Source organism: Stegostoma tigrinum, unplaced genomic scaffold, assembly GCF_030684315.1.
Source record: "Stegostoma tigrinum isolate sSteTig4 unplaced genomic scaffold, sSteTig4.hap1 scaffold_76, whole genome shotgun sequence".
Classification (NCBI taxonomy): domain Eukaryota; kingdom Metazoa; phylum Chordata; class Chondrichthyes; order Orectolobiformes; family Stegostomatidae; genus Stegostoma; species Stegostoma tigrinum.
The window spans coordinates 1,044,942-1,117,030 of record NW_026728705.1 but is presented as its reverse complement, the minus strand read 5'-3'; the positions used below and the strand labels follow the sequence as shown (position 1 = coordinate 1,117,030).

General features: G+C 46.1%; 1 non-coding gene across 1 annotated transcript; it reads left to right on the top strand.

Moving 5' to 3' along the window:
• Window positions 1–27,398: 27,398 nt before the first annotated feature.
• Window positions 27,399–27,480, top strand: trnas-gcu (transfer RNA serine (anticodon GCU)). Its single transcript has one exon. It is a non-coding gene; the product is annotated as a tRNA-Ser (tRNA).
• The last annotated feature ends 44,609 nt before the right edge of the window (window positions 27,481–72,089 follow it).

Below are 72,089 nucleotides of genomic sequence, written 5' to 3'. Positions count from 1 at the left end.
GTACTGAGAATAACGAGGCAACTTGGAGCATCAGGGAGTAGTCCATCAGGATGATAGAGCACCGCTACCAATGTCTGAAGGTTTCAGAGTGAATGCTGTAGTACACACTGTATCACTAAGCCCCATAATCTCCAGATATTTATGTAATATATGACCTTTTGTTCTTCCTGAAAATCTCACAGGTTCATAGTTAGCATCGTTATATTTCATCTGCCAAATTGCTTCTCAATTTACATTCTGTCTACCTCCTCCTGATAGCTTAATTTCCTGCTTATCATAGCATCACTGACAAATTTAGTTTGAATACATTTTGTTGCATTTATGTAAACCATTGATACAGACAATGCCAATAATAGATCACTTCCTATCTGGCGCTCTCACCACTCCTGCGGCTCAAATCAAGTGGGCCGCCGATTCATGAGGTAAATTTTTAAAAGCAGAATATTGCCTTCTCGGCTGGCCCTTGTCTCGCGCTCTCACCACTCCCCGCAAAATCGTTAATCTAGATTGTAAATTGTTGATGACCTCACATTGGTCCCTGAGGAATTCCATTAGACACAACTTTTTAATGTAAAAGTAAGTAATTATTTCTGCTCTGTATTTAATTTTAGCGAGCCAGGGCCCCTGCTACTGTATAGCCGCCTAGAAAGGTTGCAGGGCCTCGTCCTGTTGTGTGTAGCTGGTTGTCAAGATTTTCTGAGCTCAGCAATCCACCATGAGAGCTATTTGTTGTCAGATCATCAGGTGGAGGTTGTACTGTCAATGATTCTGATTCTTGACCAATTAAAAGACAAGCACAGAATATAGACGAACACTTGAGTAGTATGCTGCACAGTCAAAAATGCCGTCTTTCAGATGCAGATATAAATCTTGCCTCTCAATGCAGTGTTCAATTTTCCCCAGACACGTATTGAGGAGGAGTGGAAATTTCCTGTTAGCCTGGATTACTTTTGTCCCTTTATCAACATTACCAATACTGATAATCTTAATGATTAATGACATTTTTGACTGTCGGTTCTGTGTTTAAAAATTGCTGCAGTCTCCACACAATAAAATACACAACTGTCATTGAGGGGTGGCCTTGCAGAGGTTTATGAAATCATGGTAAATCAGGGGAAAGCGTGAAGGTCTTTTCCCTGTGGTGGGGAGTCCAAAACAAGAGGGCACAGGTTAAGATGGGAGGGGAAAGATTTAAAAGCGACCGAAAGGGCAACATTTTCATGCAGAGGGTGGTGCATGTGTGGAATGAGCTTCCAGAGGAAGTGGAGGTTGATAGAGTTACAACATTTAAAAGGCATCTGGATGGGTACATGAATACATAGGTTTGAGAGGGGTATCAACCAACGACTGGCAAATGCGACTAGGTTTATTCAGGATATCTGAATAGCATGGATGAGTTGGACCAAATGGCCTGTTTCCATGCTATATATCTCCATGGCTCTATGACTGAATATTTCATTCCATTTCTCTCCAACTCCTTTGAAGGGCAGAATGGTCTCCTCCGATCTGTCATAATCCTGGCTTGCTGAATGGGTCTTTCTTTACCTCTGTCACAACCTCGAGGGGTAGATTGAGATAAAACACATCAGAAAGTTCCTGCAGTTGGCCATTCGGACACTCGAGCCTGCTGCGCAATTTAAAAAGACCATGGCTGATCTGTTTACGGCTGAACATCCCTTTCCTGTTTATTCCCATTAAATATTGACTCTGCTGATCATCAAAGATCGGTAGAGGTCTGCATTGAATATCTTTAATAACTGAGTCTTCAATGTTCCCTGGGGATGACAACACTGCAGACAGCGCAATGTTATAGAGAAAGCAAAATCCTGATCTCAACCTGAATTAGGAGACTCCTTAAAGTGTGTTAACCTCATAGCAAGTCACGTCCACTTTAATGAGCACAGAAAAGGAGCAGATGAGACCATTCAGCCCCTCAAACTTATTCTGCATCCCCAATGACTCTGCTCCATAAACTATTTATCAATCTCAGCCTCCACTGCTGTCATGGGAAAGTATTCCTGATACCTGAAGATTATGGAGCCTAAGACACGGGAGCAGTCAGCTCTGCTGTTCGATCATGCCTGACGTGTTTCTCAACACAATACCACTGCTTTCTGAGTGTCTTGATATGCCTGTGTGTGTGTGTGTTTCTGTGTATTTCTGTTTAATGGTAAGAGACAGGTTGGTCATGGAGGGTTGTTTCTTGGGCTGTAAGCTTATGACCAGCAGTGATCCACAGAGATCAGTGCTGGCTCTACATTTGTTTGTGATTTATGAAAATGGTTTCGATGTGAATTATAGAAGGCACAACCAGCAAGTTTGTGGATGACACCAAGATTGGTTTTACAGTGGACAGGGAAGAATTTCATCTAAGATTACTCAGAGATCTGGATAAATTGGATGAGTGAATCAAAAAGGTGCACAGCATGGGAACAAATCATTTAGTCCAACTTGTCCATGCCGACCAGATATCCGAAATTAAATGAATCCCATTTGCCAGCATTTGCCCCATGTCCCTCTAAACACTTCCTGTTCATATCCCCATCCCGATGCCTTTTAAATGTTGTTTTCTCCAGCCTCCACTACTTCCTCTGGCACTTGTTCTGTACATAAATCATCTTCTGCATGAAAATGTTGCCTTTTGGGTCCTTTTCACGACTTTCCCCTCGCACATTAAACCTTCTAATTTTGGACTCCCCTGCTGTGGGAAAAAAAAGGCCTTGACTGTTTAGCCTGTCCATGGCTTCATGATTTTACAACGTCTATAAGGTGCCAATTTTACTCCAATCAACAGGAATGGCTATGCTTTCTGTCATATGCATTCTGTGACTAAATCCTGAAATTCCAAACTGATATCTATCCCTCCTCGATCAAGTCACAATTCTAAAATAATTTTAGTCAACTTGTTTAGATATTTTATGAAGCACCTCTGGGGTTTTTGAATCTCGACCTTTGGGGCCACACGACCACCACACTGCAATAGCCCCCGAATTTGCAACATTATTCTCCTGTGTGTTTGCCCCTCAACCTGTTCTGACATGCTGTGACACAGGAAGGACGTGAATCAAGAACTTCTGTTCCAGAGCTGCGGACATTACCACAGGTTCAGGGGAGGAAATCTAACCCAGTGCTCTGACTCAGTGGTATGGGCACTACCCAGTAGACAAGACCTAAACCATGCCCAGAAATTGGGCCACTTTTTAAGTGACAGTTTTCAGCTAAGTTTGGATTTCTTAAATTCTGGTCAATATTATTGATTTACTGTGGGACTCCATTCATAGCAGGAACAAAATCAAAGTTGCTGGAAAAGCTCAGCAGGTCTGGCAGCATCTGTGGAGGAGAAAACAGAGTTAACATTTTGCGCCCGGTGACACTTCCCCGTAACATTCTGTAACTGACGTTATTCGAGAATAGTTGGATGTCAGTTATTTGAACAAAAGATTAGATCCCAAGGGAAAAGAACCCGTTCCAGGGAGAAGGAGACACTGTTTCAAAATCCCCTCAGGTAGTTAAATTGGGTGAATACATTTTCCCTGTGTTCATGTTTCTTCACAACTGAAAATTGACCACAATTTAGACAAAAAAGAAACAAAAATGTCCAACCTCTGTTTGTCTTCAAGGAACTGGGAGAGAATCGTTCAGAAAGGCAACGTCTTCACCCTCTGTATCAGGAACTGTAAAGAAGTGACCTGTGCCTACTCTCGAGTGATTGAATGTGTGGGAATGCTCTAGAAACCATCCGTTCTTATAGATGTTCATTCATGGATTTAGGCAGGGAGTGCTTCTTGTGTTTTACGTTACATTTCCTGTGAAAAGATTGAGACATTATGATTTGTTATTTCATTTTCATTTTCTTTTTCAATAAATCAGTGATACATTTGAAAATGTCACTGGCTCCTCAAACAAACTGGTAACTTTGCCTCCAGACTGATGTATAATTTGTTTGTTTTTCTTCCGCACAGTTAATCTAGTGACAATTTACGTCCTGCTTTACAAAGATTGTGGATTGTCTCCATGTGTCAGACGTTACCTGGGGGCCATGGCAGTGGCAGAATTATTGGCCATTATCCTCGAACTGATATTGAGAAAAATTCCAATTGATTATCGGGAACAGTTTTATTTCCTGGTACACATCCCTGTGTGTAATATCCACGCCGTCCTGCTTTATGTAGCCACTGACTGTTCTGTCTGGTTCACCGTCACTTTCACCTTTGATCGATTTGTGGCCTTTTGTTGCCAGAAGCTGAAAAGTAAATATTGCAGTGAGAAAACGGCGGCTGTGGTTCTGGGAACAATGACTGTGCTGAGCTGTTTGAAGAACATTTTCTGGTATTTTATGCTCACAGGTTGGTATTGGCTGAGAAACCACCCCTGGTTTTGTTTTGTAACAGCCGATGTTTATGGCTCTCCCGTCTGGGCCAGAATCGAGTTCCTCCGCCACATTCTAACCGTGACTCTCTCATTTCTCCTGATTCTGCTGCTCAATGTTTTCACCGTCAGACACATTTTAGTGACCATCAGAGCCCGCAGGAGACTCCGGGCTCACACCAATGGGGACGGTCAGTGTGACACAGAAATGCAAAATCGAAGGAAATCCATCATTTTACTGTTTGTGATCTCGGCCAATTTCATCCTGTTCTGGCCAATGTTAATGGTATATTCTATATGGTACCGGATGTTTAATTTGAGGTATAACTCGATGTATCTACATCACTTCGTGCAGGAACTGGGCTTCATGCTGCAGCTCCTCAGTTGCTGCACAAACACCGCGATTTATGCCGTGACCCAGACTAAGTTCAGGCAGCAGCTGAAGAATGTGCTGAAATATCCCTTTACCCAAATTCATCAATCAATCAAATTCATTCATTAATCAATCCATCCAGGATTTTCTCATTCCAGTTCAATGTTTCAGCAATGAAGCAGCCTGTCGCTATGGTAACAGACTGAGGGTAGTGCTGGTTTATCCAACCTTATCCCACAAAACATGTCAATGTTTCTCCCAACTCACAGGCCAAAGAGAAAAGGCACCATTCCACTGACTGCATCCATAACTTCAATATGTAATTAACGTTCATTAAAAAGTGGCAAGCAGCACAGCAAACTATATTGTTGTTTGTCTCTGCGTTGAAGAAGCTTAGCTGGAGAGAGACAGACCCGGCCCCAAAGGAATGGGAGGATTTTGGGACTGAGCTCAGGAGTTGGGTTCAAGTCACTCTGTCCTTGCATTCACCTCTGGGATATCTCTGTCTCTTTCTCTCTCTCCTGTCCCTTCTCGCTTGCGCTCTCCCTCTCTGACCCACATTTCTCTGTAACCCCCGCACCCCATCCCTCTCTCCATTCCCTTCTTACTCTCTTTCTACCCACCCTCCCCAAACCACTGCCTCCCTCTCTCTCTGCACCCTGTCTCTCTCTCCCTCCTCCTCGAATATCCGCACCCATTTCTCTCACCCTCTGCCTGTGTGAACCCCATCTCCCACTCTGTATTTTTCCCTCTGACCCCACCTCTCCCTAATACCCTTTCACACTCTTTCCCTCTCTCTCCCCTTGCCCCTCTCTGTCCCCATTCCCCTCTGTATCCTTTGTTTCTCTCCTCCCGCATCGCTCTCTCACTCTGTTTCTCCAACCTTGTCTCAACTCTCTATCTCTGACCCACTCTCTCTCTCACTCTCCCCCACCCCTTCCTTGTCCTCCCTTCTCCCTTCGAGTCCCTTACTTGTCTTTGTAATCCCCTGGCTCCCTGTCCCCCTGCCCCCAGCACTGTATCTGGCTCCCTGAACACCACCCCCTGTACCCCAGGCCCTGCCCTTATCGCTCTCTCTCTCTCCCTCCCTCCTTGCTGCTCTCTCCTTCCTTTCCTCCCTGTCGCTCCTTCCCTGCCTGTCCCTCACTCCATCACTCCCTCCCCCTCGCTCCTTCCCAGTCCCTTGCTCCCACCTCACCCATCCCCATTCCTCGCTCCCTCGCTGTCCCTCTCTCCCTCCCCGTCCCTCACTTCCTCAGCCCCTCCCCGTTGGTCACTACGTTTCCCTCGCTCCTTATCCCTCCCTCCCTCCCCTTCCCTCACTGTCTCGCCATCCCTTGCCCCCTCCCCATTCATTGTTCCCTTACCATCCCTCAGTTCCTCCCTCCCCTTCTCTCGTCCCCTCCCTCACACTCAGTCCATTGCTCCCTCCATCCCCATTCCTTATTACCTCTGCCCCTCACTCTCCATCCCTCGCTCCCTCCCTCCATCTACATCCCTCACTCCCTCCCTCCGCATCCTTTGCTCACTTGCTCCATTCCTCACTCGCTTGGTTCCTCCTGGTACTTCGCTAGCTTCCTATCCGTCGCTCCCTCGCCCCCCTTGCTCACTCACCATCCCTTACTCCTTCCCATTCCCTCACTCCCTCCCTCACCATTCCTTGTTTTGCCCCTCCCACCACATCTGTCCCTCACTCACTTCTTCACTCTCTCCCCATCTCTCAATCCCTTGCTTCCTCCCCGAAACTCATTCCCTCCCCTTCCCTCACTCCCTCACTCACTCTATCTCCATTCCTTGCTCCCTTGGCATCCTTTGGTCCCTCACTTCCTGTCCCTTGCTCCCTCCCTCACCGTCCATCGCTCCATCCCTCCCCATCCTTTTCACCCTCCCTCTCCGTCCCTCACTCCCTCCCTCTCCATCCTTTTCTCTCTCTCTCCCCATCTCTCGCTCCCTCCGTCCCTCCCTGTCCTTTGATCACTCGCTCTTTCCCCATCCCTCACTCCTTCCACATCCCTCGCTGCCTCCGTGCTCCTCCCTCCGTTACGTCCGTTGTTCCCTCCTCATCCCTCCCCTTCCCTTTCTCCCTCCCTTCCTATCTCTCTCTCAATCCCTCGCCATCAGTTGTTCCTTCGCTCCATTGTTCCCTCTCTTTCACTCGTTTCCTCCCTGTCCCTTGCTCACTCATGCCGTCCCTCACTCCCTCGGTCCATCTCTCACTCATTCGCTCTGTCTTTCGCTCACTCGCTCTGTTCCTCACTCACTCTCTCCCTCACTCCCACCCCATCCCTCACTCCGTCTTCCCTCCCTGTCCCTCACTCCCTTGCTCACTACCTCCTTATCCCACACAGTCCCTTGCTCCCTCCTTCCCTCTCTATCCCTGCCTCCCCATCCCTTGTTCCTTTGCTCCCTCCCTGTTTGTCTCTTCCTCCCCATCCCTCACTCCTTCACTTCCCGTCGCTTGCTCCTTCCATCACCATCCCTCCCTCCCTCCCCGACCTTTTACCCTCCCTCTCTGCCCCTCCCTCACTGTGCCTTTCACCCTCTCTCCCCATCCCTCACTCCCTCCCCATCCTTTGCTCCCTTGCTCCGTATCTTGATCACTCGCTCCCTGCCCGTCCCTCGCACCCTCCCCTTCCCTTGCTCCTACCGCCTCCCTCTCCCCAAATGTTAGTTGCTCCCACCCCGTCCCTCGCTCAGTCCCTCCCTGTCCTTTTCTCCCTCCCTTCCTGTCCGTCGCTCCCTCCCTCCCCATTGCTTGCTCCGTTGCTGCCTTGCTCCATCGCCCCTCCTTGACCCTCGATACCTCACTACATCCCCGTCCATCACCTCCTCCCCGTCCCTCACTCCCTCCCTGTCTCTTGTTACCTCCCTCCATGACCCTCATTTCCTCCTCCTTTCCCTCGCCATGCCTTGCTCCCTCCATCTCCATCCATCGCTCCCTCCCTCTCCACTCCCTAACCGCCCCTCACTCCATCCCTCCCTCCCCATCCGTCGCTCCTTTGCTCCATCACTTGCTCACACGCTCCCAACCTGTCCCTCGCTCCCTCCCCGTCCCTCACACCCTCATTGTACCTAACTCCCTCGCTCCATCCCCGTCCCTCGCTCCCTCATTCCCTTTCTCACTCAGTTGGCCCGTCCCTCGCTCACTCACTGCTTCACTGTCCCTCACTCCCTCTGCACCCTCACTGTCCATTGCTCCCTTTCTCTCCCTCCATTATTCCCTTCCTCCCTGACTCTCCCTACCTTGCTCCCTCCATCTATGTCCTTCACTACCTCCCTCCCTGTCCGTTTCTCCCTCCCTCCCCAACCCTCACTTCCTGGCTCCTTCCCCATCCCCTGCTCGCTCCCAGTCCATCGCTCGCTACCTTCCCTCACTCACTCACCCTCGCTCCCTCCCTGCTGCCGCCCTCCCTCATTCCCGCTCAGTTCCTCGCTCCCTCCCTCCATCCCTCCCCGTACCTAGCTACCTGCCTCCCCATCCTTTGCTCGCTCCCTCACTCCCATTACTTCCGTTGCTCCCTCGCTTTCCATCCCTATTTCCGTCCCTAGCTCTGTCTCTATCCCTTGATCCCTCCCTCCCTCTCTTCCTCGTTCCCTCCCTCCCTCACTCAATTGTTACCCATCCATCCCTCACTCACTCCATCCCTATCTGTCCCTCACTCTATCCCTCTCCATCCCTCATTGCCTCCCTCACCATCCCCTTCTCCCTCCCACCTGGTCTCTCACTCATTCGCTCCATATCTCTCCCTCACTCCCTCCCCATCCCTAGCTACCTCACTATCCCTCGCTCCCTCACCATCCGTCGCTCGCTCCCCGTCCCTCACTCCTTCATGTCCATCACTCTCTCCCTTTCCTCCGCACACTCCCCATCCCCTGCTGCCTCGCTTGCTCCCTCCCCATCCCTCACTCCCTTGCCATCCCTTGCTCCAGCCCTCCACGTCCTGCCATCCTTCCATACCCGTCACTCACTCACTCCCTCGCTGACTGTCCCTCACTCCCTACCTCTCGCTCCATCACGGTCCCTTTCTCCCTCACTCCCTGTTCTTTTCTCCCTCCCTCCTAGTCTGTTGCTCCCTCACTCTGTCCCTCGCCCCTTCACTCACTCCCTGTAACTTGTACACTCCTCATCCCTCACTCCCTCCTCATCCCTCACTCCCTCCATGTCCCTCATTCCCTTACTGCTGCTCCCTCACTGTCCCTCTCTGTCTCCTTCTCTGTCCCTTTCTCCCTCCCTTCCTGTCCCTCGCCCCCTGCCCCCACCCTATCCCTCGATCCCTCACTCCCAGTCCCTTGTTCCCTCACTCACTCCATCCCCGTCCCTCGCTCACTTGCTCCGTCACTCACAGCCTTGCTCCATCTCTCGTTCCCTCCCCATCCCTCGCTCCATCATTTCCTCCTCATCCCTCGCCACGTCGCTCGCTCTCTACCCATCTCTCCCTACCTCGCAGTCTCTCGCTCCCTCCTTCCCTGCCTCTAGCTCCCGCCCTCCCCATCCCTTGATCTCTCGCTCCGTACCTTGCTCACTTGCTGCCTCCCCAACCCTCATTCCCTCACCGTCCCTAACTCCCTCGTTCCCTCCTTTTCCATCGCTACCTCCCCATCCCTCATTCCCTCGCACCATCCCTCACTCCCTCGCTCCATCTCTCGCTGAATCGCTCCATCCTTGGCTCACTCGATCCTTACCCATCCATCCCTCACTCACTCCCTCCCTGTCCGTCCCTCTCAGTCCCTCACTTCCTCCCTCACCATCCCTTTCTCCCTCCATGTGGTCTCTTACTCATTCGATCTCTCCCTCTCCCTCACTCCCTCCCCATCCCTCGCCCCCTCCCCATCCCTCACTGCCTCACCATCCCTCACTCCCTTACCATCCATTGCTCCGTCCACATCCCTCCCTCCTTTGCGTCAGTCACTCATTCCCCATTCTCCGCACCCTCCCCATCCCATGCTACCTTACTCGCTTCCTCCCCATCTCTCACTCCCTTGCTGTCCCTTTATCCCTCCCTCCCCGTCCTGCACTCCTTCCCTCCCTGTCCCTCGCTCACTACCTCCCTGGCTCCCTACATCTCCATGCCTTGCTCCCTCCCTCCCATCCCTCACACCCTCCCAAACTGTCCATTGCTCTTTTGCTCCCTCCTTCTCTGGCTCCCTCACTCCCTTCTCATCTCTTGCTCCCTCACCATAAATCACTCCCTCCCCGTACCTCACTTCCTTATATCCGTTATTCCTACACCACCCCTCACTCCCACCCCATCCCTCGCTACCTCACTCATTCCCTCCCCACCCCTCGTTCTGTCACCTACTATCACTCCCTCCCACCTCGATCCCTGGTTCCCTCCCAGTCCCTCGCTGCATTGCTGTCCCTAACTGCATCCATCGCTCGCTCCCCGTCCCTCATTCCTTCATGTCCATCACTCTCTCTCTTTCCTCCACACACTCCCCATCCCATGCTGCCTCGCTTGGTCCCTCCCCATCCCTCACTCCCTTGCCATCCCTTGCTCCCGCCCTCCCCATCCATCCTGTCCCCTGCTGCCTCCCTCCCTCCCCGTCCCTCGCTCCCACCCATCCAGCCCCTCGATCCCTCCCTCCCTGACCCTCGCTCTGTCCCTGTCCTTAGTCTCTCCACGTCCCTCACTGCCTCGCTCACCCCCTCTCCACCCCTCGCTCCCACACCATTCCTCACTTCCTTCCACCCAGATCCCTCAGTCCCTCCTAGTCCCTCACTTCCGCGCCCTCCCTAACTCGCTCACTCCCCCCCTACCTTGCTTGTTCCCTCCCCAACACACTGTCCCTCACCACCTGTCGCGCCCTCCCTCCCCATCTCTTGGTCCCCCGCTCACTCGCTGAAACTCCGACACTTGCTCCCTCACTCCCTCCAGGTCTCTGGCTCACTTGCTCCGTCCCTCGCTCAATCACTCCCTCCCCTTCCCCTGCTACTTCCTCGTCGCTCGCCTCCTTGCTCCAACTCTCGTTCACTCATTCTGTCCCTTGCTCACTCATCCCTACCCAACCCTCACTCCCTCACTCCTTCCCAGTCCCTGACACCCTCGCTCCATCGGTCACCTCCGCGCAACTTCTCTCATTCAATCCATCTCTATCTCTTGATCCCTCCATCACCATCTCTCCCTCCTTCCCTCTGTGTCCCTCTGTCCCTCTCTTACCACCCCTTTCCTCCTCATACCCTGTCCCTTGATCATTTCCTCCCTCCCTCTTACTCACTCCCTCCCTCTCTCCACATCCCTTGCTCCCTTGCTGTTTTCCCAAACCCTATTCCCTCACTCCCTCGACATCCCTCACTCCCTCCCCATCCATCACTCCCTCGCTCTCTCCCCATTCCTTGCTCCCTCGCTTCGTCCCTTGCTCACTCACTGCCTCCCCAAACCTCATTCCCTCACTCCCTCCGCATCCCTCACTCCCTCCCTCCCAGTCCCTCGCTTTGTCTCCATCCGTCGCTCTCTCCCATCCTATGCCTCGCTACCTCACATGCTCACTCCCCAACCCTTACTCCCTCGCTGTCCCTCACTCCCCATCCATTGCTTCCTCCCTCCCTTCCTGTCTCTTTCTCCCTCTCTCCTTCCCTCACTCACTCGCTGCCTCTCTGAACCGTGTTCCCTTCCCATCTCGTGCTGCCCTCGCTCACTCCCTCTCTGTCAATTGCTCCCTCACTATCTGTCACTCCCTCCAACACTGACACTTCCTCCCTCCCTCTCTGTCCCTCGCTTCCCCCCTCCCAGTCCCTCTCACCTTCACTCCGTCCCTGGCTTCCTCGCTATGTCTTTGGGTCCCTCCATCTCCATCCCTTGCTCCCTCCCTCCCCTTCCCTCACTGTCCCTCTCTCACTCCCACCCTGCCCGTCCCCCGCTCCCTCTGTCTCTGTCCCTCACTGTCCCTCCTTCACCATCCCTTTCTCCCTCCCACTCTGTCCCTTGCTCATTTGCTCTCTCCCTCTCCCTTAGATCCCTCCACATCTCTCACTCCCTCACCATCCCTCGCTCCCTCACCATCCATCGTGCCCTCCCTGCCCCTTGCTCACTTTCATCCATCACTCCTTCCCCGCCCCACAGCCCCTCCACGTGCCTCACTCCCTTGCCAACATTCCCTCCCTCCCTCCCTCCCTGGCCCTCGCTCCCTCCCTCTCCCCTCCCTTGCTCCCTCGCTCCGCCCCTCACTCTTGCTGCCTCCCTGACCATCATAACCTCGCTTCCTCCCTGTCCCTCCCTCCCTAGCTGCCATTAACTCACTCACTCCCGACCCATCCCTTGCTCACTTCCTGTCCCTCGCACCCTCGCTCCGTCCCACACTCCATCCCTTGCTCCCTCACTCACTCTCTGCCTCTCCGACCCTTGTTCCCTCTCTACTTCCCTGTCTCTTGATCAATCGCTCAGCCCCTCCCTCCATCACTCCCTTCTCATCACTCACTCCTTCACAGCCCATCGCTCCCTCCCTGTCCCTCTCTCGCTGTCCCTTGCTCCCACCTTCCCCAGCCCTGAGTCCCCACTCCTTCCCCGTCCCTTGCTCCCTCACTCTGACCCTCAGTCTCTCACTCTGCCCCTCAGTCCCTCGCTGTACCTCACTTCCTCCTTGTCCCTCACTCCCACCCTGTCCCCACTCCCTCTCCATCTGTCACTTCCTCCGTCCCACACCTTTGTTCCCTCCCTCTGAATCTCCATCCCTTGCTCCCTCACAATCCCTCTCTAACCGTCCCTCACTCCCTCCCCTTCCCTCACACTGTCCCTCACTCCCTCTCTCACTCAGTCCATCCCTTGCTCACTCACTCCCTCAATCCCTCCCCATCCCTCAATCCCACCCCGCCTATCACTAGCTCCCTCCCCATCCCTCCCTCTGTCCCCATCCATTTCTCCATCCCACTTCACCCCTCACTCCCTTCCACCCCGTCCTTTTCTCCCTCCCTCCCCATCGCTCGCTACCTCCTTCACTCCCCATCCTTTGCTCCCTCACTCCGTCCCTCACTAACTCGGTCCCTCCCTATCCTTCACGCCCTCCCTCCCTGTTCCTCATTCACTCCCTCGCTCCATGTCCCTTTCTCACTTGCTCCGCATCCCTCACCCCCTCTCCATCGCTTACTTCCTCACTCCAGCCCAGCCCTCGCTCCCTCCCCGTCCCTTGCTCTCTCCCAGCCCACCCCTCGCTCAATCTCTCGCATCCTCCCCATTCCTCGCTTCCCCCCCCTCACTCTGTCCCTCGCTCCCAGTCCCTCGGTCCCTCGTTTCGCATTTCCCCCTCCCCGTCCCTCGCTCCCACCACCCGCACTCACAAAGTGTTACTCGCGCCCTGCCCATCCCTCACTCCTTCCCTTTACCTCACTCCTTACCATCCCTCACTCCCTTGCTCCCCATGCCTCATTACCTCTCTCCCTCTCTCTCCATCCCTCGCTCCCTCCCTGTCCCTCACACCCTCCCTCCGTCCCTCACTCCTGCCCCATCTCATGCGCCCTCCCCGTCCCTCGCTCCCTTGCGCCATCCCTCGCTCTCTTGCATTGTTCCGCGCTCCATTGCTCCATCCCTTGTTCACTTACTTCCTCACTCACTCCCCATTCCTCAATCCCTCACCATCAATCACTCTCTTGCTCCCCATGCTTCATTACCTCTCTCCCCCATTCTGTCCCTAACCCTCGCTCCCTCCCCTTCCCTTGCTTCCAACCAACCTGTCTCTTGTTCCCTCCCTCCCTATTTCCTGGTCCCTTGCTCTGTCCCTCTCCTTCGCTTGCTTGCTCGCTCCCTCCCTGTCCCTCACTCCCTTTCTCCATTCCTCACTCACTCTCTCCATCCGTCACTCACTCTCTTCCCCGCTCCCTCACCGTCCCAAACTCACTCCCTCCCTCTCCATCCCTCACTCTCTCCCTCCCTCCCTGTCTATTGCTCCCTCACTCTGTCCCTTTCCCACTCGCTCCCTCCCCGACCCTCGTTCCCTCACTCCCTCCCAGTCCCTCGCACCGTTGCCATCCCTATCTCACTCGCTCCCTCTCCATCCCTCGCTCCATTCCTTTCTCTCATACCCTTGCTCCATCCCTCGCTCAATCCCTCATTCACCAGCTCCCTACCCATCACTCGTTCCCTCCCTGTCCCTCACTCACTCCCTGTCCGTCCCTCGGTCCCCTGTTCCATCGCTCCCTCCCAGTCCCTCGCACCCTTGCCATCCCTATCTTACTCGCACCCTCTCCATCCCTCGCTCCATTCCTGCCTCTCACACCCTTGCTCCATCCCTCGCTCCATCCCTCATTCAATAGCTCCCTACCCATCACTCGTTCCCTCCCTGTCCCTCGCTCACTCCCTCTCTGTCCCTCGGTCCCCCGCTCCATCGCTCTCTCCCCGTCCATTGCACCCTCCCCTCGCTACCTTGCTCGCTCCTTCCCCGTCCCTCAATCCTTCACTGTCTCTCAATCCCTCCCTGTCCTCGCTCCCTTCCTCACTGGCCCTTGCTCCTGCCTTCCTGCCCCTGCCTCCCTCCCTGTCCCTCGTTCTGTCCCCATCCCTCCGTCTGTCCCCATCCCTTTCTCCCTCCCTCTCCATCCCTCACTCTCTTCCACCCCATCCTTTTCTCTCTGCTCCCCGCCCCTCACTACCTCCCTCACTCGCCGTCCTTTGCTCCCTTGCTCCATCCCTCACTCACGCAGTCCCTCCCCATCCTTTGCTCCCTTCCGCCTTGCTCACTCTGCGTCCATTGCGCCCTCACTGTCTCCCACTCCCTCTCTCTCCCTCACACCTCCCTCCACGTTCCTTGCTCACTCGCTCCCTCACTACCTCCCCATCCCTCACTCCCTCGCTCCCTCCCCTTACTTCGCTGTCTCACCAAACCTCGCTCCCCTCCTCCCGGTCCCTCCGTCCATCATTCTCCATCCCTCGTTCGTTTCCCATTTCTCATTCCGTCCCTGTACCCATTCCTTCCCCATTCCCCACTGCCTCGCTCGCTCCCTCCCCACCCCTCGCTCCCTTACCATCCCTTGCTTCCTCTCACCCCAATCCCTCACTGTCTCACCCTATCCATCCCTAGCCCTCGATCACTCCCCATTTCTCACTCCATCGCCGTCCCTTGCTCTCTCCCAGTCCCTCGCTCCATCGCGGCTCCTAACTCACTCATTCCCTCACTGTCACTCTGCCCCTCGCTCCTTCCCCATCCCTTGTTCCCTCCTTATTCCTGTCTCCGTCCATCCCCGTCTCTCGCTTCCTCCTGCCCTCCCTGTCCCTTGATCCCTCACTCCCTCCATGACTCTCGCACCCTTGCTCTGTCCCTTGCTCACTCACTTCCTTGCTCCTTCCCTGTCCCTCGCTCCCTCGTTCCTTCCCCATCCCTCATTCCCTCATCGTCCTTTGCTGCCTCCCTCCTGGTACCTTATTTCCTGCCCTCCACATTCCTCAGTCCATCCCTCCCTCCTGTTCCTAGATCCCTCACTGTGTTCCTTATTTCCTCGCTCTATCCCTTGCTCACTCTCTTCCTTGCTCCCTCACCATCTCAAACTCCGTCTCTCCCTCCCCGTCCCTCACCGTCTCTAAATCCCTCACACCCTCCCTGTCCCTCACTCCCTCCCTCACTTGCTCTCTACCATCCCTCCCTCCCAATCCCTGACTCCGTAGGTCCCTCCCAGTCCTTCGCTCCCTCCCTCCCTCCCCGTCCCTCGCTCACTCCCTCCCTATCCCTCCATCCCTCCCACCTCCCCGTCATTCCCTTGGTCCTTCACTCCCTCCCATCCCTCCTTTCCTCCCTTGCTCCCTCCCTCTCCACTCCCTAACCACCCCTTACTCCATCCCTCCCTCCCCACACGTCGTTCCTTTGCTACATCCCTTGCTCACAAGCTCCCAACCTGTCCCTCGCTCCCTCCCCGTCCCTCACTCCCTCATTGTACCTAACTCCCTCGCTCCATCCCCATACCTCGCTCCCTCATTCCCTTTCTCACTCACTTGCTCCGTCCCTCGCTCACTCACTGCTTCACTGTCCCTCACTCCCTCTGCACCCTCCCTGCCCATTGCTCCCCTCCTCTCCTTCCATCATTCCCTTCCTCCCTGACTCTCCCTACCTCACTCCCTCCATCTATGTCCTTCACTACCTCCCTCCCTGTCCATTTCTCCCTCCCTCCCCAACCCTCACTTCCTGGCTCCTCCCCCAACCCTTGCTCGCTCCCAGTCCTTCTCTCGCTACCTTCCCTCCCTCACTCACCCTCGCTCCCTCCCCGCTGCCTCCCTCCCTCATTCCCACTCAGTCCCTCACACCCTCCCTCAGTCCCTCCCCGTGCCGAGCTACCTGCCTCCCCATCCCTTGCTCTCTCCCTCGCTCCCTCTAATTCCATTGCTCCCTCCCTCTCCACCCCTCATTCCCTCCCTAGTTCTGTCTCTATCCCTTCAACCCTCCCTCCCTCTCTTCCTCATTCCCTCCCTCACTCAATCGCTACCCATACGTCCCTCACTCACTCCATCCCTGTCTGTCTCTCACTCTATCCCTCTCCATCCCTCACTGCCTCCCTCACCATCCCTTTCTCCCTCCCACCTTGTCTCTCTCTCATTTGCTCCATCTCTCTCCCTCACTCCCTCCCCATCCCTTGTCGCTCACTCCGTCTCTCTTTCCTTCCCCATCCCTTGCTTCCTTGTTCCATCACTCCCTCCGTGTCCCTCGCCTCCTCACTCCATACCCATCACCCCCACCCTCTGACTCAGCAGGTCTGGCAGCAGCTGTAGAGGAGAAAACAGAGTTAACGCTTTGGGTTCAGTGACCCTTCCTCAGAAAAGTTCTGAGGAAGTGTCACCAGAGCTGAAACATTAACTCTGTTTTCTTTCTCCACAGATGCTGCCAAACCTGCTGATCTTTTCCAGCAATTTTGCTTTCGATATAAATACTCAGGCCAGCTGGAAGCTCACCATCGTAGTCACTCCAGGGAGAGACCATTTACCTGCTAAATGTGTGGGAAGGGATTTGCTCAGTCATCACACCAGTGGGTTCACACTGACAAGAGACCTTTTAAATGCTCTGACTGTGAGAAAAGCTTTAGGAGCTCTCAAGGTCTAATTCAATATCAACCTGTTCACACAGGGGAGAATTCGTTCAGCTGTTCTGCATGTGGGAAGGAATTCACTTGGAGATCCAGCCTATGTCACACAAAAGTCTTCACGGGGAAGGAAGTTTCATCTGCTCTGTGTCTGGGAAGTGATAGAATTCATGGTCCAGCCCAATGTCACACACTCGAGTTCACACTGGAGAGAGACTGATACCTGCTGTGTGTGTCGGAGGGCATTCACATCTTCATCGATTCTAATGTCACACAGTCAGGTCACACTGGGGAGAGATCTTTTATCTAACATCCTGCAAAAAGATTATTCTTCTTCTTCTTATTATTATTATTAATAATAGTAATCTTTTTGCAGGATGTTAGAAAGGGAAGATTTTCAGACAGAAATTTCAAAATAACCATCACGTAAAGATCCAATGGAGTCACTGAAATAAGTCACACTTGAATACCAGTGGCTTGAAACCACAGATCAAAAAATGTCGATCTGTTTCAAAAGATTTGAAACAACAGCAAGTTTTGAGAAGATTTGTAGCTCAGGTTCAGGTTCTGGATGTAGGTTTGCTCGCTGAGCTTGAACGTTCGTTTTCAGATGTTTTGTCAACATTCTAGGTAATATCAACAGTGAGCCTCCAGTGAAGCGCTGGTGTTATGTCGCACTTCCTCATTATGTGTTTCGGTTTCCTTGGGTTGGTGATGACATTTCCTGTGTTGAAGTCATTTCCTGTTGTTTTTCTCAGAGGGTGGTCGATGGGCTCCAGATCAACACCATCAACCTCATCAGCAAAGACAACATCTTCAATCTATTGGGCCTATGCCTTACCACCCACTTCACTTTCAAGAACAAAACCTACAGACAAACCAACGGAACACCCATGGGAAGTCCCATGACATCACCAACCCAAGGAAACCTAACCAGATAAATAGAAAGCGGGACATAACACCAGCACTTCACCCAAGGCTCACTGATGATGTTACCGAGAATGGTGACAAAACGTCTGAAAACTAACCTTCCAGCTCAGCGAGCAAACTCACATCCAGATTTGAAAGAACAGTTTGCCTTGAAAAGTACTGAGACACATACATCCAAGTGATAGTCTTCCAGTGAACTGATGTACCTTCACCTCATCTCACAGCTGCAAGAAACATCATACCATTCACAGTAGGAACGTACAGAGACACAAGGCCTCCTATAATTTGGAGAAACCATGGGATTGTGAGGACTGTGAGAAAGGATTCCATTCCTTGTCAGTGCTGGAGTTTCATCAATGCAGTCACACGAAGCAGAGACCATTCACCTGCTCTGAATGTGGGAAGGGATTCCGTGATTCATCTGCTCTGTGAAAACACCATTGTGCTGGCAAAGGATAGAGGCTATTCACCTGCTCTGAACTTGTTTTTATTTATTCATAGGGTGAGGGCATTGCTGTCTGCGCAGCATTTATTGTCCATCTCTAATTTCCCAGAGGGCAGTTCAAAATCAACCATATTGGTGTAGTTCGAGAGTCACACGTGGCGCAACCCAGGTAAGGATGGCAGTTTCCTTCCCTAAAGGACATTAGTGAACGAGATGGGTTTTTCCAACAATCGACAAAGGATTCAAAGTCAGCATTAGATTCTTAATTCCAGATATTTATTGAATTCAAATTCCACCATCTGCCGTGGTGGGATTTGAACCTGGGTCCCCAGAGTGTAAATCTGGGTCTCTGGGTTAACAGTCTAATACCACAGGCCATCGCCTCCCCCAGTGGCAATAAATTCCGCAAATAATTCATCCTGATGAAACACCAGTGAGTTCCAGCAGGGTAGAGGACGTCTACTTGTTTGGAGTATAGTAAAGTATTCACTCAGTTATCCAGCCTGCACATGCATCAAAGAGTTCACACTGGGGAGAGACCATTTACATGCTCTGGTTGTGGGAAAGAATTCACTCAGTCATCTGCCCCAAGAAGACACCAGCACGTCCACACAAGGGAGAGGCCATTCAAATGCTCCAAGTGTGGGAAGTGGTTCAGAGATTCATCTAGGCCTACAGGTACACCAGCGAGACCATACTGGGGAGAAGCCATTCACATGTTCTGAGTGAGGTAATGGATTCATTCAATCATTCAGTCTGTCAAAGTATCAGAAAGCTCACAAATTATCCTAGGAGTTGGATCTGCTGTTCATCTGCATTACATATGCTGCTGGACAGCACATTTCAAACACACAGCATCTATTGTCCAGAAGAAAATGTGAAGCAGTTACATGGGACAGTTAGCACCTGCATGCTCTTCTCCATACTGCACACTATTCTCATTAACAGGATGGAGAAATGGAAGATTTGCAGACGGAATTCTCAAAATGACCATCACATGAAGATCTAATGGAGTCACTGAAATAACTGAGACTTGAATGTTGTAATCTTCTGTATGGGCTGTTCCTTTACTCTCAATGATTCAAAATCCAGGAACTTCTCCCAAACAACACTGCGGGTGACCCTACACCTCAACGACTGCAGTCCCAGAAACCACCAACTTCTCAAGGAGGCCAGCTGGGATGGGTAATAAGTGCTGACCTGGACAGTGATACTATATCCCATGAATTGAATTGAAAATGAGGGAAAATCACATCCAAGACTGAGCCATGTTCATTCTGACAGTGAGTAAAGTGGGAGGGTCAGAGGGTTTCTTTCTGCTGGACTGGCCACTCTCACCACTTTTCTTTCTGCGAAGCTGATTCTCTTTGAGCCTGGGACTGCAGATTCCCAAGGAATTGATCCCCAAAATCTGATGAAGTGAATCTATTTTGTCCTGGCTCGGAAATAACTATTTATTTGCTTATGAGTCATTGGTGTCACAGGGGATGCCCAGATTTATTGCCCATCGCTACCCGCCCTGGAGAGGATGGAGCTAGCTATGGTCCATGTATTGTTGATAGACCCACAGTGCTATTGAGGGATTCTTCCAGGAATTTGACCAGGCGACACAGAAGGAACATGTTATATTCCCAGGTTAAATTCAGAAGACACACAACACCAGGTTCAAGTTCAACAGGTTTATTTGAAATCATAAGCTTTCAGGGTGTTCCACTTTTGTCAGGTGAAGCGCTACTTTATTACACATCATAAGAAAGTGATAAAGTCAGTTGCAGGATCCAGAAATCTTGTGATTTCAAATAAACCTGTTGATCTTTGACCTGATGTCATCTCACTTCTGACTTTGTCCACCCCAATCCCACACCAGTATCTCCAAGTTATATTTCCAGGTCAGCACGGTATGTGGCCTCGAGGAGATCTAGCAGGTGGTAGCGTTCCCATGTGACTGCTGCCCCTGTCCTTCTGGATGGTAAAGACTGCAGATTCAGAAGGTGCTGTTGGAGGAGCCTTGCTGAGTCACTGCAGTGTATCTTGTAGCTGGTACAGACTGCTGCCACTTTGCATCAGTGGTAAAGGGAGTACGGGGATGTAGTTTGGGTGCAAATCAAGAGGGCTGTTTTGTGTTCGATTGTATTAAACCTGATGTCAGTCTTTTGAAATAGAAAAGTCATATGAAACTGTTTACAAAATGAAATATTTGTTTTTGACAGTTACCTCTGGATCAAACAAGTGCAAGGCATGTCTTGGAGGCATCATTACAAGTGATAAGACAAGACAACTTCAGAAAAAAACTTCTTCCCACTGCCAGCACTAACCCCTCTTCACCCTTTCCTGAACAATATATGCATGGTCATGCACATATATGATGTAACAACATGTGTGTTTTTATTGAAAATGAAAATTAACATTTTATCAACTCTCCCCATGTCATCATTTTTGGTGAAATATAATTTCTAACCCAGACCCTTCTCTCACTTCACCCTGGCGCATTCTGTGTGGTTACAGCAGAGGCAGGGACAGGCTGCTCATACGCCTGCTCCCACTGCGCTGGGTCTCAGTGATAATGGGGACTGCAGATGCTGGAGAATCCAAGAAAATGAAATGTGAGGCTGGATGAACACAGCAGGCCCAGCCACATCTCAGGAGCACAAAAGCTTTTGTGCTCCTGAGATGCTACTGGGCCTGCTATGTTCATCCAGCCTCACATTTCATTATCTGTGTCTCAGTGTTGTATGTTTCCCAAATACTGCTTTATCTTTACCAATGTAGAAGAAACCTAAACCTGAGCCTGACGGTTCACTTCCAGTCAGGAACAGATCATTGATTTGCACTAATCTCTGATTTGAAACACATTTCCAGCATTCTCCGTTGTTCTTCCTCTGACTCGAAACCCAGATGCAAACAATATTCTGTTTCATGTCTCGGTGCTGTGAGCCATGGAAGACAGTAGCTGGGACACATTTCTGATAAACAGCAGAATTAACCCACACTGTGGCTTGGCTGTCAATGAAGAGAGACGTGAAAGAGTGAAGTGCCATCTGACCCCCTCAGTATGACCCTGAAGGATGTGTCCTTGCTGAAGTTCTGTTGTTGCTGTATGATTTCCCACAAACGCCCATCTCTCGCCCAGCACTGTGTTCCCTCCCCGCCCCACCCCGAGACTGTCCTTTCTGAGCTGCAGGTGTTGTTCAAACCTCAGGACAAATGCAACAATCTACAGTGATGTGTTTGAAGCAAAGCTGACTTATTTTACATTTCTCTCGTGTATTAAACTCAAGTTGAATTTTGGACGTTATAGCCATCATCAGAAACAAGCTGCAAATATCGGAACAAAAGTATTAGAAAATTTCAGTGCAGAGCAAGACCTTTCTTTATTAATTTGTGTGATGTGCGTATTGTTGGCTGGCCAACAGTATTCACCCTTGGCCCATCATGTGTGTGTTGGCTGGAATAGAACGAGCCAGGCTTTACAGCTTTCTGGTCTCATCATTGAGATGAACAATTTCAGACTGTGAACTCTGCCCCAATTTGTGTACATTTCTTGTTTCAATTTGTTTCTGTGTCCACTGCACGCCTGGCTCCAGGCACATCTTTTGTTTATCTGTTTCTTTTCCAGCCCTAACTCTATTCCCTGAAGCCTTGAAGGACGAATGACATTTCTGCAATTTTATCTCTCCTGCCTTCCCCCTGTGACATCTGCCTTTTTGCCCAATGTCTCACCCCCACCTTGTACAGAATCTGTTACATTTCTGGTCACTGTCCTCTGTCAACTCACTGCGCCCCCGGGTCAGAGCTTTAAATTGTCTTTCTCCAGAAAGTATTTGAAATTGTTTTGGCTGCAGTTTTCCCCAGATTTTAAATTTGGAAACAAAAACCATGAAATTGTTCCAGAGTTGAGGTTTTTCTGAGAGTTCATCCACAAATTCTCCTCTTTAGAGCTAAGCTGTGATCCTCCCGCAGTCTAAAAATGCAAGTTAGGTGGATTGGCCACACTAAATTGTCCCCGAGTATGCAGCTGACGTGGTTGGGTTAGCAGTGGTAAATGTGGGGTTTATGGCAGTCGGGTGGGATAGAGAGTTAGTGAAGACTAGAAGCACTGAATGTCCTCTTTCTGCACTGTCGGGATTCTGTGATCTTCACCATTTGTGATCATGGTCACATTTTCCTCATGACAGCCCACACATCACCATGTTCATTCAGCTCAAGCTTTCATGCTGCCTTTGTGTTTTGAGAAGCTCTGTTGTTGGAATGGGAGCTTTCTTTGATGTGGCCTCTCCTCATAGATCCGCCCACTTCCCAGTTCCCTGTGTTACTTACAGCCACCTTTCAATTGCCCAAATGGGGTTTTTGAAGAGCGCAAAAGGCGAGTGGACTGAAATTGAGAAATTAAAGAGTCAGAATGAAAGAGGAAGTGGAAATAATAACCAGGTTTGGTAGATCCCAGGGGAGTGAGGAAGGGTCACAGATGTTTCCAGACCTGCTGAGCTTTTCCAGCAACATTGCTTTTGTTCCAGGGAATCCTGGATCCAGGATTTTACTCCAGGAACATTCAGTTGTGACTGTTCACGTGGTACTTTTGTTATTAATGTGAGGGATGCGGGTGTCCCTGGCTGGGCCAGCATTTCTTGCCCATCTGTAGTTGCCCTTGGGAAGGTGGTGGTGAGCTGCCTTCTTGAACTGCAGCACTCCTCCTGTTGTGTGGTGTCCCACAATGCTATTAGGGAGGGAAATCCAGGGTTTTGGCCCAGTGACAGTTTCCAAGTGAGGATGGTGAGTCATTTGGAGGGGAATGTGGAGGTGGTGATCTTCCCATATATCTGCTGCCCACGTTCTTCCAGATGGAAGTGGTCGTGGGTTTGGAAGGTGCTGCCTGAGGATCTTTGGTGAATTTCTGCAGTAGAGACAACATTCTCTGACGAGAGTCAAACCCAGGCAGGCAAAGATGGAGCACTGAATAGCAACAGACTTAGTTCAAACACAGGAGATTTGTTCAGCCAGTAATAGCATGTGGTGTAACAGTCACGGATGTGAAGTGAGTAGTGAGGGGAAATATTGCCATGTGCTGCAGATGGAGAACTTTTATTGGAACAGAATTAGACCATTCAGCCCCTCAAGCCTGTTCAGTCATTCAATGAGATCATTGCCTGATCTGTATCCTAACTTTCAATTTCCAAAACCGACCAAACCTATCAATGAGGCTCCTCTGAAGCAGACAAAGTGAATATTGAAAAAAAAATTAAAAACTGCAAATGTAGGGAAATCAGAAACAAAAACAGAAATTGCTGGAAAAATTCAGCAGGCCTGTCAGCATCTATGAAAGAAATCAGAGTTACCCTTTCAGGTCCAGGGACCCTTTGAGTGACCAGATAGAGTTGAACATACCCTCCTTTCCTGTAACACCCTCCGGAACAGGTGATGGTGTGAGGGCCATGAGATTGTCAATAACAACTGAGAAAACAGCAGGGCATGCTGAATCAGAATAAAACCCATTTTGTTCTTTCACTTTTAAATCAACTGCAACAATTTATTCACTATTGTTTCAGAAACAGGACAAGAGACAAGAAAATCAACTCAGTGCCATTGGGCCTGGGAGCCATTGTTATTCTGACCTCCATGTGAATCCATGCTATAACCATTAGTTTGATTCTGAACCATCCTCTGGGCAGTTAGAAAAGATGATAAAACGTTTGCTGAGCTTCTGATGCGATGATCCCATGAACAAACAAAAGAAATATCCAATTACTGCAGTTACTTGTGATCACACTGGTGTTTTATCACGCTAAATGACTGAGTGATTTTTTTTTCTTAGACACAGAGTAGGTGAATGACCTCTCCCCAGTGTGTATTTGCTGGTGTAAAGTGAGGGTTGATGATGTCCTGAACCCAGCCCCACAGTGAGAGCACATGAATGGTCTCCATTCAGTGTGAGCATGTTGATGGTACATCAGTCAACTTGAGCTTCTATAGCACTTCTTCAATCTGCACATTTAAAAGGGTCTCTCTTCAGAGTGAGCCTGTTGGGGTTTCAACAGGCTGGATGACCGGGAGAAATCCTTCCCACACCTGGAGCAGGTGAATGGTCTCTCCCCAGTGCGGACCCATTGGTGTGTCAGCAGGTGGGATGGCTGAATGAATTCCTTACCACACCCACCACAGGAAAACAGCCCCTTTCCAGTGTGAAACCGCTGTGAATGCCTTCTCACACACAAAGCAGTTGAACAGTTTCTTCCTGGTGTGTTTGCAGCTTGAATGGGGAAATGTAACTCCTCCCACAGTCCTCACAGATCCACACTTCCCTGTCAGTGCGGCATTCCTTTAGTTTCAAAAAGGCAGTTGATCCCCTGAAGCCTTCGTCCACAGACTGAACCTGTGCACAGTTTCTCGTCACTGTGAATGGTGCATCCACCTTCCATAAACAAAATCTGTTGATATTCAACTTACATGAAAATGAAGCAATCCTGTCAGATCCTGTCCCTCGAGTGCACATCCTCTAATTCCAAAACAATGTGGAATTGACCGGAAACAAAAAAAGGAGCATAAGGTACCTCAAAAAGAAAGACAGCTTGCGAACACAAGGTGAACGATCTGGTAATTTCTGGGGCTGGCACAGGGGTACAGAGACCTTAAACGCTGCCATCTTACCATTAAATCACCAACTAATTCACATGTGTTCATCAGGGATGGGAACCTATCATCTGATCAGGACCTACGGAAGACTCTTACCCCATTGGGAATAAAGAGAGCACTGGGCAGGGGTTGCAAACAGTCCATGCATTCAATGGGAGAGGCTGTAGCCTCTGTTAATTGAACTGAAAGGGTTCCTGCCTTGATCGTTTGTTCAGTGCAATTAAATAAGAGCCTGCTTTAAGAGATTGTGCAAATCAGCTGTTCACAAGCTTTCCTAGTGCAATTGGTCAGCACTTGTAGCTCGTAAATGTGAGGTTGGTGGTTTGTGGTGGAGGGGTGCTTCTCAATTCTCTGTTTAAAACACCAGGAAACGTAGAGAATTACAAAATGTTCAAATTGCAGATTAAACTGGGATAGCAAAAAGGAACACCTTTTTCCTCCCGTTATTTCTTCAATCTGTAGTATGCAGAGTGCTATTTGTTGTATCCACATCACGGCACATTTGTTCTTCATCGGCTAATGAAGCTCGTTACTGATCTATCTGATCAAATACATAGACCTTTTCAACCATTTTATCCAACTCCCTCACAATTTTAAACTTTTCGATCATTGAGACCATCGGCAAAATGATGCAGAAACAGAAGTAAGCCAGTCGGCTCATCGAGTCTGCTCCACTATTCAATGTTGTCATGGCTGCTCTGATAATCTTCAACTCCAATCTCCTGCCCCACGTGAAGAACCCTTGGTCTCCTTACTGATTAAACATCTGTCCAGCTCAGCTTGAAAATAATCAACAATTCAGAGAGAGAATTCCAAACAATTACTGGGTCATGAGCAACACAATTCCTCCTCGTTTCAGAATTAAATGGGCAATGCCTTGTTCTGAAATAGTGTCCTTTGGCCCTCAACTCTCACACTAAAGCAAACCACATGTTCATATCTCCTCTTTCAAGGTCCCAAAGAATATTGAATGTTTATAAATGTTATTGTGTGGTTATAAATCTCCCAAACCCTAGGCTCCGTTGTTCCAAGGAGAACAAACCCACCCTAATCAAGCATTCTGTTCCATTTTATCCAGTCTTGGGAAAATGTCAGGTTATCTCCTGCAGTGCTCATGAATATTTTTAAGGGAGATTTACAATGATTCTGTGAAACAAGTGGTTTAACATTTATCAGGCATATGCAGGGTTCGGGATTTAGAGTCAGAATCAGATTTACTCGAAAATATAGAACAATGGGGCATTGAGTTTCTCTGATTCCAGGCCAGGGAACTGGGATTATATGGTCGTCTGCAGCAGTAGTCACTTCCTGGTCTGAGGAAACTGCTGGTATAACTGTTGTAAAAGTCAAACACTCATTGAAAATACACCCAATACTGCACTCCAGCAAAAAATAACATTTGCACATGAAAATGAATCACATTCACCAAGTGAATATAAGAAAGGAAGTCTTAATTTTAAGCACTATGAAATCAGAGTATGATGCGGACACTCAGCATTTCCAGTGCACTTCGATATCTTGGACGGCCTCCGACTTCAAAACCATTTTTTCTACACTACTCGCTGAGATCTTGACTTCTTTAAAACTTGTTGAAATCTATCAATGACAGCCTTTTACAAACTCAGTACTTAGTATTCACGACTTTCCGGACTCAGAATTCCAAAGATTCTCCCTATTATGTGTTTGCCTCAGTTTGCTGTTTGGCAAGTATTCCTGTTGTGTGCCTAGTGCTGCTCCTGTCACACCGTATAGCACTGCGCTTATTTCCTGTTCCCTGAGGCCTCATTGTGCAGTGCTGTGATCATTTTGTGGTCCTTACTGTATGATGTGGCTGCAGCTGCTCTTGTTTGAATCCGGCCACGGCATTAACTGTGGTTCTCAATTTCCCCATAACATGTGCGAAAGGAAGACAATGAGGGATCAATATAAATTCCAGAGAGCATGCTCATGGAGGCGTGTTCACTGCTGATGTTGTGACAGTGAACATCACCCAGAGCAGCTTTTATTAGCATAGACCAGTGACGCTTGAAGGGTCAGGCTCAGGAAAATGACAAGACCGCGACGTTCAGTGCAACAGGTGTCATTTCAAAAGACCAGTTTCTGCATTGTGCAGCTCATTTGTTAGGTTTGCCTCGTTTAGCAGTTCGAAATTGTCTGCTCTGTAAACACATACGAGCCATTAATATCTGTTGAGTACAGAGCTGGTCCCAGTACTGACTTCTGGGAACAGCAGAATGTACTCTCCTCGAGTCTGAAAAACAATTCCTCACAGACAATGTCACGTCCCAGCTGTCACCAGGCTTTTCATTCAATCGGCTCCAATTCTTCGTTGAATTCAATTCAATAGATCGTAGAATCCCTACAGTGTGAAAACAGACCGTTGGGCACATCCGGTCCTCACCGACCCTCAGAGCATGTCACCCAGACCCATTCTCCAGAACCCACTTAATCTTGTCATTGACTAATTTCTTCATTTGTGTTCAGCTCATGAGAGCAATGTGTCACAATAGGAGTGACCCACAGGTCATATCATACTCTGGAAATCATACCCCGCTGCATATCATTTCAAAAACACGAGGGAGAAATACTTGCTGCTCTGCACAGTTTAAGTGAGAGAAACATGAGGTTTTGATGAGATGACATGTCACCCTCTTTAAGTATCTGACGAGATGGCCGAGAGGTTAAGGCGATGGACTGCTAATCCATTGTGCTCTGCACGCGTGGGTTCGAATCCCACTCTCGTCGCTTTTCCCACTTATTTCACTGCTGCTTATCTTCTTTCTGTATCATGAGTTTCAAATGAAGTGAAGCTTGAATCCAATTGCGTCAGTTTATCTGGCCGGAGATTCTTGATCAGTCGATTTTATTGTAAAGGTGAAATAAAGAGTTTGAACTTGTTGTCTAACATCTAATCAAGTGCAGGTTGAATTCTGACAATTATAAGGAACATGATTTTCCTTCCCATTATTCCTCCCAAGTTGGGCTCCAATGAAGTTCCATCGAATGAAAGAGAAACTGGTAAAATAAATGTGACAAAATAGCGGAAGCACAGGTTTATACAGTGGGATTGTTGATGTGTATTTTAAACTAACACAAAGTTCTGACTGATATTTCAGACAGTCCTTACTAAACCGACCGTGAGACAGATGCTTGATGAAAGACGCAAACACAACAAGCCAAGGGCAACATAACGGTGGCTCTTGTCACAATGGGCAGGGCAGTTGATCGCTAAACATTTGCGATTTGCAGATTGCGTGTGGGTTCAAAAACCTTCCAGAGACGACTTTCATTTCAGGTTCCAAATTAATCAATGGTTTCCTGTGGAAACTGCTTCATCAGCACTTCCCGTCATCCGGAATTCCAGTCCCTGCTGCTGACCAGCAGACGGTCGTCACCAGCATGCACAAGTTTTGAGAGAATCGTTCGACCAGAGATGAATGCTCGTCCACAAACCTGCATAGTTGACAGGGAAATCCAACATAACATTCCAGTTATAAATTTGATTTGTCACCTTGAATATATTTAGAGATCTATAAATCCAGATTCTCAAAGTGGGTTGTAAGGATGGGATAGGAAAAACCATTGAAGTTTCATATCAGCTATGATTTTAAAGAATGGCAAGACAGTGGAGCTGGGTTGAATGGCATTTTCCTGTTCCTATGTTCCCATCTTTCGGTGTTGTTTCAGGCAGAGAATTGACAACAATAGTGTGGAACAAAAGAAAAAGTGCAACATAGGTCTATGCTGAACGCTATTCTGAACTAAACTGATCCCACCTGCCTGCCCACGGTTGTGTATTTCTCTATTACCTTCCTGTTCACGTGTCTGTCTAAATACCTCTTAAACTTTGCTGTCATGATGATGAGAATGGTGAAGCAACAACACTGAATATCAAGCCTCTCACATGTACCCCGTTGCTCTCACACCTGGAATGGACAGCTCCTGTTGCAGTTTTCGTTCAGACAATGGAGGATGTTCACAGGCACTCTGTTCGAGGGAAGCAAGCAATGTATTACCTGCTTGCTCATAGACCGCACAATAATGGTTTGATCGGCGGCAACCTGATCAACCCGAGTGTTACCCTAAGTAACTGCAGAATCATCAGAGACATGGGCAGTGCATTTGATACTAGCCAATTGTTTAGGGAGGATTGCCTGGAGAAGGGTTTTAACATACAGGGAATTCTGGATGGGTGTACCTGAGGAGATTTTTTTTCAGGCCTCCCTTGTGAGTTTTAAAATAATCTTGACCTGCCTGCTTTTGTCTACTAGCAGTCTGTTCCGTATTCTGTTTCCTTTTTCTCTGTTTAGTTTTAGAACTAGTCTGACAGGAGATAGGGTTTGTACAAGCTGTGGGTTTGTACTCTTTATCTTGTGGCTTATACCTAAAATGTGGTGTGCTAGGCAACAGCACAAATGCATCACTGATGTTTAATCTGAAAATGACTACAAGAAGGAACTGTATTCCTCTAGTATCCCAACGTGGGTAACGAAAGGCAGGTTACTGTATTCTTTTACAATAACTTCTGCGATGAAGTAGCCCCTTGATGTTGTATTATAAGGCACATCTAACCCAGCTAAATCTCTGCATTGTTAACAGGGAGTTTAAACCAATTCATCAGATCTGCACCTCAATATTGGCAGAATCTCTGAAAGATTTGTTAATTTGTAAATGTTTCTAGAGTAAGGTTTGCCAGAAGATTTAAAATCACATCCTTATTTGGAGTTGAGCCAAATGTTACTTTATATTTTAGATCTTTCTGCAGAAATATAAATTGGGCAGGGAAGACCAAATTAACAAATTGAAACTCAAACAGAATTTCTTACAGATATGAATGCAATGCTCTCATGATCTTGGATAACAGTAGAATTTTTTAGGGATCGGAATGTTCTGCTGTTTCATGTTGCATGTTGCATGTAACATTTGCTTTTAAGTTGCCTACTTCCTTCTCCAGTCCTCCTTGTCTTACTCATTTATGTCATTCCTTTGGAAGAACACCGGCAAGCCAGATATGTCAGGGGGTACCTCCTTTTTATTTCCATATGGTAATTCAGCCTGGCCTTTCACTCCTAATTCTTCATTTTGCATTTCCTTTCTCAATCTTTCCTGTTCTGCTTTACTCAAATCATGATCCTCACACTGCTGCGTCAACACCTCCCACGACTTAAAGTTTCCCTCATGATCACATCCTCAAATCCCTCTTCAACGTGTATTATTCTCCCAGCTCACTAGTTTAGATTTGTTTGTTATTTCCTCAGCAGTTTTTCTCCACGTGGATATTAAAGTTCTTCAAGGTTTAACCCATTTTTAGCACTTTTAGTTTTTTTTCCCCTATTTCTATATACTACACCAGTGTCCTTGGTCTCCACACCCACTTCAGGGTCCTGACCTTCGCATGGGGGATTTCCCCTCTTCACAACCGGTATAAGGCAGGGTGTTTGAAACAGACAGACACTGCAATTAACCTCTCCTTATCGCCGAATACTCATTCTACTTTACCATTCTTATACTAACCCCTCCAGACTTAATTTCATTTTCTACCTGCAAACCTCCAGGATTTTACTTTTCCTGCCACTGGGGGACTCAAACCTCCCGGTCTTTTAAACGCAACTTCTTGTTTAGGGGTGCGAGGCGCAGATAGGAACCCCAATCATCACCGGTGACTTTTCTGTTTGTTTCCGTTGACATTTGACTCTCGCACATTTGTCTTTGAGGACCTCATTTAATTTTAAGCTACCATTATCGATCAGTTCAATTCCTAATTTGGTGGCAGAATGCTGCCATGAATTTAATACCGATTGTTTGTGGCTTTCATCACAAAATTTTCGCCACAGTCCAACCAATTCTTTCATTTTTGTTGAGCCCATGTTTTGTCGCCAAGCCAATTGCTGGGCTGATTTAACCACATTATTATTTTTGGTGCCATCTATTGGCCACTGTTCATCCTCTAATCCTTTATTTAGATCACCAGAAAGTGTGCACTAGGACCCAGATTTATCAGGATACTCTTCACACAGTTTCACCAGTGTAGAAGACGAATTGTCCGTCTTATCTATACTATTACCCATCCTAACCAACCTCCCCCCTTTAACCTTGACTTCAAGACTTTTCACAACGTTAGCTGTATATCATCAAACGGCAACTATCAAGTCCCACAAACCTTGCCAATATTCTAAAACCCTATCAGCCTCGTTATAATGTATCACAATACTCCCTAGAGTCGTTTATTCATAGACTAATTTAAAATAACTGCAAATAATGCCCATCTAACCTGGTTTAAGTCCCCGTTCCGACTATTTTATCTTTCACTCCCTTGCGTCTCTACTCCTTGGTTTTGTCTAACTTGTCTCAGATCCCCAATCCGACTTTTAAGCGGAGTCCACTACTCCTTGTTTTCCCTATACTAACGTGTCTTGGATCCCCAATCCGACTTTTGTGCGGGGTCAACTACCCCTTATTCTCTTTGTGAGGTACACTACCCCTTATTCTCTGTGTAGGGTCGACTATCCCTTATTCTTTATATGGATTCCACTAGTCCTTATTCTCTGTCCCACTACAGCCAGACCAGTGCGTTTTTTGGGCTAGATTTGGACTGAAGACAGTGAAGGGTCGAGTCTACCACTACCTGAATGAGAGGAAAACCAGATGGAGAAAATACTCACGTCTGGCCAGCCGATTCCTCTACACACAATAGTGGAGGACTCAAGGCTCTTACGCCGCTGTCCACAATCCATCCGTACCGAATCTGAGTCACAGCACCAGATGTAAATCTGGACTCCCAGTGGGGTCTCTTGATTCCGCGCTCAGTCAATGAATACTCGCAGTCGGTCTGGCTGTTTAAGACTTGACTCTTTATTTCTTCAATCGGCTGGGTACAGATCATCCAGAAAACACAGAAGTTAAGCACTTCCGTATTCCTTGGAGGAGCTGCAACCCACAGGCTAATACAAAGGCATTTTTATACTTTTCTTAAAGCACGGTACATGGTGTGATCGCACAGTGTATTCAAACAATCAATACATGATATTGCTTCATTGACAGTTACATAATCCTATAACATTAACTGGTAAACAACTTACATCACAACACATAGGTTACTTTTTATCTCACCACTTAGCGCCACAACATTTGCAACTGAAGGGCAGCGAGAATGGTTAGTACTGTGTTATCTTATCATTCCTGCATTATTTATGTAGCTCTCGCAGAACTCACAGTTCCTAGGCGAAAAGAGCAGCTCTAGCAGAATTTACAGTTCCCAGGCTAGAAGCCATTTTGTTGCTAACTCGCACTGAGAAGCCCTCTTGTGCCTGTATACAAGTTTCAGATTCTCATCAGGAACCATTTGGATGGCCAACCGAAATCATTTGATGCGATACAAAATCTGCAAATTTAACAAGTTCGAGGCACCCTCCTTTCTTCTCTCTTAAAGTTCAGCACCTATCAAGTTAGATAATGATGACTGTGGGCAGTAGATTAAAGTCCGAAATGATCTGACGTGATGTCAAAACCATTAAAATAGAACAGCCCCGACCCCGCTTTGAATTATAATCTCATTGTTTGATCACCTGACCAATGCCTAAAGCAAAGAAGTTCGACATGAAATCACAGCCCGATTGCAGCAAATGTCTCCGTGATGAATGTCCCACCCTTTGTTTTGGAACAGTAAAACTGACAGAAGAAAATTGTCATTTTGGTAGTTGCAATATGAAGTCTGAACTGGCCGACACCTGGTTTCCTGGAACTTACAGATTGTTTCCCATCAGTCTGTGTATTGCATTTAATCAGCATGTTCAGCTGTAAACCAAAAAGAAACAGAAACAACTGCGGATGCTGTATATCAGGGACAAAAACAGAATTAATGTTTTGGGTCTCAGAAATGTTCTGAGGAAGGGTACTGGACCCAGAACGTTAATTCTGTTTTTTTTTTCCCTTCACAGTTGCTGACAGAGCTGCCGAGCTTTTGTTTTTACAGTTAACCAATGTATCTAATGAGTTGAAGTTTCCACTGTTGCCTGGTCACACATTTCCGCCCCATCAATTAGCTGAGAGAAAATATTCCCAATCATTGAACATTTTGTGGATATCCAGAACATTCAGGTCCAGGATTCTGATAACAATATTCTTGCAAACTCAGCATAAGAAAAAGTAAGCGAACGTACACCTATACATAACTTGTGAGCAAATTACAGAGCTCTCAGCTTCAATCAAAACCACATGCACATGTCGATAACTATTCTAAACCCGTGCTCCAATTATCTTCTACCAGTGACACGCAACAACTGTGTCTTCTTTGAAGTCCCAATTCTGCTGCTTTTGATCATCCACACCTCCACATTTTGCCTAAGCTGAGTTCTAGATCTCTTTGCAGTCTGTCCCATTTAACGTGGTGACAGTGCCATGTAACGCAATGGGTGGCATGCACAATGTGAAGGCGAGACATCGTCCCCTCAAGAATTATATTTTGGTCACCTCCTGCCGTTACTGTCATGGACAGATCTGTCTGCTGAGGAAAGATTGGTGAGGATCAGATCAAGCATGTTTTCCCTCTTCTTGGCTCGCACCAGCTGCAGGACCAATCGAACAACTCTGATTTGGGACCTGAACAGCTGCTGCCGAGCCACTCTTAGTGATGGACATTGAAATCGCCAATGCAGAGTTCATCATTACCCACCCCAATATTCCATCCAAGTGCTGTACAACATAGAGGGCTCCTGATTCATCAGCCGAGAGAGAACAGTCAGCGGGAATCAACAGGCAGTTTCCTTGTCCATGTTAAACTGGATGCCCTGAGATTGAATGGGATCAGGATGCCATATTGAGAACTCCAAGTTAATTTCCTCCAGTATGTCACATTGTGCTGCCAACTATGCTGAGTCTGTCATGAAGGTGGAACAGGACATATCCATGAATGGAGTTGGTGACTCAGGGATATTATCTATAAGATATAGAACATAGAACATAGAAAAGTACAGCACAGTACAGGCCATTCAGCCCACGATGTTGTGCCGTGGAATAATCCTAATCCAAAAATAAAATAACCTAACCTAATTTCCCCTCAACTCACTGCTGTCCATGTACATGTCCACTGCTGTCCATGTACATGCTTAAATGCCACTAATGACTCTGCTTCCACGACTACTAGTGGCAAAGTATTCCATGTGCCCACAACTCTCTGAGTGAAGAACCTCCCTCTGACGTCTCCTCTATACCTTCCTCCGAATACCTTAAAAGTATGAACCCTCGTGGCAGTCAATCCTGCCCTGGGGAAAAGTCTCTGGCTATCGACTCTATCCATGCCTCTCATTACCTTGTACACCTCAATCAGGTCACCTCTCTTCCTCCATTTCTCCAGAGAGAAAAGTCCGAGCTCAGTCAACCTGTCCTCGTAAGAGAAGCCTTCCAGTCCAGGCAGAATTCTGGTAAACATCCTTTGCACCCGCTCCAAAGCCTTCACATCTTTCCTATAATAGGGTGACCAGAACGGAACACAATATTCCAAGTGTGGTCTCTGCAGGGTTTTGCAGAGATGCAGCATAACCTCGCGGCTCTTAAACTCGATCCTCCTGTTAATGAAAGACAAAACACCATATGCTTTCTTATCAACATTATCCACTTGGGTAGCAACATTGAGGGAGCTATGCACATGAACACTAAGATCCCGCTGTTCCTCCACACTGCCGAGAATCCTGCCTTTAATCCTATATTCAGCATTTGAGTTCGACCTTCCAAAATGCATCACTTCACATTTATCTACGTTGAACTCCATCTGCCATTTCTCAGCCCAGCTCTGCATTCTGCCAATGTCTCGCTGAAACCTGCAATAGCCCTCGATACTAGGAATGGCACCTCAAACCTTTGTGTCATCAGCAAACATACTAAACCACCCCTCAACCTCCTCATCCACGTCATTTATAAAAACTACAAAGAGCAGAGGCCCAGGAACAGAGTCCTGTGGACACCACTCAGCACTGACCTCCAGGCAGAATACTTACCATCTACAACCACTCTCTGCCTCCTGCCGGCCAGCTAATTCTGAATCCAGGCAGCCAAATCACCCTGTATCCCATACCTCCTGACTTTATGAATGAGCCTGCCATGGGGAACCTTCTCAAATGCCTTGCTGAAGTCCATGTACACCACATCCACTGCTCGACCCTCGACAACCTGTCTCGTGACCTCCTCAAAGAACTCAATAAGATTTGTAAGGCATGATCTGCCCCTCACAAAGCCATGCTGACTCCCTTTAATCACGCTATGCTTTTCCAAATAGTCATAAATCCTATCCCTCAGAATTCTTTCCAAAACCTTGCTGACCACAGACGTAAGACTGACTGGTCTGTAATTTCCAGGGATTTCCCTATTCCCTTTCTTGAAAAGAGGAACAACATTTGCCTCCCTCCAATCTTCCAGTACGACTCCCATGGAGAGTGAGGAAGCAAAGATCTTCGCCAGCGGCTTAGCAACCTCCTTTCTTGCTTCCCAGAGCAACCTCGGATAAATCTGGTCTGGCCCTGGGGACTTATCAATGTTAATGTTTGCCAAAATTTGCAGCACATCAACTTCCTCAATCTCGATCTGTTCAAGCCTGTTTTCCTGCTCTTCATGGCTCTCATTCAAAACAAGGTCCCTTTCCTTAGTGAAAAAGGAGCAAAAAACTCATTTAGGGCTTCCCCTATCTGCTCAGACTCCACGCTCAAGTTTCCTACACTACCCCTGATCAGCCCTTCCTTCTCCCTGATCATTCTCTTATTCCTCACGTATGAGTAAAATGCCTTCGGGTTCTCCCTAATCCTGCCTGCCAAGCCTTGTTCATGCCCCCTTCTGGCCCTCCTCAGTCCACTTTTGAGCTCCTTACGAGCAAGCCTGTAATCCTCTAAAGCTGTGCTAGATCCTTGCTTCCTCCACCTTACATAAGCTGCCTTTTTCTTTTTATCAGAAGCACCTCTGTTCCCATCTTCCAAGACTGCTTAATCTTACCCCTTCTTACCTGTCTTAGAGGAACAAATTTATACATCACTCGCAACAACTGCTCCTTAAACAGTCTCCCTATCTCTGTTGTGCCCTTTCTGTGGAACAATTGCTCCCAATCTGTACTTCCCAACTCCTGCCTGATAGCGTCATAGTTTCCTTTACCCCAGTTAGATATCTTCCCCTGGCAACTGCTCCTTTCCCTTTCCAAGGCTATGGTAAATGCATGGCTGTTGTGGTCACTGTCGGCAAAGTGTTCTCCCACCACGACATCTGACACCTGTCCTGGCTCATTGCTGAGCACCAAATCCAAAATGGCCTCCCCCCTCGTTGGCCTGTCCACATACTGAATAAGGAAACCCTCCTGAACACATTTGAAAAAAACAGCTCCATCCAAACCATCTGCACGAAGGAGGTTCCATTCAATATTGGGGAAGTTGAAGTCACCCATAACAACAACTGTGACCAACAAAGCCACACCTCCCCCTCTTTTTTCCACCTTCCCTGACCTTAATGAAAGATCTAAACCCTGGAACCTGTAACATCCATTCCTGACCCTGTTCTATCCATGTCTCCGAATGACCACGACATCGAAGTTCCAGCTACCTAACCAAGCTGCAAGCTCAGCTACCTTATTCTGGATACTCCTGGCATTAAATTAGACACACCTCAACCCAGCATGCTGTCTGCCAGCACACTCCTTTGACAGTGAGGTCCTGACCATGTCCTCCCTACGCTCATCCTCCTGTGTACTAGAACGACACCTTAGTTTGCCATTCCCCTTCTGAGCTAGTTTAAATCCACCTGAATAGCACTAGTGAATTTCCCACCCAGCATATTAGTGCCCCTCTGGTTCAAGTGGAGATCATCCTCTTTGTAGAGGTCCCACCTTCCCCAGAATGAGCCCCAATTGTCCATGTAGCTGAAGGCGTCTCACCTGCACCATCCCTGCAGCCACGTGTTCAGCTGAAATCTCTCCCTGTTCTTTACCTCGCTATCACGTGGTATGGGTGACAAACCAGTGATGACCATTCTGTTTGTTCTATCTCTCAGCTTCCACCCTAGCTCCCTCAAATCCTGCCTGACATCCTTATCACTCTTTCTACCTATGTCGTTGGTGCCTCTGTGGACCACGACTTGGGGCTGGTCACCCTCTCCCCTCAGGACCCCAAAGACATGAACTGAGACATCACGGACCCTGGCACCTGGGAGGCAACACACCAACTGTGAGTCTCTTTCGTTCCCGGCAAACCTTCTATCAGTTCCTCTAACTATTGAGTCCCCAATGACTATCACTCTTTTCCTACCCCGCCTTCCCTTCTGTGCAAGAGGGACAGACTCTGTGCCAGAGACCTGCACCCTACTGCATGCCCCTGGTAAGTCCTCCCCACCAACGGTATCCAAAACGGTATACTTGTTTTTCAGGGGAATGACCACAGGGGATCCCTGCACTGACTGTTTTTTCCCCCTTCTAAAAGTTACCCAGCTTTCTTCACGCTTAGGAGTAACTACTTCCCTGAAACTCTTGTCTATCACTGACTCTGCCTACCAAATGATCCGAAGCTCATCCAGCTCCCGCTCCCGTTCCCTAACGCGGTTTTGGAGGAGCAAGAGTAGGGTGCACTTCCTGCAGATGTATTTGGATGGGACACTAATGGTGTCCCTCACCTCATACATCATGCAGGAGGAACATTCCTCTACCTGCACTGCCATCCCTGCTAATCCCCGAAACAGAAAGTTTAAAAAAAGAAGCTTACCTTGATTTGTCCCTGGTGTATAAAGTTAGAGGTGGTGGATGGGTGGGAGGCCCGACAAGGGCAGGGTCTCAGGTTTACACAATGATCACTTAAAGTGCTGAGGGATGATAAAAATGGTCCCTCCCTTCCCGGAAACCGCTGCTCCGAGGTGCGGCTGCACAAAGAAATGGAAGGCTACGATGCTCGAGGTACGCTCGAGCTGGCATCGAGGAATTGAGCGGAGGCGCAAGGGACAGAGAGGGAACGAGGGAGGGAGGGACCGGAGCAAGGGACAGGAGCGAGGGATGGGGAAGGAGCTAGGGACCAGAGCAAGGGATGGGGAGGGAGAGAGGGATGGGGATCGAACGAGACCCAGGAAGAGAGTGAGGGATGGAGCGAAGGACTGGGAGGGAGTGGTGTTGGGGAGGGAGGGGGGAAGGGATTGAGGGACGGGTGGGAGAGAGCTACTGATGGGTTGGGATCGAGTGAGCGAGTGACGGAGCAAGGGAGCAAGAGAAGGAGAGGAAGGGACAGAGCGAGGGAACAAAGGATGGCCAGGGAGAGAGGGAGGGAACAAGGGACAGGTCAGGAAGTAACGAAGGACAGGGAGGGAGGGAGGGATGGGGAGGGAAAGAGAAGGTGTGATGAAGCGAGTAATGGAGCGGGAGAATGATGGTCAGAGGAAGGGATCGATGGACGGGTAGGGAGGATGGGGGCGAAGGACAGGTGAGGAGGTAACAAAGGACGGTAGGGAGTAAGGGAGGGTGAGGGTGCGAGGGACGTCAAGGGAGCGAGGGACAGAGAGGTTTGGAGTGGGAGCAGGGAACGGGGAAGGAGCGACGGGGATGGAGCGATGGTGTGAGTGATAGGGAGGAAGGGAGGGAGAGAGATAGAGCGGCAGGGAGTGAGTGAGAGAGCGACAGGGGTAGGGGATAGGGGAAAGGGGAACAGGGCCCAAGGAGCCAGATACAGGGCCGGGGCCAAGGAAACCAGGGGGTTACAGAGATAAGTGAGGGACTCGAAGTTAGAGAGGAGGACAAGGAAGAGGGGGCAGAGAGAGAGAGAGAGAGAGAGAGAGAGAGAGAGAGAGAGAGGGAGAGAGAGAAAGTGGGTCAGAGATAGAGAGGGTGAGACAACGCAACAGAGGCAGAGTGAGAGCGAGGTGGATGGAGAGAGCCAAATGGTACAGTGGGGGATGGGGAGAGAGATCGAGAAAGGAAGGGGACGGAGAGAGGGAAAGAGTGTGATACGGGATTTGGGAGAGATGGGGTCACAGGGAAAAATACAAAGTGGGAGATGGGGTTCACACAGGCAGAGGGTGAGAGAAAACCGGTGCAGATGTTCGAAGTGGAGGGACAGAGAGACAGGACGCAGGGAGAGAGAGAGAGGAAGTGATTTGGAGAGGGTGAGTGGAAAGGGAGAAGGAAGGGAGTGGAGAGAGGGATGGGGAGCACAGAGAAATGTGGGTCAGAGAGGGAGAGAGCGAGTAAGGAGGGACAGGAGAGAGAGAAAGAGACAGAGATATACCAAATGTGAATGCAAGGACAGAGTGACTTATACCAACTCCCGAGCTCAGTCCCAAAATTCTCACATTCCCTTGGGGCCAAGTCTGTCTCTCTCCAGCTGAGCTTCTTCAACACAGAGACAAACAACAACATAGTTTGCTGTGCTGCTTGGCACTTTTTAATGAACGTTAATTACATATTGAAGTTATGGATGCAGTCAGCGGAATGGTGCCTTTTCTCTATGGCCTGAGAGTTGAGAGAAACATTGACATGTTTCCCTGTAACCCGCTGTGGGATAAGGTTGGATAAACCAGCACTACCCTCAGTCTGCTACCATAGCGACAGGCTGCTTCATTGCTGAAACATTGAACTGAAATGAGAAAATCCTGGATGGATTGATTCATGAGTGAATTTGATTGATTGATGAATTTGGGTAAAGGGATATTTCAGCACATTCTTCAGCTGCTGCCTGAACTTAGTCTGGGTCACGGCATAAATCGCGGTGTTTGTGCAGCAACTGAGGAGCTGCAGCATGAAGCCCAATTCCTGCACACAGCCATCTAGATACAAAGAGTCATACCCCAAATTAAACATCCGGAGCCATATAGAAAACACAGTTAACATTGACCATAACAAGATGAAATTGGCGGAGATCACAAACAGTAAAATGATGGATTTTTTTCGCTTTCTTACTTCTGTGTCACATTGACCGTCCGCATTGGTGTGAGCCTGGAGTCTCCTGCGGGCTCTGCTGGTCACTAAAATGTGTCTGACGGTGAAAACATTGAGCAGCAGAATCAGGAAAAATGGGAGAGTCGGGGTTAGAATGTGGTGGAGGAACTCAATTGTGGTCCAGACACGAGAGCCATAAACATCGGCTGTTACAAAACAAAACCAGCGGGGGTTCGCCAGGCAATAGCGAGCTGTGAGCATAAAATACCAGAAAATGTTCTTTAAACAGCTCAGCACAGTCACTGTTCCCAGAACCACAGCCGCCGTTTTCTCACTGCAATATTTACTTTTCAGCTTCTGGCAGCAAATGGCCACAAATCGATCAAAGGTGAAAGTGACGGTGAACCAGACAGAACAGTCAATGGCTCCATAAAGCAGGACGGCGTGGATATTACACAGGGGGATGGACGCCAGGAAATAAAACTGCTCCCGATAAACAATGGGAATGTGTCTCAATATCAGGTCGAGGATAATGACCGGTAGATCCGCCACTGCCATGGCCCCCAAGTAACGTCTGACACATGGAGACAATCCACACTCTTTATAAAGCAGGACGTAGATTGTCACTACGTTAACTGTGAGGAAGGAAAACAAACAAATTATACTTCAGCCCGGAGGCAAAGTTACCAGTTTTATTGAGGACCCAGTGACATTTTCAAATGTATCACTGATTTATTGCGAAAAAAAATGAAGATTAAATAACAAATGGTAATGTCTCAAAATTTTAACAAGAAATGTAACGTAAAATACAAGAAACAGTCCCTCCCTGAAGACACGAATGCACATCCATAAGAATAGATGGTTTTCAGAACATTCCTTCAAACTCTCTCACTCGAGAGCAGGCACAGGTCACTTCTTTACAGTTCCTGCTATAGAGGCTGAAGACGTGCCCATCCTGAAGGATTCTCTCCCAGTTCCTTGAAGACAAGCGTAGGTTGGAGATTTCTGTCTTTTAGCTTAAATTGTGGTCAATTTACAGTTTTGAAGAAACATGAACACAGGGAAAATGCATTCACCCCTTTAACTGTCTGAGGGGATTTTGAAACAGTGTCTCCTTCTCCCTGGAACAGGATATTTTCCCTCAGGATCTAATATTTTGATCAATTAACTGACATCCAACTGTTCACAAATAATGACAGTCACAGAATGGTCCGAGGAAGGTTCACCAAACACGAAACGTTAACTCTGCTGGCTCCTCCACAGATGCGGCCAGAACTGCTGAGCTTTTACAGCAGCTTTGATTTTGTTCCTGATATGAATGCAATCCCACAGTAAATCAATAATATTGACAGGATTTAAGAAATCCAAGCTAAGCTGAAAACTGGCACTGAAAGAATGGCCCAAAATCTGGGCATGGTTTTGGTCTTATGCATCGGGTAGCGTCCATGCCACTGAGGCAGAGTTCTGGATTTAATTTCCACACCTGAACCTGTAGTGATGTCCCCAGCTCTGGACCAGAAGTTCTGGATTCAAGTCCTGCCTGTTTCAGAGGTGTGTCACAGCATGTCAGGATAGGTTAATGATGAAACACACAGGACAATAATGTTGCAGATTCAGGGGCTGTTGCAGTGTGGTGGTCGTGTCTCCATCTGTGGGCCCAAAGGTCTGGATTGAAATCCGCAGAGGTGCTTCATAACATATTTAAACAAGTTGATTAAAATTATTTTAGAATTGTGACTTGATAAAGGAGGAAGAGGCTTCAGTTTTGAATTTCAGGGTTGAGAGGAAGCATGGCCATTCGTGTTGATTGGAGTAAAAATTGTACTGTTTAGATGTTTGTACAATCACAAAGGCATGGACATGGTGAATAGTCAAGATCTTTTTCCAAGAGTCCAAAATTAGAAGGTTTAATGTGAATAGGGAACATCTTAAAAAGGACACAAGAGGCAACTTTTTCAAGTAGAGGATGATTTGTGTATGGAACGAAGTGCCAGAGGGAGTTGTGGAGGCTGGTAAAAGCAACATTTAAAAGGCATCGGGATGGATATATAAACAGGAAGGGTTTCGAGGGATACGGGTCAAAAGCTCGCAAAAGGGACTAGATTAATTTCGGATATCTGGTCAGCATGGACAAGTTGGACTAAATGGTTTGTTCCCATGCTGTGCATCTTTTTGATTCACTCATCCAATTTATCCAGATCTCTGTGTAATCTTAGATAACATTCTTCCCTATCCACTGTAAAATCAATCTTGGTGTCATCCACAGAGATAATGGGAACTGCAGATGCTGGAGAATCAAAGATAACAAAGTGTGGAGCTGGATGAACACAGCAGGCCAAGCAGCATCTCAGGAGCACAAAAGCTGACGTTTCGGGCCTTGGCCCTTCCTCAGAGAGGTTAATGGAGACAGGGTTCTGGAATAAATTTTGAGAGAGGGGGAGACAGACCGAAGATAGGTGGAGAGGAGAGTCTAGGTGGGGAGGTGGGGATCCCACTTCCTACAGAAAAAGGGGGTGGCCATGGGCACCCGCATGGGCCCAAGCTATGCCTGCCTCTTTGTAGGTTAAGTGGAACAGTCGCTCTTCCGCCCCTACACAGGCCCCAAACCCCACCTCTTCCTCCGCTACATTGATGACTCTATCGGCGCCGCCTCTTGCTCCCAAGAGGAGCTCGAACAGTTCATCCACCTTACTAACACCCTCCATCCCAAACTCATTTCATCTGGGCCATGTCCAGCACATCCCTCACCTCCCCGGACCTCTCTGTCTCCATCTCAGGCAACCAGCTGGAAACTGATGTCCACTTCAAGCCCACCGACTCCCACAGCTACCTAGAATACACCTCCTCCCACACAACCCCCTCAAAAACTCCATCCCCTATTCCCAATTCCTTTGCCTCCGCCGCATCTGCTCTGAAGATGAGGTCTTCCACTCCCGCACATCCCAGATGTCCGTGTTCTTCAAGGATCACAACTTCCCCCCAACCCCGCAGTGGACGAGAATGCCCTTGACCATGTCTCCCGTATTTCCCACAACACATTCCTCACACCCCGCCCCTGCAATAACCGCCCGAAGAGAATCCCCCTCGTCCTCACATAACACCCCACCAACCTCCGAATACAACGCATCTTCCTCCGACACTTCCGCCATCTACAATCCGACCTCTCCATCCAAGACATTTTTCCATCCCGACCCTTGTCTGCCTTCCAGAGTGACCACTCTCTCCGTGATTCGCTTGTTGGCCCCACACTCCCCTCCAACTCCACCACACCTGGTACCTTCCCCTGCAACTGCGGGAAGTGCAACACTTGCCCCCACACCTCCTCCCTCACCCCCATCCCAGGCCCCAAAAGGACTTTCCATATTAAACAGATGTTCACCTGCACATCTGCCAATGTAGTACACTGTATCCACTGTGCCTGGTTGGGGAAACCAAGCGGAGGCTTGGGGACCGCTTTGCAGAACACATCCGCTCACTTCTCAATAACCAACTGCACCTCCCAGTCGCGAACCATTTTAACTCCCACTCCCATTCCTCATGGACATCATGGGCCTCCTGCAGTGCCACAATGATGCCACCCGAAGGTTGCAGGAACAGCAACTCATATTCCGCTTTGGAACCCTGCAGCCCAATGTTATCAATGTGGACTTCACAAGCTTCAAAATCTCTCCTTCCCCCACTGCATCCCAAAACCAACCCATTTCGCCCCCTCCCCCGACTGCATCACAAAACCAGCCCAGCTCGTCTCCGCCTCCCTAATCTCTTGTTCCTCTCACCTATCCCCTCCTCCCACCTCCAGCCACACCTCCCTTTCCCACCTACCAACCTCATCCCGCCTCCTTGACCTGTCCGTCCTTCCCGGACTGACCTACCCCCTCCCCACATCCCCACCTATAGTCTCCTCTCCACCTATCTTCTCCTCTATCCATCTTCGGTCCGCCTCCCCCTCTCTCCCTCTTTATTTCAGAACCATCTCCCCATCCCCCTTTCTGATGAAGGGCTGAGGCCCTAACGTCAGCTTTTGTGCTCCTGAGATGCTGCTTGGCCTGCTGTGTTCATCCAGCTTCACACTTTGTTATCTTGGTACCATCCACAAACTTGCTGGTTGTGCCTTAAATAATTCACACCTAAATCATTTTCATAAATGACAAACAAATGTAGAGCCAGCAGAGATACCTGTGGATCATCGCTGGTAATCAGCTTCCAGTCTCAGAAACAACCCTTCATGGCCACCCTGTCTCCTCCTATTAAGCAGAAATACACAGAAATATACACATGCAGGCATATCGGGATACAAGCACAGTTGTGTCTTCGAGACGGGGTAGATAGATTTTGATTCTTAAGGGGATCAAGGGTTACATTCAGAAGACAGTAGAATTGTGTTGAGAAACATGTCAGGCATGATCGAACAGCAGAGCAGACTGCCCCAATTTCTTCTGCTCTATGGTCTTAGGGAATCAGGAATATTTTCCTATGAAAGCTTGAGAGGCTGAGATTGATAAATACTTTATGGAACAGAGCCAGTGGGAATGTGGGATAGGTTTAAGGGGCTGAAATGTCACATCTGCTCCCATTTGTTGTGCTCTTCAAAGAGGAGGTGACATGCTATGAGGTTAAGACTCTTTAAGGTGTCTCCTAATCCTGATTGAAATAAGGATTTTGTTTTCTCGACAATATTGTGCTGTCTGTGGTGTTATCATCCCCAGGGAACGTTGAAGACTCGGTTACTAAAGAGATTTAATGCTGACCTCAACTGACCTTTGATGATCAGCAGAGTCAATATTTATTAGGAATAAACAGGAAAGGGGTGTTCAGCCATAAACAGATCAGCTATGATTTTTCTAAATTGAGCAGCAGGCTTGAGTGTCCAAATGGCCAACTGCAGGCCCTATCTCTCCGTGACTCCCTTGTTCGCTCCACACTGCCCTCCAACCCCACCACACCCGGCACCTTCCCCTGCAACCGCAAGAAATGCTACACTTGTCCCCACACCTCCTCCCTCATCCCCATCCCAGGCCCCAAGATGACATTCCACATTAAGCAGAGGTTCACCTGCACATCTGCCAATGTGGTATACTGCATCCACTGTACCCGGTGTGGCTTCCTCTACATTGGGGAAACCAAGCGGAGGCTTGGGGACCGCTTTGCAGAACACCTCCGCTCAGTCCGCAACAAACAACTGCACCTCCCAGTCGCAAACCATTTCCACTCCCCCTCCCATTCTCCAGATGACATGTCCATCATGGGCCTCCTGCACTGCCACACTGATGCCACCCGAAGGTTGCAGGAACAGCAACTCATATTCCGCCTGGGAACCCTGCAGCCATATGGTATTAATGTGGACTTCACCAGTTTCAAAATCTCCCCTTCTCCTACTACATCCCAAAACCAGCCCAGTTCGTCCCCTCCCCCCACTGCACCACACAACCAGCCCAGCTCTTCCCCCCCATCCACTGCATCCCAAAACCAGTCCAACCTGTCTCTGCCTCCCTAACCGGTTCTTCCTCTCACCCATCCCTTCCTCCCACCCCAAGCCGCACCCCCAGCTACCTACTAACATCATCCCACCTCCTTGACCTGTCCGTCTTCCCTGGACTGACCTATCCCCTCCCTACCTCCCCATCTACACTCTCTCCAACTATTGTCTTTACTCTCCATCTTCGGTCCGCCTCCCCCTCTCTCCCTATCTATTCCAGTTCCCTCTCCCCATCCCCCTCTCTGATGAAGGGTCTCGCCCCGAAACGTCAGCTTTTGTGCTCCTGAGATGCTGCTTGGCCTGCTGTGTTCATCCAGCCTCACATTTTATTATCTTGGAATTCTCCAGCATCTGCAGTTCCCATTATCTCTGCAGGCCCTATCCGATGTGTTTTTATCTCACCCCATCTCTCGAAGCTGTTATACCAGTAAAGGAAGACCCATTCAGCCAGCCAGGATTACGACAGATAGGAGGAGACCTTTCTGCCCTTCGAATGAGTTACATAGGAATAGAATGAAATATTCAATCATAGATTCATGGAGGTATACAGCATGGAAACAGACCATTTGGTCCAACTCATCCATGCTACTCAGATATCCTGAATAAATCTCGCCCCATTTGCCAGCATTTGGGTCCATATCTCTCTCAACCCTCCCTTAGTCATCTAGCCATCCAGATGCCTTTTAAATGTGGTAACTCTATCGCCTTCAACACTTCATCCGGCGGCTCATTCCATACAAGCACCACTTTCTGCATGAAAATGTTGCCCTTTCAATCGCTTTTAAATCTTTCCCCTCTCACCTTAACCTATGCCCTCTCGTTTCGGACTCCCCAGCCCGGGGAAAAGACCTTCACTCTTTCCCCTGATTTACCATGATCTTGTAAACCTTGAGAAGGTCACCCCTCAATGACAGTTGTTTATTTTGTTGTGTGGAGACTGCAGCAATTTTTCAACACAGAAGCCACAGCCAAAAATGAAAATAATTATTTAGATTATCTGTATTGGTGTGCTATTAAATGGACAAAATTAAACCAGGCTAACAGGAAATTTCTCCTCCTGCTGAATACATGTCCGGGGAAAATTGAGGGCTGCATTGAGAGGGCAGACAGTATTTATTGCTGCATCTGAAAGACAGCATTTTTGACTGCAGTGTCCTACCCAAGTGTCCATCTATATTCTGTGCTTGACTGTTAATCGCTCAAGAATCAGTATCATTGACAGTATAACCTCTACCTGATTATCTGACAACAAATGTCCCTAACAGGGAATTGCAGAGCACATGAAAACTCGACAACGAGCTGAATGGTTGTATGGTTTAGACTTTGGAGGGAGTGGTGACAGCGCAAGGGGGCAGCCGGGAAGGCAAGCTTCTGCTTTTAAAAACTTACCTTGTGAATTGGAGGACTACTTGATTTGAGCAGAAGGAGTGGTGAGAGCGCAAGGCAGGAAGTGAACTATTGCATCTGGGCATGGTCTGCATCAATGGTTTAGATAAATGCAACAAAATGTATTTGAACTAAATTTGTCAGTGATGCTAAGATTAGCAGGAAATTACGTAATCAGGAGGAGGTAGAGGGGATGTAAATGGATAAGCAATTTGGCAGATGAAATATAACATATCTAACTGTGAACCTGTGATATTTTCAGGAAGAACAAAAGACTATAACTTACATAAATGGGGGGAGATTATGGGGCTTAGTGATACAGTGTGTACTAGAGGGTTCGCTCTGAAATTTTCAGACATTGGAAGCGTTGCTCTACCATCCTGATGGACTACTCCCTGATGTTCCAAGTTGCCTCATTATTCTCAGTACACACAGGATATTTTGATGTGGTTGGTTGGCACTGGGGAGTGGTGAGGGGGAGGGTGTTTAGGACAGTGAATAAAGGGAGCGGCCTTTATCTACCATACCATCCTTTCTTTTTACATGGAGGCATGCAGAATACTGGAATTGCTGCCTGCTTCTGAATGAAGAGGCTGTGGATGTTGCCAGGATAGTGGGCCTTCAGCAACATGATGTACTGTGTATGGTCACACTGCAACATTAATGGAGTGAGAGTTTGGAGGGCTCAATCACAATAATGAAAATAATAAATGAAGGTATTTTCAGATGAGCTGAAATGGTTAGTTATATCTCATTATCTGTTCACCTCCCAGAACCAGCCTGGACACCTTTTTTTACTCACTCAAAGGGTGTGGGTTTCACTGGCTGGGCCAACATTCACTCCCATCCCTCATTGCCCAGAGAGCACTTACAGCCTGTGACATTATTGGGTGTTTGGGGTCACATGTAGGCCACAGCAGGGGTGGGGAGGGTGGATGGCAATTTCTTTCCCTACAAGATGTGACTGAATCAGATGGGTTTTCCTGGCAATTGCCAATGGTTTCATCTTCATCATTCAACTTTAAATTCCAGATTGTTATTGAATTCAAATTGCAAAATGTCCCTTGGCAGATTTGAACTCATGGCCTCAACGCATTACGGGTGTTTTCAGATTAAGAAACTAGCAATAATACACTTGGCCACCACTGTTAGCCCAGATGAAATATCTGTTCAGCATGGAGCACGTTGCAGACCAGATTGTGTCCTGAGCTTCATCTTACAGGAACTTTCAATCATTCACCTCCCCAACTTTCTGTCCTGAGCAGATGACTCATAGACACTTCTTACACCAGGTTTTCTTAAGCACGTGTTCGAGAGCCATTTCTCATGAGGATGGACTCTCCAAACAATATATTACATCAGCTTTATACTTGCACATAATCATCAGCCCACTTTATACAGACCACGGAAAAATATACACTGATTTTCTGGTTATCAATATCCAATCACAGAGAGTAATTCTAATTATCTTGCTTGGTCACCTTATTGTGCTCGGCCAATGACACCATTTCAACAAATGTCATTACAAAGTATAACTTCATGCAGACATTTATTTTGTCGTCAGCCATTATCTTGACTGATATCTGACTGCAGCTTCTTCATTGTCATCAAAATTTCTATTGTCCCTTGTATTTGATATTGTTATTTTATCAGGGAACTACAGTAAAATTTTGCATGATTTTACATGGCATAACATCCGTTGCCTTTCACAAAACCATGTTGACTCCAATTGCGGGAAGGTGTTCTCAAATGGCCTGCAGTCCTTTCCTTTATAATGGAGTCAAGCAGATTCCCAATGATGAATGTTCGACTAACTAGGCTATCAGCTCTTGCTTTCTGCCTCCCTCTCTTCTTGAAGCCATGCATTATTGTGCATAGAGTCCGACAATACAGAAACAGAACCTCCAGTGCAACCCCTCTGACCAGATATCTCAATCTGATCTTGTCCCATTTACCAGCATTTGGTGCAGATCACTCTAAACACTTCCTATTCACATAACCATCCAGGTGTCTTTTTAAAGAAAATGTAATTTAACCAGCCTCAATGTCTTCTAACGGCAGCTCATTCCATACATGCACCACACTCTGTGTGAAAAAGTCACCTCTTGGGCCCTTTTTATATCTTGTATGTTTCATTTTAAACCTGTCGTATCTAGTTTTCGATTCTGCTACCCTGGGGAAACTTCCGAGGCTATTCATCATATCCATGCCCCACATGTGTATTTTTTATAAATCTCTGTGTGGTTACCCTCAGCGTTTGATTCTCCAGAGGGATAAAAAGAAGCCCAGACTATTCACTGTCTTTCTATAACTCATACCCAATATAACACCAAACTTCGCATCATCCTTGTAAATATTTTTTGAATACTTTCCAAATTTAACAACATCTTTCATGTCGCAGGGTGTCCAGAATTATACGCAATATTCCAAAAGTTGCCTCACCATCGTCCTGTCCAGCCGTGACATCAAGTCCCAATTCCTGTACTCATTACACCGATCAACATCACGATAGAGGTTTTTTCAGTTTTGTTGGAACATTTATGGAATACAGAGAATGCTGCAATATTTCAAACAATGTCCCCTTCTTGATCCATCAAACTGGCTTCCCCAGTCAAGATAATGATAGCTGATCCTTTATACCCACACTATACTCCTGTTCTATCCGTATCACTTTTGTTCGGTTAAATCCATCCACTTGATTCGAATTGACATTCAGTGCCTTGACTTCCACAGCTTTCTGTGGAACTACATTTCCTATGTTCACCAGCCTCTGAGTGAACACATTTATTCTCATTCCAATGCAGATTGATCTGCGTGTATCTAAGACTACAACCCCTTCTTTCAGACAATCCAGCCAGGAAATCACCATCCTTGTTTCCATTCTGCTTTGCTCTGACAGAGTTTTATATGTTTTACTGAGATCCCCACTCATTTTTGGAACCCTCATCGAATACAGGCCTAGTCAATTCAAACTCCGCTCACACAACAAATTGTCATCACAAGGATCAGCCTGGTCATCCTTTGTTATATTCCTCTGGAGCAAATGTGTCCTTTGTTAGGTAAGGAGGCCGCAGCTGCACACAGTACTGCAGAATATTTACAATAGAGACCTCACCTGTACAGCCACAGTACTACAGCCTTACTCCTCGACGTGATGATCTTTGAAATGAATATCTATCCAGCATTTATCCTGCATTGTTCCTTTCCATGACTGATGTACAAAAACATCCAGATCCTTTTCAGCAATGTGAGTGCCTACTTGGTGGATCAATATGCAGTGACCAGCGTACCAATGCCATTCACAGTTTTTGGCTCCTGGCTTCAGAATTTACTGCCCTGCATCGTTCTCAGAGGTCTGCACAGAAGAACACAAAATACAGGGGGCACAAGTCCCTTTATAGATTAATATTTTTCAAACAATCCCTTTTCAAATATTATGCTGCTCTTCTATTACTTGCCACCAAAGTGCACAACGTAACATGCGTCCTCATTGCGCTTCATCTGCAATATATTTTTCCAGTCATTCCACTTGTCTCAATTGCCTTGGAGCATCTTTCCATTCTCCGCACCACTCTCAATCCCAGTTTCGTACTGTCAGCAGACTTGGACACATTGCACTTGATTCCCTCAACCAAACTTTTGATGTGATCTTGAGTCCCTGATTTACACCATGAAACTTTCAATCAAAAAAAAAATCCGTTTATTCCTGCTCACTGTTTCCTGTCAGCTCTCCCATTATGACACCATGTCCATATATTTGGCCCAATCCCATGTGTTTTTACTTTGCACAGTAGGCTTGGGACTGAATCAAAAATCTTTCCAAATATCCAAATGCAGTACATCCATTCTTTTTCCATAATTTATATTCAGATTGGTTTCTCAAATACGATCCCCAGATCATAAACAGACGTTGACTTTGTCTATGCCCATTAAATCCCGACACAATAATTTCTCCAAATTAGTTTATTCACTAATTTCATTCTCTTTCCATTTCCCACCATACTTAGGTTTCCTCTTATTGCTCAGGTTTTATTTTGTGTTTTCTTCTGTGAATACAGAAATGAAGGAGTTATGTCAGACTTCTACCATTTCCTTGTTATTCATTTCCCATTCTCTTGTTTCAGACTGCTTTTTTTCCATACGTTCCTTCCTGGGATCTGTTTAGAGGCAATTACAATTCATGCTTATTCCTCTTGTTATTATAGTCCCAAGAAACCCAACAATTCCTGCCCTATGCTGCTCAATGATTGAACATCCACAACCATACAATCACAGAAGTATAGTCTGTGTACCGTCAGAAATACAGTGCAACATCCAGTAAATCCCACTTTCCTACATGAAGCGTGTAGCCTTGAATATTATGAGACTTCAAGCACTCATCCAAATACTGTTCAATGGGTTGTGAGCTCACCCATGACAACTCCCTCAGAAAGTGCATTCTCGACCCTAGCACTCTCTGGGTGAAAACAATCCTGAAATTTTCTTGAACTCTCAAACCCCTCACTTGAAAAGTGTGGTCCTTTTTCTTGGCGCGTTTACTAAAATGAGCAGCTGCTTTCCATTAACCCTGTTCATACCTCTCAATCTTGTATACCTGAATTACTTACACATTCAACTTTCACTACTCAAATTCAAACAACCGGAGATTAATCAGCCTCTCTTCAGAGCTGATGTGCTCCATCCCAGAGAACATCTTGGTGAATTTCCTCTGTGTTCCTTTCAGTGCATCCTCATCCTTCCTGTAACATCACAACAAGGACTGCACACAGTACTCTATCTTGGCCTAACCAATTTCTTGTATACTCTGATAATCTATGCCTTGATGAATAAAGGCTATCCCTGCAGCCCCCTAAGCCTTGTTAACTAGCCTAATAACTTGTCCAGTCATATCAGGGAAGTGCCCTCTGAACTTCCGAGAGTGCTGCCATTCATTGAGGACTCCCCTTGTCTGGTTCATTGTTCCGAAGTGTAACACTTCATATTTATCAGTGTTACATTCCATCTGCCATTGATCCGCCTGTCTGACGTTTCTGTCACTATCTTCCTGCAATGTAAGACCTTCCCCTTACCTACAGAACATCTCGCCAAGCCCAATTTACGTAACACATATCCCTCTATACCTGCTCCACATTCAGGTCTACATCATTTATGAATTCCACAAATAATAAGGGACACAACACTGATCCCTATGGTACACCATTGGTCACTGGTTTCCAGTCACACCGTCAACCATCTACTATCTTCCTCTGTCTCCTGACACTAAGTCGATTATGGATCAAACTTCGCAAGTCAGGAAGGGGCTCCTTGATTATTTTGGTCTGCTTGCCGTGCTCGTAGAATATCTGGGAATTCTCCTTCAATTTGCCTGCCAGCAGCTTCCCATGCCCCTGTGCTCATCTCTCTCCCCCAAGTGAAGGATTTGCTCCTTGTTGCAGTCTTAAATGGCCTGCCCCTTATCCAGTCATTATTTACCTTCAATGTGGAGTAGATAATCAGGGGAATATTTTGTTTATTTCCAACTTGTCATATGCTTTGTGAATTTTCTGCATTTCACTGTGATCACCTCTTATTCTTTGAAACTGTAGAGAACACAGGCCGAGATTCCTGACCAGACCATCTCGCCATCTGAAGGATCAATTTGGAGAATATTTATTGCACTTCCTGTGGGCTAAGGAGATCGTTTGTTAGATTGGAACACCAAAACTGTACACAATACTCAAGGTACAGTTTCACCGACAATCAATGCAATTGCTGCAGGATGTCCTTACTTCTATATTCCAATTCCCATAAGTGATGGCCAGCCAAACTTTTGACACGAATTCCACCAAATACGCTTTGAACTAATACTAATTTTATTTCTGAACTCACGATGTGATGCTTGCAGAAAGCCTTCTGAAAATCCAAATGTATCACTTCCGCTGGTTTTCTGTTATCTCAGCCACAAGAAAAAAAATTCAAAAATTCTGATGCTTGTCAAGCATGATTTCTCTTTCAGAAATATATACTGATTCTCTCCAATGTTGCTACTAATTTCTAAATATCCCGTGTCACATCTTGCATCATAGATTCCAACAGTTTCCTTACCGATATCAAAATAATTGGTCTGCAGTTCTCCGCACTATCTCTTCTCCCCTTTGTAAATGGTTGGACAATGTTTACTGCCTTCCAGTTATCTACAATACATCCATTCTTTGCAGAATGTACAGGAATATACAACACAGTCATCAACAGTCCGATTAATAATTCTATTGCTGCTTTCTTTTCCTGAAATTTTGACATGAAGTACATCTGGTTCATTAGGTTTTGCAATGCTCAATCCTACTGCATTTCCAAATATTACCTTGTCATTGACATGAATTGACTTTACGTCATTTGTTCCAAAAATACCATCATATTATTTAGTGTTTCTGGGAGAGTTTCTGGATCTTCCTTCATGAAGACAGTTTCGCTGCTATTTCCATGTTCTCCACAATGAAGTCTCCAGCCCCCAGTACTAATCTTCCATATTTAACCTTGCTTTTATATTGTTTTCCTTAATGAATAGATTATAAGTTTAGGCAGACTTTGTGTTTCCTGTTCTTTTGTATTCAAGTTCTCTTTTTGATTTCCTCATCAGTTTCATGGCCCTCCTTTTCTTTGTGATAAATTTCTCAGAATTCTCAGGTTTCCATAATATTTGGAATTCCTCTGAAACCACTTCCTTTGATTTAATACAATCTTTAATTTTGTATGTGAATCATTGTTGAGTCACGTTCCCTTTCTTTGCCAATTGTACCTTAAAGAAATGTATCTATTTTTCAGACTTTGCAGTATTTCTTTAAATAACAACCATTGCTTGTCTGCCACTAAATTTTATATTGAACATTTCCATTTCATTACAGCTAACTTGACAATCTAACCTCATAGATTCCATGATGTTTGACAGTAATATTTTAAAAATTGGCGTTTATGCAGACGCCATGTAATATGCAATATACTTTTTTCTCACTATTTCTCAAAAGCTGATTCAGAGCAAAGATATTGATTAGATCTTCTGACCACATAACACCAAAGTCGACATTACCTGGTCTCTGGTTTGGTTCACAACATACTCTTCAAGCTATCTCATATACACAAATGGATTTTATTTTTCACAGCATTAGCAGTCACTTAGTTAACACAGTTTAGATGCAACTTGAGGTCATTCATTGCTACGGCAGATTCCAAATTACTTACATATCTAATTTCAATGTATAATATTCACAAAATTAGTGTTACAGTTTTGGTTTAGATACATAACATAATAATGTTTGCTTCTTCTTGCTATTTGTAAGCTCCACCCAAACTGATTCAGTGGAATCGGAGGGACGTGGCCTGTGGCGTTATGAGTGATGGACTTGGACAAGACATTCGGTGAGGCTCACCTTGATGATGAGATGATCTGAAGAAACATCCAGAAATACAGGATATCAGTCAGCTTTCCATTTCTGCAAAGATAAGTGCCTCTGTATTCTTTCTGCTTTTTCACACTCATTCCATACTTGTTATAGCACCTAACTCCGCACAAAGTTCACATTATATCACCAAATAAGGCTGAAACTCTTAACACTCCCACTACTGAAAGCAAGAGGAATGGGATGATCAGACACATTCAAATGGTCAGACACAATTGGATCAACCACGAGTGATCAACTGCTGCCCCTAACTCATGCGTTCTTCTCTGAAATCACCCCTTATGGTTTTTACAAAGTACAGGACCACTTCATTCAGCTGGTCAGGATCATTACAAACCGACTGGAGGAAACCATTCTGCCCCTCTAAGGCATAGCCCATCAAGGGATTCCCCACTGTCAACATCTTGAGGGTTATCTTTGACCAGAAAATCAACTGAACCCATGACACAAATGCAGTGGCTACAAGAGCAGGTCGGAAGCTAAGAATCCTGCAGCGAGTAACTCACGTCCTGACTCCTCAAAGCCTGTCCACTATCTACAAGGCACAAGTCAGCTGTGTGATGTAATACTCCACACTTGACTGAGTAACTGCAGCCCTGACAACATGAATGAATCTTGACTCTGTTCAAGATAAAGCAGCCCACTTGCTTGGCACTGCATTCACAAGCATTCACTCTCCACCATTGATGCTCAGTAGCAGCAGTGTATACTATCTTGAAGATGCATCTCAAAATTTCATCAAATTTTCTCAGATGATGCCAGGAAGAGTTCATGTGGCCCCAAGACACTTATACAGGAACATAAGGATGTAATTGATGCTCCAACATCACAAACCAATGAAGTAGAGATTGCACAGGTAGGCTGCTTCATTTTGTTCCTCGTGGCCGCATTGCCGATGGAACATGTATTACATTAATTTGTGTTGCTGGCAGTGAGGGGGGAAGCCAAATTTATGTATTTTTTTGCCAAGTCTCAAGGGGGCATCTTAAATTTCCAAAAAGACAGACCCATATTTTCCATGGAAGTCAGAAGCTGGTGGTAATACTTAACTGTTTTAGAGTAAATACATTGTGACTGTGGCTGGGATTGTGGATAATGTGGCATTCAGTGCAGGTTCACACACCAACTACACATTTATTTGATGAGACTTTATTCAAAGCCTTGATCTCTCTCTCTCTCTCTCTCTCTCTTTCTCTCTCGGGGAGTGGGGGTGGGGTAGCGGGAACGTCCTGAGTGGCAATTGAACCACCCAGAATCATGGAAACTCAGCTTAAAAATGCAAGGAATTTATCAACTTATCACTGCCTGTTTTGAACATAATGATTGATTGTCCATTACCCTCAAGTTTAAATGCAATCACCTCTTATTCTTTCAAAGTGCCACAGATTAATGTTCACTCAATTCTCCTGGTACCATTTTCCCAGTGATCTGTCTGCTAAAACTGTCTCTGTGGTAAGGATATCATTCCTTATGAAGGAAAGAAAATCTGTACACATTTTCTTATTACTGCCTCAACAACATTCTCAGAGTTAAGCACAACAATTGTTCTTCCTCACTTCGCATCCCCTGTTTCCATCTTGTGGCGTAAAAAAGCCATGCATTCAAATTGCACTGCCACTGACGTGGAATTTTAAATTTCCTTGTATCTGTATGACATCATCAATTATGACAGCTCGAGGTGTCTATGGAGATGAACAGCACTCTCAGGGAGAGACTTATTGAGAGAGAATGCACTTGAAATAGGGAATTGCCATACACCTGAATGGAAATGAGTTGTAGGAATATGAGAAACAGGCAGAGGAAGGGGGCTATCTTTACTTTTGTTCTTCTTTCCTGGGATGTGTGCAGCCCTGGCCAGGCCAGCATGTGATGGCTAGATTGAACTGAGTGGCTTGATCAGCTGTTCCATGAAACAAGAAAGAGGAAAACACATTGTTGGGCACTTGCAGTCACACGGAGGCCTGACTCGGGAAGAATGACAGGTTACCGTCTCTAAAGGACATGAGGCAAGCAGATGGGCAGTGTTTCTTGAAAAAAAAACAAAGATGATGCTTTCATTTGAATTTCATAAATTTCCTTCATGTGACATGAACAGTTTATTATTTTGCGCCTTGAGATTATGAGTCAATGATTTGAGCACCATGCACTGTCTTCCCATCTGACAGATTCCGTGGAGAGAACAAGTTAAACTTCTCAAGTACAATTACTTTGTAACATAATTGTAGTTACAAGGGACTTGAAACAGTTGTATCCAGATTTAACAAAGGCACAAATGATTGCTTATTCAGAAGTCACATTAAGGCAGAGGAGAAGACTTGATGGTGGTACTGTCCAAGATTGGTGATTGGGGAGGATATGGAGCCATAGATCTGTGCCGGAGAAAGATGATCATGGAGTTTGAGAACAGTTTGGATCCTCCTCGCATATTGTTGAGTAATTTGTGAATCGTAATTTGCTAGTTATAATTTGTAAGGAATGAAATTTTTGATTGGAACTGAAAACTTTGACTTCCACCATCCCAAATTTTAAACATCATGAGCAGCAATTCAGTTCAACCCAGTTTAATAGACAGAGAGACTTACCAGGAACACCAACTTTAGCGAGGATGGGATAGTAACCGCCTTGAATAACCAACAGTGCATAATAAATCAGCGATGTTAACGATTCCCGAGGCTGAGAAAGCCAGCTAAGACCCAAGGATAAACTCCTGTCCATTGTTGTAACATTCCAGTCTACTGCTTTCAGATTCTGGTCTCTCTGCTTCCTCTCTCTGCAGCTGCTGAACCCCATCAGTGCAGTCGGTGATGCTGCGACTCACACTGTGGGATAACACGTTGAAAGCAGCCCCTTATTCATAGAAGAGGCAAACCCTGCAGTGACACATTTAGGATCTACAGAGATTGACATTAATCACAGTTGCTGAACAAATAGCTCCAGTTAACCCCTTTCAGTTCAATACTGTTTAATCAAAATTAAAATAAAAAAAAATAAAATTTTCACATTCTGGATGGGATATGTGAGGGAGCTTGAAGGAAGGAATGTTGGAGATGGTAGATCGATTGTGTGTAGTCATTCACTCTGCCTTGAATAGGGAATAATTCTAAAGGATTGGCAGAACATAAACATGTTTCTCTGCTCATAAAAAGGAGACATAAATCCTGTAACCTATGATCAGTCATTGCACTATCAGTAAATCATTCTGAGAACTTTTATCATCCATATTTACACTGGAAAATCTTCCTAAGATGACATAGTCTTAGAACAGGCAAACAGCATGGATATGTTAACAGAGAATTTTACCTGACAATCGCAATTCAGATTGTTACACCAGGGTCAGAGAGGGCAGACTAGGGTCATGTTGTTGATGTTATCAACGTCAATGAACTGTGATGATTTAATAATTTTTTGACTTCAATCGAAGTGTGATTATGACTTTGGAGAAGAAAGAGAAAATGAAGAGAATTGTGGGACGTGGCTAGTCAGGCTGGGGGGAGGGACAATAATATTCCGCAGTCATCAATTTTGGAACGTTATTCTTTATAACTTATATGAACAGCAGATTCAAGGATACATCTACAATGAGGATTGAGGTGAGACAATATGAATGTAATGGGTCGATGCAACACCAAATACAGGGATAAAATGATTTTCTATACATAATAATATGCAGAAAGTACGAAGACATGACATTGTAACAATGCACTCCTGATGCGGGGATATATAAATTGATGTGCTGATTACAAAACCTTGGGAGTGGTGTAAAAACTTTATCAACCATTATTTGATCTCCCACTGAGATGCTGATTTCCCTTCTGTCAGTGAACCTCCTCTCTGAGATTCTCAGCCCCAATCTCATACTCAGTGTGTATTTTTTCGGTTCCTGTTACTGTTGGCCCAGCCTATTTAAGTGAATCCATGTTCTTCCTTGAACAAATCTATTGGCCTATTGGATTCTGTTCAACTGTCAGCAACTCAGCTCTGAGCTATTGTTGGAGATAAGTGGTCTGGGGTGACAGCCAGTATCAGCATTGTGCTCACAAGTATGGCATCAGGCAAAGTTCTTGCAGTGCATGGGAATTTCTAAAAAAAATTATCGCCTTCTGTCTGTTCTTGCCCATTCCCCATTATACTGTCCTCTGAGCTATTTAGCTTACCCCTCGGCTAACACTCCTTCCTCTCTGACTCTGTCTCCTCTCTCTCTCCTCTCTCAGTTTATCTCCCTTCACTTTGTTCTCTCAGTTTCTCTCTCTCTCTCTGTCTCTCAGTTTATCTCCATTCACTGTCTCTGTCTCCAAATATTGCAGATGGATAGTGCATGGACACATTATGGGCAGAATGACCTCCATCTGTACTGTAATAATTGTGAGGCTCTATAATTCCCGACTAAAACTTTAGGTGGCTGGAGACACAAGCTGATCCAGTAAAGGGCACTATGCACAATAATCAGTTATCTCTTCCTGTTATTCTCTGATATGCAGCAGCCGCAAAATGACTTTTCAAACAAAATAGATTGAATGAAATTCAAGCAGTCAGAGGGAGGTTCACCAGAAAATATGTCAGTCAGGGTTTAATGAGGAATGAGATTGCAGAATAATACAAGGCACAAAAGAAAAACACAGCAACACAAGACATTTAAGCAGTGTAGAACTGGAACCGAATAGTTCCAACTTCAACATCTCGATGGGGCAAGTTGTCTCATTTGAACATGAACGAGAACACAGTGTTTCTGATTCGGATCATTATGCATTAGAAAGGTCTTCAATGTTCCATGATTATTCTTGCTGAGTGCTGTGATAAATTTGGTTTACAGGATTGAATTCAATGTCACGGTCACCATAAGACTGATTCTTCGAAAATAACAGACTGAAAATGACAAACATCATAGACAAAATATGCTTCTGGCAGATGAAACTCACTGACAGCAGCTTATATTCATTACATTACTGGACTACGGTCCAACTCTGAATCCTCCCTCATCTATATCATACGGCTTACCATTGACCAGAATGCAAAGTCAAAAATACATAAAAATACAAGGGCTGCAACAATAGGTCAGAGGCTAGAAATTCTGCAGTGGATAATAAACCATATGACAATAAAGAAATGAGATACAAGGAAAACATTTAGCAATTTGGCCGATCATGTCTGCTCCACCATTTGATCATTGCTGATATGTTTCAAATTTCCATTTTCCTACTTTCTCCCTGTAACACATGATCCCTTCGCTAATCAAGGCACTATCTATTTTCAGATTAAATAATATGGTCTCCCAAACGCTTTGCGGCAAAAAAAGTTGCACAGATTCACCACACTCAGGCTGATGAAGTTCCTCCTCATCTCAGTTCTAAAAGGTTATCCCTTCACTCGGAGGCTGTGTCCTTGCATCATAGTCTCTCGGACTAGTGGAAATATATTCTAAACATTCACTATATCCAAGCCTCTCAATATTCTGCCCGGTTCAGTCAGAAGCCCCACCCCCAACCCTCGAAACCATCGAGCACAGACCCAGAGTCCTCCACTGCTCCTCAAATAATAAGCTGCCCTCCGCAGGATCATTCTGGACATCTTGCAACACTACTGCTTTCTTCCCCAGATGCAGTGCCAAAAACTACTCACAATATTCCAAATTGGTCTGACTAGAACCTTTGTACAGTCTCAGTAATACATTTCTCTCATGCATTTTCGCCCTCTTGAAATGAATATTAACATTGCATTTGCTTTCTTAACTGCCAACTGAACCCGCACATTAACCATAAGAGAGGGCAAAGACTCTAAAATTCTTTTGTGCTTCAGATTTCGTAAAGCCTTTTCAAATAGAGTGTATGCCTCTCTTCCGCCTATCAAAGTGCATAATTTCGAACGTTCCCACATTGTACTCCGCCTTCCATTTGTTTACTCATTGTTCAAGCCTGTACAAATCTTTCTGCAGTCTCCCACTTTCTCAACATCACCTGTCCATCCACGTGTCATTGTTTGGTACTCACTCTGACCAATACCGCCTTGTGTTGATGACCATCAGGGGAGATGAGGGCTGGACTTTTAAAAGATCTCTCCGCAGTGTGAATGTGATGGTGCTACAGCAGGTTGTCTGACGAAGTGAGTCCCCTCCCACACTCGGAGCAGCTGAAAATGGTCTCTAAACACTGAGAACCTTCTGGTGCTCCATGAGATCAGATGATCACCTGAACCCAGTCCCACAGACATCTGATCGAACTTTCCTCAGAGTAAACACATTGATGGGACATCAGGCCCCTGGGAATTTTATAGCACATCCCATGGTGTGGGCATTTACAAGGTCTCTCATTAGTATGAGCATATTGATGGGACATCAAGATCCCAGAGGTTATTATCATGTTCCACAGTCTGGACATTTAGTTTGTCTCCCTTTAATGTAAGCTTGTCGATGGGATGTCAAGTCACTGGAAGTTTTAAAGCATTTTGCAGAGTCTGTGCAATGAAATAGTCTCTCCTCAGTGTGAATGAGCTAGTGTTGCAGCAGGTTAGGTGACTGAGTGAATCCCTTCGCAATCACTGAACAGGTGATTGGTCTGTTAGGATTGACTCCATAGGTTTCCAACTCAGACCGGGAAATAAATTCTGTCCCGTTGTACCCATATTTCCACGGTTTCTCCCCAGTGTGATTGCATTTGTGGTTTGTGAGGTCTAATGCCTTGCTGAAACCTTGCTCACACATGCAACATGCATATAATTTATTTGTACTGCAAGCAGCGCTTTCTCCTTGCACACTTAAAATCTGAGCATATACCATTCGTGGTAAATCAGACGACTCAATTGGACCATATTGTGATGGCTGATTTGTAGAACTTCCCTTTCTAACATTCTGTGAATTTGATGTCAAACCACAAGCAAGAGAGAGAGAGAGAAGAGTTCACAAGATTCTGGCTTCTGTGTGAAAATAGTGACTGAAGGGGGCAGGGAGTGGATTTTAGACACCTACAACTTGCCAGGAGCTTTGACATGAGCAGTCCAAACACTCAATCCCCAAGAGCTGGAAGGAACAGGACAGCAGATGGATGTGACCACCATCACTTCCAAGGTCACACACTATCCTGATTTCTCTGACAATCCAGTCTTAATAGAAAGACATTTCCTCCAGTTAAATTAATGCAATGCCAGCACGTTTGTCTTCATTGCCCAAAACAAATTCCATTGCCTTGCCACTGACTCCATTCCCTCTCCCTGGCAACTGCCTGAATATAAACCAAATATGTCACAACCACTGTGAAATATTTCACCACATGATGTGTTTTGAAACACATATCCTCATTATCACCAAGTCTGCCGACTTCCAACTCAGTAACATCATCTGACGGCTCCTTGTCTCCGTTCATCTGCTGCCAAAACTCGCGTCCATTCTTACATTACCTCTGACCTGAACTATCATAATGCATGCCCCACTCTCCTCTCGCATTCCCCTCTCTGCAATTGTCTAGCTTCCTCGTCCTCTCGGAATGTGTGTACTTGAGAGCTGTTCAGTGCTTTACTGTTCCTTCCATTGCCTCTACCTGAGTAAGATTGTTAACCACTGCCCATCCTCCCAACCAAGCTTTATCTTCCTACAATATCTCTGACATTTCTGTGAGGGAAGGAGTTACGGGTCATTCACCAAGTGATATTATCCTCAAATCATACAAAAAGTTACAGCCTGCGTGAGGATTCACACCAAGTCACGTTCAGCAACCACACCATGTTCATACAGAAAAAAAATTAAACTTTTCATCTTTCAGATCAAATCTCTCAAGAGATAGAGAGGAGACTATCTCTGTAATGTCGTCCAGTCATCTCAAGGACAATTAGGGATGGCCACAAAATTCTAACCCATCCAGCAAAGCCAGCATCATGGGAATGAATTCGCGAATGCCCTCCGAGACATCTGTGCTCGCTCTAATTTCAAACTCGATTTTAACTGATCCACATTTTGGTTAATTCACCTACAACCTCCATAGCTACAAAGTATGAAATCTTCTCACTGAACTTCTTCTTCTCTTGATTTCAGTTTTGCACTTTGCAATATTCTTTGGAAGCCACATATGTGACCATGAAACGCTGTCACCTCTCTAATATCTTATTGCGTGACACTGATCGAATCTTGCTTGAAAAGACTGCTGAGGAACAGTTTAGCCAATCATCAGACCTCATAAACCACAAATGCAGTAACAGTGGGGAAATATGTGGGAATTGTGGGGAGGAATTCATTTCTACATCAAAGATGAAAACTCATCGATGCAGTGGCACCAGTTACAGGCAATTCACCTGCTCAGTGTGTAGGAATAGATTCACTCAGACAGCTAACCTCCTGTATTATGTGACAGGCACTGAATTGCTGTAAATTAATTGTCATTAATTTGAACATTGATTCACGTTTTGGAATGTACACTGATGAGCAAGATTAGATCACATGGAATATCAAGAGAACTAGCCATTTGTATACAGAACTGACTTGGAGATAGACCACTAAGTGTGGTGTTGGATTTTTGATTTTCAGACTGGGGGCTTGTGACCAGCAGTGTTCCACAAGAATTGGTGTTTGGCCCACTGATTTTTATCATTTATATAAATGGAATGAATTTGTAAGTGGGAGGTATGGTTAGTAAGTTTAGAGCTGACACCAAAATCGGAGGTGTAGTGGATAGCAAAGAAGGTTATGCCAGAGTACAATGAAATTTTGATCACATGCACTGAGTAGCATCAGATGGAGTTTATTTTAGATAAATGCGAGGTACTACATTATGGAAAAGCAAATCAAGGTAGGGCTTATACATGTAATGGTATGGTCCTGAGGTGCGGTGCTGAAATGAAAAGAGAGACCTTGGAATGCCGGTTCATACTTCCTTCAAAGTGGAGTCATGGTAGACAGGATACCGAAGAAGGTCCCTGGTATGCTGGCTTTTATTGGTCAGTGCAATGAGTAAAGGAGTTGGGTGATCATATTGGGCTGCACAGGACATTGGTCAAGCCACATTGGGAATATTGTGGGCAATTCTGCATCTCCCTTTTGTAGGAAGGATGTTGTCAAATTTGAATGAGTTCAAAAAAGATTTATGAGGATGTTGCCAGGGTTGCAGGGTTGCAGGGTTTGAGAAATAGAGGATGCAAAGGCTGGGGCTAATTTTCCTGGGCTATCAGAGGCTGAGGGGTAACACTATGGAAGTTTCTAAAATCATGATGGTATGGGTAGGCAAGGCAAATCAATAGACAAGGTATTTTCCCTCATATGGGAGAGTCTAAAACTAGAGGGCAAAGACCTAATGCGAGAGGGGAAAGATTTTAAAGGGACCTAAGAAGCAACTACTTTTTACACAGAGGGTGGTGCTTGTATGGAATGAAAGGCCAGATGAAATGTTGGATGTTGTTACTATTAAACATTTAAAAATGCATCTGGATGGTATGTGAATAGAAAAGATTTAAAGATATATGGACCAAATGCTGGCAAATGGGATTAGATTTATTTAGGGTATCTGGTGGGGATGGACAAGTTGGACCAAAGGGTCTGTTTCCATCTTGTACAGCTCTATGACTCAAAATCAAAGTTCCTTCATCATCACTTGGCAAAAACAAACAACATTGTGAGAGCTACTGAGGGAGGATAACTACCGGCAGCAAATGGTCAGTGGATGTTCAACAGTAAAAATCTCATTTAGAGAGTCAATGGGATTAACAATGAAATACCTGAAACAATTACACCAATTATTGGAGAGAGAAAGTTAGACAACGGCAGAGTGTTGATCAGGGGGAGCAGAGATGAAACCAAGCAATGGATGAACATTGATTCGGATACGTCGCAAACGGACCAAACCAGATGCAGAACTACATCAAGCTTTCACAGATAACTGAGAACAGTTCCTGCAGCTGAATCATGTCAGTTACTGGTAATGATTACTAAAAAAAAATCATTGTTTTCAACTTTTAAGTCAAACCCTGGAGTTTGCAGCTTGAAAGATATCGGTGGGGTCAGAGGAAACTCTCACAGGTGAGCAATATCCTGGATTCAGGATGACATTTCCAAGCAATTTCCCATATGAGGTAACGTCACCCACATGAATGCGGAGTGTTTGAATCTGTACAAAAAAGTGATCACCACAACTGATCTGAGACGCTGGAGAAAATTAAATGAGGATTGATCAGAATGGTTCAAGAAATGGGAGAAGTCAGTTGTTTGGTCAAATTGGTGAAGGTGGAGATGTTCTGCACAGAGAAAAGCAGATTGAGATGAGATTTGATAAAGGTTTCTCAATTCATGATAGATTTAGAAAGGTAGATAAACAGCAGCTACTCCTGTTCGCTGATAGTAAAAGTATTAGGGACGCAGATGTAATATATTGGGCAAGAGTTACTGGGAAGTGTAAGAAAAGAATTTTACGTCAGTTTATTTTAATCAATTGTTACATTCAAAAACCAATAATATCCAGTCCTGAATGATAATGAGTAGGGCGGGGCACTCTGATCTTTTTTTATGTTACTCAGGCTGACTTTCCAATTTACAAATCCGCTTCTAACATGCTGTAAAATAAGTTCACAAAAGCCATCTCAGTCAGTCCGAGACAAAATTTCAGAAGAGACACATATTTCTGTGATTGTTGTTTCACTTCCTTCACAAGGAGTTATAAACTTCCAGGAGACATGTTCATAACGTATCTCCCTGGTTAAGGTGATCGCACAAGTGTGTTGCTGCCATTTGCTCTCTGCAAAGATAGCAGCCAAATATTGGCATCTGCCACTGAGAGGGAGCCTTGATCTGTCCTGTTTTGTGAAACAGGGACTGGAGCTGCCTATATAAGGGGTCTATCACATCTACAAAGTGTTTACGAAGTGGTCTCGTCCAACCACCCAGTTCATCGCCCTCTCCGCTCTGCCTCACCGTTACCTTTTTTTGGAGCCTAAAGAAAGAACAGCCATCCCTCAGGATCGCTCCGACTGCACATGCTTTAGATTGTGGGTCAATGGGAAAGATACGTTGCATTCATGGTGATAAGCAATTTGTAAAATTCATTTGTGGGATGTGGGTGTCCCTGCCTCACCAACATTTCTTGCCCATCCCTAGGTGCCCTTGAGAAAGTGGTGGTTTGCTGCTTTCTTGAACCGTCACATTCCTCATGCTGTGGGTTGACCCACAATGCGATTAGGGAGGGAATTCCAAGGTTTTGACCCAGCAACAGTGAAGGAACGGCGATATATTTCCAAGTCAAGATAGTGAGTGACTTGGAGAGGAATTTGGAGGTGATGGTGTTCCAAAAAAATCAGCTGCCCTTGTCCTTCTGGATGGACGTGGCCATGGCATTGGAAGGTGCTATCTGAGGGTCTTTGGTGAATTTCTGCAGTCCATCTTGTAGATAGTGCACACTGCTGCTCCTGAGCAATTTTTGGTCGAGGGAGTGAATGTTTGTAGATTTGGTGCCAATCAAGTGGGCTGTGCATAATGCATTTTGACAAGTGCAGGCTATTCTGGGTTAACTGGCTGCTATTGTGGAACTTAAATTTGTTTGTTTTATCTATACATGTAATTTTTAAGTTTATCACCTACTAGGGTAACTAGTATATACAATATATAATAGAGAATGGAATTCCCTTGTGCTCCCAGGAATGTAATATCATAAAGTCTGACACTGAGCTGTTCATGAAATGGTGAAGTCACCACACTTGACCTTGACCAAAGGGCTGCTTTCTTACTAGACAGATGGAACTGGTGGTGGTTTAACCAGAGGGACACCACACCACAGGTGAGCAGACAGGTTGAAAATGAGTCATTAGCAGTAACCTCAGATGGCATCGGATTGAAAACCACACTGTTGGCTTCATGGTGGAAACTAGCAAACGGCTGTGAGAAACAAAAAAAAAACTTGTCTTTCATAACTGTCTTCAAGGAGGAACATGCAGATTTCATGTTCTGGCAAACAGCAATGTTTCCTGTTTTTGGTTTTTGCAACCGTGGAAGCCCTCAAGACATTGAATAACTATTTAGATGAGAACTGGTAATGTCAGAGCGCACAAGCCCCTTGGGCCAAGTGCTGTAAACTGGTTTAGAATGTATATGCTTGATGACTGGCATTCATGTCATGGTCCAACAGGCCTCTGTCCGTACAGTTAAAAACTCTATGACTCTCTCTCATTTTGCTACTGATAATAAAGTCAAAAGCAGTAAGATGGAAAGTTGCAAACATCGTGTGCACCTTCTTTAGTACTCTAATAGGTAGGCTTCAACACTCTCACTGTTGTTTCCTGGGTTTGATTTCCAGTCAAGAAATGAGGATCCATTGCTCCTAAACAAACGGTTAAAACGAACATGAATTCCTGACATTAAAAACACCAAAGTAAGCGCCTCCGTCAGAATCAGTGAGAGTTTCACATTAGAGATGAAAGCAAATAGGAACAAACGCTAAAATCCGTAGCTTTCACCTGATCTGTCACGTTATTCCAACAAACAAAATTGCTCCTCAGTGAAACACACAGCGTTGTTTATTGACAATTAATGGGTTAGATGCAGAAATGTTGGTTCCCTGTAAGGATAGTATAGGACCAGAGTGCCTACTATCATAATGGGTGTCACCCATTTAAGACAGAGATGAGGAAAAAATTATTCTCTCAGACTGTGTTATTCCGTGAAATCCTTTGCAGAAGAGGGCTGTTGTGTCACTGTGTAGATTCAAGGCTGAGATCAACAGATTTTTGATCAAGGCATGAAGGATTATGGAAACTCAAAACTGTGCAGAAAAAAAGATTACTAGATCTGAATTGACCCTGTTGAACAACAGAGCAGACTTGATGGGCAGAACGATCTCTTCTGCTCCTAAAATGTATGGTATTTCCCGACCTGAGTAAAATTTGTCAAATGAAAAATACATGGATCTTCTTGGGGCGCTGAAGCGAGATGAAATGTGTAAAGGGCAACACATAAAGGAGCCCTCATAGGTGGGTGACCAAAGTGATCAGTGTATCTGGGTAAATAGTGAAAACTGGTCCCACTGGGCTTACAGTCAACTCTCTCAAATCACCATTGCCCCTCATTTTTCACGAATGTCTCCTCAGTTATTGATTTAAACCGAGTCCAAGTCGGGCAATTATAGCTGACGTTGTTGTCGAACTGTCACAGACATTGAAGTGATGCTGACTGGTACACAGCATCATTCTGCCTCTGAAGGTTAGTCAGTATTTCATTTTTATCACAATAAATGAGAACCATTGACAGGCCATTTGCAGTGAGGGCACTGAATCCTAAACATTAGACTACCAGGGAGGATCTCAGTTTATATCACACTGAACACTGTCTGATTCAGCATTGCATTCTCCAATCCTTCTGTGCATGATCCCCTCGACTTTGTCTCGGTTTTTTTAATGTCTTGTTTTATTAATACACAGCGTATAAATCATCGATAACTCCCAGTTTTGAATGCATGTCACTTCTCAGTGACAGCGACCCATCCTGGGTCCATAGCCCAGTGGTTAGAGCACTGGCATTTTGGCTTCAGGGTCATGAGCTTGATTCTCACTGAAGCCTTGTGGAGTGCTTATACACCTGCTGCATCTACCAACCTAAGGAGCATTTTAAATATTATATCTAAATGTCACTGCGTGTTTGAATGCCACGTTCATGTTTATTCTTCCAGGAACTTGAGGAAGACCGTTTGCAATGGCAGGAATCAGCTGACATGAGCAATGCTGTAGTTTCACAGGAAGAATGAGGTGAGGCAGTATAAACTGTAGAGTGACCATGAAACAATGGGAGAGGAACAGGGGAGCGGACATATGCTTCCTTCCTTTTCTCTATGTAGACTCTGGGTTTGAAGTCTGAAATGGGACAATATAAGCCAAGTGGGTGAAACCTTGTTTTCTGGGGGATGGTCTCCCACTGAGGCCTCAGTCACTCTCAGGGAAATGTGTCCGTGTATTTCACTCTGTGGGTGAAAAAGAGGTTCAGCTCCTGAGGGGGTATGAAGACAGTTTGACCATCTCAAACTTCAATCCCATTCATTGTGTCATTTGAGATTAAAATGTTACAGTGAAAGTATCATTGAGACGAACACCTGAAACATCAAGGTTGCAGACCAAGCGTTGGAAACTGGGATGATGGGCCTCGTTTGTGTTGCAAAACCCGATGAGTCGATCATTTTGGAGGAGAATCTGCACTGAAAAACAAAGTCAAAATCTGTGCCATTAAAAACAAGACAAATATTTCTGCCAAGCCAAGCAGCATCTGCTTGGTCTGCTGTGTTCATCCAGCTTCACACTTTATTATCTTGGATTCTCCAGCATCTGCAGTCCCCATTATCACAAATATTTCTGCCGTCATGCCTGGTGGTCCAGTGGTTAGGATTTGGTGCTCCTTTTTTTGACCGCAGTGGCCTGGGTTTGATTCCCGCTAAGGAAATCAGAATTTATTGCCCCTGTCAGTGACAACAGCAAACGCTGAGCAGACTTGATGGGAAGTTGTTCAATGTCTCGGATCAGGTAATATCCCTGAGAACATCAGAGCCAATGTCCCAGCCTTGTTAAAAAGGGGAAGGTGCCTTGACTCTGCTCAGTTCGACAATTCGCCTTTCAATCTCACCTGATTCTGCTTCCCCAAAAGTTCGTTAAGATTCACAAAGCCGAAACTGGCTTTTCTGTTTCATTTCCTTTTCATTCCCAGAAATCGGAGTGGTTGGGTCAGTGGTTTTGGGAAATTGAAAGGTGCATCTGAGCAGTTTATGGGATTATTTCGGCTTCCCCTCCTCTGGCGACCCTGGGACATTGACTCTGATGTTTTAAGTGAAATTTACTGATGAGAGACATTGAAAGGATTCCCGTTCCTGCAAATCAGGAATTCGAAGCTCATCACGGCTTCAGGACAAGTAGAAAGATGAGTTTGGAAGTCTGAAGATGTGTGTGAATTGCGCTCAACTCAGATAGGGAACCGAACCTGCAATTTTCCGAGTGGCAGTCAAACACATTATCCATTGTGGTTGTGGTGATAATATGGCCAGGTAGCATTCACAAGACGAACAGCCAGTGAAAGATAACCACCATCACTGTTTCAATTCAATTGCCCCATTTTGTGAAGCAGCGAATATTACAGGTAAAGGAAACACATTTTCCCTTAGGAGGCTGCTTTTGTGTCGCCTCTTTTGTCTGCTGGAACTTTCCGTCATTTTACTCACAGTCACTCTGCTATCCTATGACCAACTCCAAGTGAAGTGCGCACTCATGATTTGTGTTATTGTCTCTTCGAGTCAAAGCCCTGAAAAAAATAAAAACAAAAAAATCAGCAAGAAACTCCTGGTCATGTCTAGCCCGGCCTCTGGAATCAGACGAGTTGAACCACGTCTTTATAAGTGCCGTCTCTTCACTGCAGCTCAGTGCCTCAGAACAGGCCCCAATTAGCATGAGCCCGTTCACAATCTTCCTGCAGTACATCTGCTGATCATCATCAGATTATCACTGCTCTACTTTCTTCACGTAGAAACCCAAACGACAATATGAAATGTTTTGAAGTTTAGAGAGAGAAACATTTCTGGTGAAGATGGTTCTAATGTGAAGAAATCACACAAGGGTGTGTTCAAATCAGGTCACAAGGGGTTACTCTCAGCATCACTGGTGTTCTCGTGGTTGGGATTCAGAACTTGCATCGATCAGGCTGGGACACAATTCACAGTCAGGAAATGAAGATTTATTGCTCTTCTTGTGGAGTATCCAAATTAAAATGGACCCCTGATGACAAACAGAACTCACACCCTGAATCTGCCAGAGTCATTCCAGTGAGGGATTGCTTCCATCTGGAAGAACAATGACAACAGATAACATGAGAAAATTACTGCCACAAATCCCCCTCTAATCATTCACCATTCAGAGTTGGAAATATATCACTGTTCCTTCAGTGTTGTTGGGTCTAAATCCTGGAGCTCCCTCAGTAATAGCGTCCTAGCTGTAGCTGCGTCCCTTGCCAGTGTCACTCCACAATAAGATCTGGGACATCCCATTTTATTTTATTTACCTGCACAGGCAGGTAATGTTGGATGTCTGTGAATTCTCTGCCGCTCCCTCACAAACACTGGATAAGGAAAAGAGGAGAAAATGCAGAATCACGTTTGTGCAGGAGATTATAAATGATGATCTTGTCATTCACAAATTTTCACATCACCCAGAGGATGCTGCTGTGTGAAACAGAATGGGGGAATTATTACGGGCCTTCATGTGGATTGGACAGCATAAAATAAAAGATGCTATCCTTGACAATGTGCAAGAGCGGAATGACCTGTTATTCTACAGCGATGAATATTTGTCTCAGTGGGGTGGTTCACAGAAGTTTTGTTGCATTTTCCATCAGCTTTCTTGTTTACTTGCCGAAAAATGTGTTGTATTTCCAACTTTTACCAGTTCTGATGAAAAGATGTTGAGTGGAACATTTAACTCTGCTTCTGTCTCATTTTTTCCGTTGTCTTCTATCTTTATTCCTGCTTTCCAAATTCAGGGTAGCTTGTTTATACATTGAGGTTGACAGGAAACATAGAAACCAGAAACAGGAGTAGGTAATTCGGCTTATCAAGCCTGCCCTACTATTCGATATTAATATGCCTGAAGGCTGAGCTCAGTGTCCTCTTTTACCCATCCCCCTGTTGACGCGTCACTGTTAACTACTGTACATAACTCTTCTTGAAAGCATTCAATGCATTTGCTTCAACCGCGTACTGAGAGAGGAGATTTCACAGGATCACCAATCTCTGGCTGAATAAATTTCTCCAGCTCCCAGTCTTTCATGGCTTACCTTATACCTTTAGACTGCAACCCTGATTCTGGACAGGCTATTCATCTGCAATACATTTCTGCGATACCCTGTTTGGATTGTCAGAATTATTTCCATTTTTCTGAGATGCCCTTTCATTCTTCAAAACTCCAGTGAATATAGCCCAAAGCAAAACAGCTTCTCTCCATACATCTGTCCTGTCCTGTCCTGATATGATTCTCTGCAGAAAAGACCATAAGACCACGAGACATAGGAGCAGAAAACAGGCCATTCAGCCCATTGAGGCTGCTCTGCCATTCAGTCATGGTTGGTAAGTTCCTCAACCCCATTCCCCTGCTTTCCCCCGCAACCCTTGATCCCCTTCATAATCAAGAACATATCTAAGTCTTAAATGTACTCAAAGACCTGGACTCCACAGGCTTCTGTGACACTGAATTCCATACATTCACCACTCGCTGGCTGAAGGAGTTTTTCTTATCTCCGTTCTTAAAGGTCTTCCCCTGACTGTAAGGCTGTGCCCTCAGGCCCTCGACCCTCCTACCAATGGAAGCATGTTCCCAATATCCACTTTGTCCAGGACATTCAGTATTTTGAAAGTTTCAATTAGATCCCCCCTCATCCTTCTAAACTCCAATGAGTACAGTCCCAGAGTCCTCAAATGTTCCTCATATGTTAAGCTTTCGATTCCTAGGACCTTTCTGGTGAATTTCCTCTGAACCCGCTCCAGGCCAATACATCCTTCCTAAGATATGGGTCCCAAAACTGCACACAATACTCCAAATGTGACCTGACCAGTGCTTTATAAAGCCTCAGTAGTACATCCCTGCTGATATATTCAACTCTTTCAAAATAATTACCGATATTGTATTTGCCTTCCTTACAACAGACTCGACCTACAAGTTTTCGATAACAAGGTGTAGAGCTGGATGAACATAACAGGACAAGCAGCATCAGAGGAGCAGTAAGGCTGATGTTTCGGGCCTAGACCCTTCTTCAGAAAATCTGCAAGTTTACCTTGAGAGAATCCTGGACTATGACTCCCAAGTCTCTTTACACTTCAGACTTCTTAGTTTTCTCCCCATTTCAAAAACAGTCCATGCTTTTATTCTTTTTACCAAAGTGCATGACCTCACACTTTCCCACATTGTACTCCATCTGCCAATTCTTTGTCCACTCTCCCGGCCTATCCAAATCCATATGCAGCCTCCTCACCTCCTCAATACTGTCTGTCCCTCCACCTATCTTTGTATCATCTGCAAACTAAGCCAGAATTCCCACAGTTCCTTTATCAAGATCATTAATATACGAAGTGAAAATTTGTGGACCCAGACTACCCCTACAGAACGCCACTCCTCACTGGCTACCATCCTAGGAAAGTTCCCTTTATCCCTACTCTAGCTTTCTGCCGGACAGCCAATCTTCTATACATGCCAACACATTGCC